Below are 55,579 nucleotides of genomic sequence, written 5' to 3'. Positions count from 1 at the left end.
ATACTAAGAAATGGAACTGAAGTCTGGTAGTAACTTTCCATCTAACAGATAATTTTCATTACCTAAAGAGTGAAACAGGAGCCATTTTTGCTGGCCATGTTTTATTTGTCCTTTTTCTTCGAACAGGATAGCCAAAGATACAGACAGTATTCAGTAAAATAAAATAGATGAAACAAATTCTAAGAGACTGCGATGCCACATGCTACATTTAACCTAATTTTATTCATGCTTGCCTTGGGATGGGGAATAGATCATTCGGTAAAAACATACAGTAAAAACAAAAAATGTCTTATCATGTACAACTTTAAAACTACAATAATGATGTACCTTAATTACTTCCATGCACACAAGTCTAACATTACAGTATTTTTAAAAAATAAACACAATTAAGACTTCTAGGAGCATTTTATAATAAAGTAATTCCTAATTTTTCTTTGTAGATAGATCAAGCACCTCCAAAATACAAATTCCTATACACAGTGAGTACTTTACTTAAAATGAACACTTAATTAAGTACGTGGACAGCCTTAGGATAAGCTGATATTATATATTCAGCTGGGTAGGCAACAAACCATAGTGCCAAATGGAAAAAGTGTAGTTACAAATAAAGTTTTAAAACTAAGTTAATTTTATAATTAAATACAGAAAATATACTGATTTGCTAAAATAAATAAGATGTGATGTATTAACACTTCACTATAAAGAATGAATACCAGAACATTTATAAACAATGAGTCTTAATAGTTTACTACAATAAACGCTGGCTAAATAGAAGTGCATATTGTGAAGCACTATGGGTGGTATATGTTTTGCCACATACTTTTGTTACCTTGAGGTAGATAACACATGTGTACCAAATTCGGCATTCATTTTCAGTTGCTGCTGGTATCATGTGTTTTAAGAAATGTGTACAGTATGAAAAACTGGAAAATACTAATGAATGAAAAATGTTTTAGGAAAAAAATAGATATTTTCATGCAATTATGTACAGTCTCACTGTGTAAATTTCAAGGCAAGATTTTTGTTTCCTGTAAAACAGATCATTGTTCTATGAGAGAATGTTTTTTACTTGTCTTAGTGCATTTCTTTTGTCTCCTCCTGCATTGCATTATTTTGCTCTATTCTTTTTTGTGTGCAAATGACATGCCAGTTAAAATGAAAACTATCTCATGTAGAAAAAAATTCTGGATTTTAAAAACCAAGAACTAATAAAAATCCTTACTAAATGACACCATCTGATTCAAGTAAAAAATGACTTAAACACTAGTAATAAAAAAAAGACAAACACATTTCATGAAGAATACAAAAAGAAATGTCTGCTGAGTGTTTTAGTTCAGATGTTTCAGAATGCTGCTGTATGTTTTATGAGGAATTTGAGGGGAAGATTTCATAGCAGAAGGTGTTAACGTGGCCTGGATTGACTTAAGTGGTGACCCCACTGGACTATGAAACTGTGGGATGCCTATGGATTCAAGCTGCTTGTTAAAAAGGAACTCCCCACTGTTGTTCAGAAATCCTTCCTCATTTCCTCTCTCCCCAAGTTTCCCATCCTCTACTGGCTCAGTTTCTAGCATTTCAGTATCTTCTTTCCTGCTAAAGAACTTGTCCAAGTAACTGGTATAAGTGTTTTCCTTCTCAACCTGTTCATCCTTCCTGACTTCACAACAAAACTGATTGATGAGAAAACATTCCTCCCTACCACTCACAAACTGGCTATCCCAAGAAGATTGGTACAAGGCTTCTAATTGAGCCAAATTTGCCATTCCTTTTTCCTGTTTTTCTCGGCTTACTGACTTTGATATCAAACTTTTCAACTCTAGTTGGGACACTGAGCTATTCAAGTCATTTAATTTATCAACAACATCAGTAGGCTCATGTTGTGAACTAAGTTGAATAGTTCCTGCAATAAAGGAATCAAAATCAAATCCCTGATTCTTTTCCCTTTCTTTTTCAGCCAGTTGCTGTGATGCTTCCTCTAGCGCTATCTGGGCTTTAACCAATCCATTCCTTTCACATTTTGACTTGCCTTTCTTATCAGATTTTTCTTTGCTTTGTTCTTTCCAATTGGAAAGATCTATAATAAGTTTGGGTTCATAATAATGATTAACTTCACTCTCTCTCCAAACTAAATTATCTAAATATGATGATGACCTTGTTTTGTAGTTACAAGTATGGCTGCACTCTAGATCACAATATTTGTTTTCATGATGATCTGGGTACTGCCAACAAGGCTCAGTAGAGTAACTGGTATCAAAAGCAGGATCCTCCAGATACTTTTCTCGATCTCCATCCAAATATTTTCGAGGATCAACCTGTACTTCTTCTTCATCAGTGACATCAGACAGAGCTCGTGGGTCAAGCTGAACTTCATCAATATCGAAGTTGTTATGTATAGGCCAATCATGCTCTGAAAACTGACAATCATGGTACCTGAAAATAATACACTGGGGTTATTCCATGTATGATATCATTTTCAAATTCACTGAGTGTCTCTTATGTGAAAGCACTATGCTAGGTCTACAAGGTGATAACAGTCGTGAGCCTTCTCTGCCTCACTAGAACTTACAATAATCTTTCTTTTTGGTGCCACAAAATTTAACTCAAGGGCATTTAACCACTGAGCCACAGCCCTTTTTATTTTGAGACAGGGTCTCACAAGGCTTACAGCCTAGCTAAGTTGCTGAGGCTAGATTTAAAACTACAATCTTCCTGCCTCAGTTTCCTGAGCAGTTGGGATTATAGGTGTGTGCCACTATACCCAGTTATAGGCTTGTGCCACCATACCCAGTTTTTGTCAAATGGTCAAATAACAAGATAGGTAAACCAGGCATAGTGGTACATGCCCATAATCCCAACAGCTTGGGAGGCTTAGGCAGGAGGATTTTGAGTTCAAGGCTGGCCTCAGCAACTTAGTGGTAAGAAGAGTAGAAATTTTTATCTGTAGAAAAACTATCTCAAAAAAAAAAAAAAAAAAAAGGGCTGGGGATGTGGCTCAGTGATTAAGCGCCGCTGGGTTCAGTACAAAAAAGGGGGGGGGGGACAGGTAAGATCTATTACTTCACAAAATACTAGGAGATTAGGAGATGATATTTGATAACTGCAATGGGATCTTTTAATTTCCATGAAGAATTGAGTGTTCTACTCTTAAATAAGACCAAATATCATTTCTCCCTTTTTTTTTTTTAAATTTTTAAAGTTGTTCTAATTAGTTATACATGAAAGTAGAATGCATTTTGACACACTGTATACAAGTAGAGCACAGCTTCTCATTCCTCTGGCTGTATATGGTACAGTCATATCAGTAGTGTAATCAGACATGTATACTGGGTAATAACGTTCGTCTCATTTCTCCCTTTTTACCTATTCTTTTATCCATACAACTGCAGATACATATCTAGGTGGCTGGCCTATCTATAGTTTAATTCCACATGTTTCAAACGAATATTTTATGGCCACAAAATGAAGATATCTAATCTCAGGTACCTTACAAATTTTCATTCTGGTAATTAAGACAGACTAGAAGTGAAGGTTTACTGGAGACTAACAATCTGAATTAAAAAAAAAAAAAATCTACATGTTACACAATGTGATATTCTCTTACTGATACATCATACCAGTCTTGGGATGGAGGTATATGTTTAATGGCGAAGTGCAACCATTAGGCAAGGCTCTGGGTTCCATCCCCAGCGGAAAAAAATCAAAAAATTTTAAAATCCGTGAGTTTATGGTTCAGATTTCCAGATTTCACATTTAAAAGACTTTAAGGAATGCAAATTATAAAGACATTCAAAATAGCCTTCATTATCTTTTTCCTAGCCAATAAATATTAAATATTTAAATTACCTAAAGGCTATTTAAAGATATTAGTAAGTTTAGCAAGAAACCCAAAAGTGCCATTACTAAAAATCTTGACTTTTGCATAGTCTTATCATATATAATTTGAATACTTTGGTTCACTGTTTTTCTAATTTAAAATCAATTTACCTTTCCCAGTTATAAATGTGACTGTGAGTTTCATCCATAAGCAAAATATCATCAACTTCATCTTCGATGTGAAAAGGATGGCTTGAAATTGGCTCATCCATTGGAAAAGAATATATACTCATATAAGGATGAGAGAGTGCTTCCTCTGCTGTCAATCGATCCATGGGGCTAAATGTCAAAATTTGTTCCAGGAAATCCAGTGCTGCAGTGTAAGAAGAGTAGAAATTTTTATCTGTAGAAAAACTGAAAATGTTGGTCTCATTCAATAAAAATGACTAGTTGAATGACTATTTTACCACTTCTTACTACAAAATAGGAACAAAACATCTTAATTGTACTTAAGAGGTCTGCCAACTGATAAAGGGAAAAAAATAGACTATATAACTAAAGGTAAGTTAATATTTGTCAGAGAAATAAAATTACCTGACTGATTAAAAAGAAAGGCCATTTCTTCCATCAACATGGTAAATATTTGAAATGTACTCTTATTATGGCCACACACTAATACTCTATGAAATTGCTGTTTTTGTCAAATGGTCAAATAACAGCAATTTAATATGGTTTAACCTAATACCTAGGGTCTTATTCCCACAGCTCTTCAACTCTCTAGCTTAACTGAATTACTAGTTGTGTAGTGCTAGATAAGCTACTTAAACTTACTAAACTCTAATTTCATCAAGTATAAAAATTTAAGGCACAGTGTCTGGTCTTAATAAAAGCCTTTCTCCCTTCCCCTTCCTTCACTAACTTAGCTGCTGCTGTTTACCTTAATCACACTCTAGCACAGTTCACACATTACACTTTATTATTTTAGAATTCTGGAGGGACTAACCATACACCAAATTCTTCCTATTAACTAGTCTGTCAGGCCTTCCTATGTCTTTACCTAGCTTCAGGCTGTCCCTATACCACCCACACACTATTGTGCATTATCATCCATCTTCAACCCCCTGGATCATTTCCACCATCTTCTTTCTCTCCTCTAACAGCCATACAATAGTGATGAAAACTAGATGCAATATCACATCTGGCTCAGTACAAATTCATACTGTGAAATTTCAATTCAACACTTGCTCTTTTGAACAAATCTTTTTTTTTTTTTTGAGAGAGAAAATTTTTAAATATTTATTTTTCAGTTTTCGGTGGACACAACATCTTTATTTTATTTTTATGTGGTGCTGAGGATCGAACCCAGCGCTCTGTGCATGCCAGGTGAGCATGTTACTGCTTGAGCTACATCCCCAGCCCCTTGAACAAATCTTTATGTTCTAATTCTACTATCATCCTGAACATATAAACCCAATTCATATTTACCTCAATTCCTATCTAATCACTATGGTCTCTTACATGTCCTTTTGTTTTTTGTTTTGGTACCCAGGATTGAACCCAAGGGCTCTGAGCCACCTCCATAGCCCTTTTTTTAAAAATATATTTTACTTAAAGACAGGTTGTCACTCGGTTACTTAGGGCCTTAAGTTGATGAGGCTGGCTTTGAACTCACAATCCTCCTGCCTCAGCTTCCCAAGCCACTGGGATTACAGGCGTGCATTACCACGCCCAGCTTCACATGTCCTCTTATCCTCACTTTCTATTTCAAAGGGAAAGAAAGTCCTTTTAAAACTAACACCTGTACTCTAGAAGAACCTATTTTTTTTTTTTTTAACTCAGGGGCACCTGGCCACTAAACCACATCATCAGCCCTATTCTGTATTTTATTTAGAGACAGTCTCACTGAGTTGCTTAGCACCGCACTTTTGCTGAGGGTGGTTTTTGAACTCTAATCCTCTTGCCTCAGCCTCCGAGACTTTGGGATTACAGGTGGGCACTGTGGGCTAGAAGGGACCCAGCTTCTCATTAACATAAATAGCTGACATGCTTATAGCTGTTTATTTTATTTTATAACACCTCACTCAACTCTACCATCAGTCCAATAAGGGCCCAAAAGAAGAAACCTAAGGCTCATTGCTACTCAAGCCCCTCAGGGGATAAGTTCTGAGGGTCTTTCTTGTGTTCCCTGCTATTTCTCCTTACTCTTCTCATTTTCCCTTATCTAGAAAGTCATTTCAAAATGCATCAATGGTTCTGCGGCAAGAGAATCCATCTCGTTCTGAGGCCATGGGTCCCCAAAAAGAGAAACTGGGAGGCAAAGAGTTATAGATGGTGATCCAGCACAATCACATTCTTTAAGTAAAGGGGGATATATTTAACTACATAAGAAAAACATTCTATAAAGTCCCTAGCATCTGGGAACTACAGGTGGCAGGTGGAAAGAGGGAGCTATAAGAAAGAAAAACTAGCCAGGTAGGCTTAACTAGAAATACAGAACATTTCCATCAGAATAGAAAGTTCTATTGGACAGCACTGCACCAGAGAAAACCAGTAAATCTGCTACAATGGTATTAGTATGCTAAGATATAGAAATACTTAGCATGAGAAGGAAAAGAAGTAAAAAAGAGGGTATTCACTTAAAGATATTAAGAGTGGAGTTCCTAGTAGTCTTATATGAATACTTATATTCATATGTATTTAATCCTACTTCTGTAGATTATAAACAGTGCACGGAGAGAACATGTATTTTTAACAAATACCCCTTGCCTCTGAATGTCTTCTTTCCAAAAACAGAACTTCAATGTTACTCATGAAGAAAACAGCGTAAAGCAATAAATCTTTAGTCTCAGGAATGTTACCCACTCTGCACTGCACCCACTGAATGCAAACACAGTTTTGCCATATGTGAACATCAATGGTTAATTCAATGAATCCATTATCAGCATCAGACAAACATTCAGCTTGGTTCAAAGCTGACACAATCTCTACCCTAATAAGGGTAGAGAAAAGAAAGATTCAAGAGCATTATTAAGATTAAGAATGCTTCAAGAGCAATGTCCTCTTTCAGTAAGATCCAGCAACAGTGACAATGAAGAAGCCTCAGCTACTTAGCAAGGCTCTAAGCAACTCAACAAGACCCTGTCTCTAAATAAAAAAAAACTAAAAGGGCTGGGGATGTGGCTCAGTGGTTAAGTACCCTTGGGTTCAATCCCCAATCCCCAGTACCAAAAAAAGAAAGAAAGAAAGAAAGAAACAGTGACAATGACTCTGAAGCAGATCCAGGTTACCTGAGAAATGTCTCTCAAGCTGGCTGAGTATAATCACAACTGTACAAAGTTTTAAAAATAGATATCCCCCTTGTTTCCCACCCCAACTCTGAATTCCAATTTAAGCCTGCATTTTAAAGATGGCTCCATAGATGACTGAGGCTTAGTCAAATGTTACATGACTGCCATTTAGTTACAAACAGGGATATCATGATAGTGGCTACAAAGTTAGGTGCAACCAGCAACAGAATTTGACTTGAGAGACTTTAAAACTGGTTAGAAATTAAGAAATGCTAAAATTTAATCAGAATCTTTAAGTAAGCTTCTTATTTGGGCATCTATAAGTTCCTAGTACATTTGAGAAAAAAAAGACAGTGCCTGTATTTTCAAAATACTTGTTATTTTAAACACTTTAATAATCATTACCTTGTACCACATATAATTGATGAGAGAGGGTGACAGGAAAAATAGAGATAAAATAAAGAGAAAGCTTAATGGGTTTAGGAAACTTCCTAACTTTTTTTAAAAATATTTTTTAGATGCTGATGGACCTTTATTTTATTCATTTATTTATGTGTGGTGTTTAGAATCAAATCCAGTGACTCACACATGTGAGGCAAGAGCTCTACCACTGAGGCACAACTCTAGCCCCTATTCCTATTTTGATGAGAAAACAATACACTTCTGACACTGTATGTGTGTGTGTGTGTGTGTTCAAGGTCCTGAGGATTGAACCCAGGGTATGCTAGGCAAGGGGTCTACCCCTGAGTTCAAGCCCTTACAAAATAATTCTTAAACATATCAGACAATTTTTTAAAAAATATTTATTTTTAGTTATAGTTGGACACAATACCTTTATTTTATTTATTTTTATGTGGTGCTGAGGATCGGACCCAGGCCTCATACGGGCTAGGCGAGTACTCTATCGCTGTACCATAACCCCAGCCCCAAAATCAGACAATTTTTAAGAAAAATATTTTTCCTGTCTCATGTTTTTAAGAAAATGTTACCTTATGTTAAATGTTAAAGACTTGTATCTTATTTACATCACTCCATTTTGAGACATAAAATTGTTTTAGTGGTCAATGAAGTTGTGATTCTCTCCAAGTTTCTACTATTTTCAAGTTTGCACAATCTCTTGCATTTGGCATCTAACACTCCTAATACCAATCCAAACTCGTACATATTTTGCTCAAGTTTTGCTCTTTCCTCCCATCTCTGCCTTCCTCTGTCTCAATTTTTTACATCTAAATGACACTTATACCCATACTTATCATATAACCCTCAGAGAACTCAACTCTCACTTAACAAAAGCCGGTGATTCAATACACTCACATACAGCAGGAAATCAGGGTAAGCTGAAAGAATAAATGGTGTTAGAACCAAGAGAGAAGGGTGTATTTTTTTGACCCTGGAAAATTATTCAGAAGGAAGAAACACATCTTAGCCTAAGGGTAATGTCAAAAAGGGGAAGTAAGAATTGAAGGTTTTGGTATGTAAGTGTCAACAGACTATTCAAGAGAAAGCTGTATACCCAAAGAGCTTCCCTACACAGATCATATTTACACACACACACACACACACACACACACAGGCATTAACATCATGGTTACTCTGAAGTCACAATACCTTCTTGACTAATTCCTGGAAGCAGCTGAGTTAAAGGTTTGTGTGGCTCAGTCATATCATTTCTAATGTAAACTGGAATTACACTGAGAAGCTCCTGACGATCTTCCTCATGTACAACAGGAATAGATTCTAAAATCAGTTGCATCTGTTCAAGTTCATGTGCACCTGAGGGTAAAAAACACCAAATATAACAAATACATTGTTCTGTGTTTATTTGGCAATAAACATAAACATTGTAATGACCAGTGGGGCAGGGAGACAGTTTCAAATGGATCATTAATTAGCAGATTTCACCATTCTGAATATCACTAGTCTACTTAGCCTATTTATTTCAATTTCTGCCTACTGATATATTTAGCTTTAGCTGTTCTCTTTCCACAAGGAGCTGACTCTTGAAAGTCTGGCCTCATACTAAGATTATCAAAGAAGTGGGGAAAAAAGCAATGAATTAGGATTCCAGAAACTTGGACTCTAATCTTAGCTGTACTACTAATTAACGGTTTTACTCTGGAGACAATACTTAGTAGCTCTAGGATTTGATTTCATCATCAACAAAAGAGAAGGAAGGTTGGACTAGATTTATGCAACAAGTAGCTTTGTATTTATGTTTAGGCTTAGTTAGCATTTCTAATCAGAACCATTATTAATAGAATAAAAGGGAAATAAAGGCTAAATGGGTGACTAAGAAAAAAATCTGTATTTCCACTATTAGAAATTCATTCAAATTTTTAGTTCCTACTACCTACAGAGCACTAAGGAATTCAGCTATACAACAAAGTCCCTGTTTTCATGGAGTTAACAATCTAGTGGATAAAGATGGATAATCTGTAAACACTACATAAAATGATAATGAACACAACAAAGAAAAGTAGAGTAATGTCCCTGTGGGGAGGAGGGTTGTTAATTTATAAAGGATTAAGGAAGTGAGGGAATTCACTCAATTTCATAAGGAGGAAGATGGAGAAAGGCTCAGAGAAAAAAGTGGGTTTAGTGTGTCCCAGAAACAATTAGAAAAGTATAGATGGGGCCAGTAGGAGGAGATGAAGTCAGAGTGGTATCAGAATATAAAGGGTTTGCTTTACCCTACAGTTTAAGCAGAAAGACATGATCTGACTTGTGTTTTAAAAGGACTAGTCTAGTTAGTAAGTGGTAAGTGGCCTACAAATAGTAAATACTGGAACAGGGAAAAAAAACTATTAAAAAAAAAAAAAAAAGGTCAGTAAGGAAAAGGAAGAATCAACAGAGTGGTACACAGAAAGACAAGTGGAAAAAAAAAAGCATTTAAAGAAAAAGGGTAAGATTGTGACAAATGCTGGAGATGGATAAAATGAGAATTGAGGCAGGTGTGATGGCACACAACTGTAATCCCACCAACTTGACAGGACGAGGCAGGAGGATCTCAAGTTTGAGACCAGTCTCAGCAACTTGGTGAGGCCCTGTCTCAAAAGCACAAAAAAAAAAAAAAAAAAAATTTGACCTAGGATTTAGCATTATAAGTATCACCGGTGGTGACCCTGATAAGCAGTTTTGGTAGAGGACAAAACCTGACTAGAGAGGGTTCCAGGCAAAATAAAGAAAGGAATTAAAGATAGCAGAATATACCAGGGTTTTTTAGATTTACTTTGAAAAAAAGTATGTGTAAGTTGTTGAGGAGGATGTGGGTTTAGGGGAGAGAATTTTTTTCTTTTGTACTGGGGACTGAACCCAGGGGCACTTTACCCCTGAGCTGCATCCCTAGTTTTTTTGTTTTTTGTTTTTTTTTTAATTCTGAGACAAGATCTTGCAGAGTTGCTGGGAAGAAAGGTGTGTGCCACCATGCCTGGCTAGAGATTTTTTTAACATTGTAAACATACTAATAGTTGAATACTGATTAAAAAGGGTCCAGTAGGAGGATGAAATGAAGGTGCAACAGAATAATAATAATAATAATAATAATAATAATAATGCTAGAGTATTGAAATGCTGGCCTAGAATCAGAAGAGAAACCATCTACTGCCCAAGTAGAGGGATTGGCTCTGAACAAGACCACAGATGGACACTGACAATGTACACATAAAACAAATGCACAGAAAAACGAGACTGATTCTTCCTATAGGTTTAAAAAAAATAGATTTAAATCAATGTATAATCTGTTTTTTGTTGCTATTCCTTTGCAGCATATACCTGATAACCACTCAGATCTCTCTCCATGCTGCTTTTATTGAATAGTTAATCTAATATCAATAGGGAACTATAAGCTAGAGCTTTCAAATCATTTTATGATTACTCTTATACTACCTTAGAGTTTTTTAAAGTCCAGTTCTTTTTACTGCTATACTTGAATGATGTCTGAATGTGTCAAATGAACATTTGAAAATACATGAAGTACCTTTGTATAATCAACACAGCAGTATTTACTGACCCTGTTTCTTTAACTTGGAGCATGACATAATGCTTTTACATTCTATAGATTTAAATTTGTTTCCTTAGTATTCCTGATTCATTTTTGTGACAGCTTTAAAATATGTCCACAAATTCTTAGATATGTCTCCTGTCAAAGGGTAGAACCCAACTCCCCTCCCCATGAGTGTGAGCTGTACTATTGACTAGCTTCTAATGCATAAGATAATCTGAAGTGACACTAACTTTTGCCATGAGGTCACAAAAAGATATTTTCTATTTATGGTCAACTGATTTTTAACAAAGAAGTCGTGATAATTAGATGGGGAAAGAAAAACTTTTTCAATAAATGTTGCAGAGACAACTAAATATCTATATGTAAAGAATGAAACTGGACCACTACCAAACTCAAAATAGATCACAGACCTACATGTGAACAGTTAAAACTATAAAACTTAGAAGAAAACCCATGACCTTGAATTAGAAAATGGTTTTTCAGTTGGACTTCATCAGAATTAAAATTTGTTTCAAAAGACACCAGCAAGAAGGAAAAGACAGTATGTGAACAGCATGAGAAAAAAATAAATGTAAATCATATATCTGATAAGGGATTTCTATCCAGAATACGTAAAGAACTCTTTCAAAAAGACAACCTAATTTAAAAATGAGCAAAAATCTGGATAGTCTCCAAAGAAGATATAAGAATGGCTAATAAGAACATAAAAGAGAGTTGGGGTTGCAGCTCAGTGGTACTGCACTCACTAGGCACTGGGCTCGATCCTCAGCACCATAAACAAACAAACAAAGGTATTGTGTCCATGTAAAACTTAAACACACACACACACACACACACACACACACACACGAAAGACGTTCAACATTGTAAATTATTAGGGAAATGAAAATAAAAACCACAATGAGATACTATTTCTTATCAGCTAGGATCAAAAATAACACTTTAAAGGTTGATAAAAACATAAGAGAAATTGGAACCCTCACACATTCTTAGATGAAGGGAATGCAAAATAGTGCAGCTGCTTTGGAAAACCGTCTTCTCTTCAAACACTGAGCTTATGTCACTAGCAATTCAACACCTAAGTATATATTCCCAAGAGAACTGAAAACACATGTTAACACAAAAACTTAAAAACTTAAAACATCCATAGCAGCATTATTCACATGGCCAAAAAGTATTAACCCAAATGTCCATCAGCTGATGAGTAGATGAACAAAATGAGGAATATCCATATAGTGGAATACTATTGGTCATTAAAAAGGAATGAAGTACTAATATGCCCCATGGATGAACCTCTAAAATAATGCCATATGAAAGAAACCTGTCACAAATGATAACTGTTATGATTTTATTTACATAAAATGTTTAAAATGGGCAAATCTAGAGACAGAAAACAAGATTACGGTTCCTAGGAGGTAGGGGAAGTGACTGCTAATGGTTACAAAGTATCTTTAGGAGGGATGGAAATGTTATAAAATTCGATGGTAATGATGGCTATACAACCCGGAAAATACATTAAATACCAAACTATACATTTTAAATGAGTGAACTGTGTGTGAATTATATTTCAACTACACTTTTTTTTTTTTTTTAATATATTGGCTTTCTTCTGGCTCTTTTGTATCATTAGTTCTAGCGAAAGCCGACTTCTACACCATGATGACACTCAAGCAAGTCCTATGGAGAAGCCCACCTGGTAAGAAACTGAGGCCTCTTGGTAACAGTCATGTCAGTAAGCTATCCAGAAGTGGGTCCTCCTGCCCCAGTGGAGCCTTCAGTTGACTGCCACCCTGACCAACATCTTGACTGAGAAAACCTGAGCTGGAACCACCCAGCTAAGCCACTCCCAAATTCCTAACCCACAGAATCTGTAAGATAATAAATGTTTATTGTTTAATTCATTAAGTTCTGGGTTGTTACACAGCAACAAATAATACAATAATTATTTTACATATGCTAAAAGATACTCAAATACCAGGAATGTAACCTCTAATCACAGTATTGTTCCTAGGAAACAATTCACTTAACTATTCAGTTTATTAACTGGTATAATCTCAAAGTTTTCTATAATTGAAATACAATCAATATCACACATCACAGAAGAAATTTCAGATAAATATAGGGAAAAGAAGATAAATAACTTGTTAATGTTATGTAAGCTAAGCATGGCAACAAGTAAAACACACTTGGGGGCATCTGTACATACCATCCTTTCTTCAACTACACTCTCCTATGCACCCTAGTGTTCTTTTATTAACCTTTCTTTTGTAACCAGACTCTGTCTACCCGTCCACATTTAGCACAACCTGGGAATGGAAAGACGGCCAACAACTCTGAACACTGGTTATAGATGGAAAAATAGAAATGTCAAAAGAGAAAAAGGAGCTGGATGCATTGGCACATGCTTATAACACAAGCTACTTGGGGGGTTGAGGCAGGAGGATCCCAAGTTCGAGGCTAGGCTGGGCAACTTAGCAAGACCCTACTTCAAAATAAAAAAAAAGGGCGAGGGATGTAACTCAGTGATAGATCACCCCTGTGTAGTTTTCCTCAGTACTGAAAAAAAAAAGGAAAAAGAAAAAAAGACCTGGATCACCATTTTATCACTTCTTGAAGTAAAAAATCTTCAGCTTCCTACTTTTCCAAATAATAACTCCTCTGCCTACTTTCTAAGAGATTAAGTATTCTGGCTCCATATTAACTAGTCTTAAATACCATATTATTATTTGACCACCTTGCTTTCATCAAACTTTTCTCGTGGATTCATGAATGTACCAGGCTCATTCCTTCATATGAACATCCTTCAATAACGTTTTTTTTTCCTCTTCTTTACTAGTCTTTACTATTCCTATGTAGTGAAAAACTTTTTACTCCATTTGCCTTCCTTTTCAGCTATGACTAACAATTTTTAAGTTTGCAGCTCTTATAGTCAGAATTAAATTTTATATAAACTCATACATTGCTTCTCATCTTAACTAAGTTCTCTCTGACACATTTTTAGACTCCTCCATAATCCAACCTTAACAAACAAACAAACAACTTTTTTTTTCCTGAAAGATCACAGTAGTCACGCAAAAGGATATGGCAGTTCAAGCAACAAAGATAATGAAGTGACCAAGAGAAATTTTTTGGATTTCACCAGAGAATGACAAAGACTATACTATGCAAATCAGACATCAACACAGATTTTCAACTAGTATTGTGGGTTCACAAAATATGAAGTTAGGTTTAGGAAATAAGATGGTATATGTAAAAAAAAAAAAAACTAGAGTTCTAACTAAATTTACAAAGTGACCAAGTTAGTGAATATGTGACTAAGTTTTCTCAATTTTTTCAATAATAAAAACACCATCTTTTAATATAACAGACCATAATAAATTGTTTTATATGAATCCCACTTATAGATGAATGAAAAATTAGTTTCTCTTGTGGATAATTTTTTTTTACATAATACAAACCTGCAAAGAGGGTTTTACCAGTCAGCATTTCAGCAAAGATGCAGCCTGCAGCCCACATGTCAATGGCTTTAGTATAGTTATTAGGAGAAAGTAAAAGACGTGGAGATCTGTACCATTTAGTAACCAAACCTTCAGAAAGATGACCCTAAACAAGAAATAAAAAACATATATTTTTTTTTTGCTTACTTTAGCTAAAGAACTACCAACAAAATAACACAAAACAAAAAACCCAGTAAATTGTTAACTAATTAATATGGAGCCAGAATACTGTTGATTTCTAAGATCATTTTTAAGGTTCTTATACTTTTGAGGGTGAGTTACATTTCCCCAGAATATACCATCTATAAGATGATAACAGGCATGTCTGCTGACCAAAATACACCATAAGAATTTAGTGCTAACTTCAGCCCACACATCCAAAACATGTTTCAGAAGAGGAGCTATTTTTTCACTCCAAGTCTTAAGATAATTAAGGATCAGGTATTCTTCAAATCAAAGAGAAAAGCAGGGAAGAGCACTAGAGTTGCTACTTATACCAGCCTATTCTTTGAGAACCCAGGGGAACTGGCTCTACTATATATCCCACTCCTAATCAATTTTATTTACATTTGTTTGACAAAAACACACCTATATTGTTTTATTTCACCCTCAAATCAAAACTGAGAAATTATGAATGGTATATATTAACTCCATTTTTACAGTGTGATAACACTCAAGATTAAGGTCATATAGCTTAAGGTGATAAAGCTAGTTAGGTATAGAAAGGGAAGTAAATGTTAGTGCAACTCTTAGTTCAGTATTCTATATGTAATACTTCATTGTTAGCTCTAAAGAGAACATGGGTGCTGGGTGTAGCAACACACTCCTATAATTTCAACTACTAGGGAGGCTGAGGCAGGAAGACCATGAGTTTGAGGTTAGCTTGGGCAATTTAGCAAGACCCTGTCTCAAAATAAAAGAAAAAGGGCTGGGGATGTAGGTGACTGGCAGTGCACTTGCCTAGTATGTGAGAGGCCCGGGGTTCAATCTCCAGTACAGGATGGGTATGGGTGTGGGTGGGTGTGGTTGTAGCTGTGGTTGTGGTTGTGGCTGTGTGTGTGTGCAGGGGGGGGTATATCCATTTCAGTTCAGTACTCAATTTCTATGGTTTTTTTGGTTAGTTTGTTTTTATTTTTATTTTTTTATTTTTTAAAGAGAGAGAGACAGAATTTATTTATTTGTTTAGTTTTTGGCAGACACAACATCTTTGTTTGTATGTGGTGCTGAGGATTGAACCTGGGCCGCACGCATGCCAGGCGAGCGCGCTACCGCTTGAGCCACATCCCAGCCCATTAGTTTGTTTTTAATGAAGTAAAGATATCCTTAATGTGACACACACTATGGAAAGCCAAGCAATCAGAGTATCCAATGATTCTTTACAACCAAAGTAGATTCACTTTTACATTTTACACATCATGGTCCCATATTAGATTTCAATTGAAAACTAAAAGATAGGGTTCTGTTTAGAAAATACTATCAAATTTTTACACGAAAGCAAGTGCTAAGGGAAAGTTGCTAAACTGTCAACTGTTTGTGCAAATTTAAATTTCAAACTAAATTCAGTTTATTTTTAAAAGGTGTAACTATAGTATAGAATATTGTCAAAAAAGCAAGGCCTAAAGGTTGGACTAGCACCCTGTCTTTCCTCCAGGTAGGACCTCACTGCTGTCCCAAACAGAGAAAAATATATTCCCCTTTGAAATAACTATACAAGAATTTAGTTATAATAAATAACCACATACTCTGGAACTTCACTATAATACATAAACATATACTTTTGGGGATGTATATTTAATTAGGATCCCTCTCTACCATTTCAAATGCAGGGAAATTGTGAAAGTATATCTGCATCAGAAAAAAAGACACCATTGGGTTAAAAAAAAAAAAAAATCTGTCTGAAGTGACGTTTCACATACCTTATGGGAATAATGAGGATCCATAATCCGTGCAAGACCAAAGTCACCTATCTTCAGCACCAAGTCTTCAGTGTTAATGAAAAGATTAGCTGGTTTGAGATCTCTGTGCAGTACATTTGCAGAGTGAATATACTTGAGCCCCCGTAGCAGCTGATACATGAAAAGCCTGGCATGCTCTTCCAGTAAAGGGCCCTGCTCCAGCACATTAGCCAAGTCTGTCTCCATGTACTCCTGAACAATGTAAACACTATTCAGTTCAGTAAGAGAGCCCACATCGTCTGTTAACTGGCTTCCACTGGGGCCAAGAATTTCAAACACTTTCACAATGTTATCATGGTCAAGTCTTCTAATAATTTTGATTTCACGGAGAGCATGTTTGACACTCTGGGGATCAGTAAGGACAATTTTCTTGATGGCTACTCTTTTGTCACAGTCATTGTCTACAGCAGAAAAAACCAAGCCATTGCCTCCACAACCCAATGGTTTTAAGTCCATATACTTAGAGCCCAGATCAAAACCATGAATGTTCATAAGACTTTCAAATTTCTCTGCCATTTTGAAACCCTTACTATCGCCTTTTCCTTTCGAATTGTTGAACTTGTGTAAACAAGGAAGAAAACAGGCATCAAAAGGAAAGATCTTTCAAAAAGGGAGAAGAAAAATAATTACGCTTACACAGCAAGATGGTTTCTTGATGTTCATTGCATATGCCAACCAGGCCTGTTGAGTTCCCCTCAGATTTAAAGCTCAAAAAGCTCTACTCATATTGAGACTTAAAAAGATTGCAGTACTCATAGTTCAAGAAAGGGGCAGCAACTCTGCAGACATTTAAAGAAAACACTCAAGAAACTCAAACGGAATGAAATGACATACTATGCACTCAGATATACTGTGCTAAACGATTTAACATTTAACAAAAATGTGAATAAATATGCACACAACAGGCTTCTATGAACATTCTCCTCACAGTGCAGATACATTCAGTGTTGGACTGGTCCTGAGCAGCATCATTCTAAGGTGCTGGTAAGCACTATTTCCGTTTTGCTTCTTTTCTTCCTTTGTTGCTATATATTTCAACAGGAAGCCCTGGCGACTGTTGGTTGACAGATGTCTTTTGTTAGTGATCAGGTGGCTCCAGCTCACCACAATCACAATCAAAGCTACCGTCCATCTTACTCTGATACAACCTAGAGGATAAAAAAGAAGGGAAAGAGTCACCACTACAGAAAATACTCTTTTCTTCAAATTTGTAAAATGATACAAACTGGGCATGTAGCAATAAACTACTACTGGTGCATTAAACTTATTTATAATCAAATGCTAAATTACTCTTCATCAAAAAGAGCTTACAAAAATGAAATTCACCACGGCTGCCTGGGCTCCAGATCTCACTACAATACATTCTTTATAACACTTGGGTTCATCAGGTTGTGCATTTTTTAATGCCAATAAGGATGAAATGGTTCTTCACATTTTAACAGAACTCTTTAGAGATTCTTGAGGGATGAAATACTAATAACACTTCTCTAAATGAACATATATGATAAGCCTGCAATATGTTAGTTCATTAAAAATGTCTACTTATTAACTATCGTTACCCATGAACAAAAACCTTGTAGTATAAATAAAATAAATTTGTGGGATATGCTCTTCAATTTATGGAAAAATAAACTTGAACAATGAATAAATCTATGTAAAAATGTTTAATATCATTGTCAAAAATCAAAATGAGGATAACATTTCAGACTGGGAAAACCTTTTGAGTCCGTTCATATCAAGTCTGAGAAGGAATGCAGAAAAAGTAATTTTCAGACAATATTGATGACAGTTTAAATTACAGAATTTCAAAGCAATTTGGTGTAAGTACATGAATGAATGAAGGAATGAATGATTTCCCCCCCCAGGTAAACTCCTTACAAAAATGCTTGCAAATACACAAATTTTTTGTTGTTGTTTTTGTAATGGCAAAAAAATTGAAAAACATAAACTTTCAAAATTAGAAAAAAACATAATAATTTTGAGTCTATACAGACTACTATATAATAATAAAAACAGATATAAATGGTTGAAACATCCAAAATATATAAATTAAAATCAAACTGCAAACTGGCATAATGGCACAAGCCTATAATCACAGCTACTCAGGAAGCTGGACAGGACAATTGGAAGTTCAAGGCCAGCCTCAGCAACTGAGACCCTGCCTAAAAATATAAAGGGTTGTGGATATGTGTAAGAGCACCCCTGGGTCTACTCCCCAGTACAGTTTTGTGTATGTGTGGGTGTGTTAGTGTGGCAGGGGCAGGGTGCTGAAAATAGAAATGTGCCTGTTAAGACCAATTATATCAGGTTCAAAGTCATGCAAAATAATGCTATTTTATGGTTACATATATATGTAGCAAAAATATAAAAAAAATACCATGAGATTGACAAATTCTAAATTCATGATAACGATTATCTTGAGGAATGAGGAAAGGGATTAGGATCAGGATGGACTGGCTTTACACAATAACTTCATATATCTTTAACATGTTATTTCTTTTTAAAAACTGAAGTATAGCAAATTATTAGTATCTTATAATGCTAGGTGGTATATATATGTCATTATATTAACTCTCTACATTAGAAATATTTCATGATTTTAAAAATATTCTATACAAGGGTAGGGAAAAAAAACAGCCTCAACTCCAGTAGATGGGTCCCTAGCCAGCCTGAAAAAAATAAATGCAAATTTGTTGTTGTTGTTGTTGTTTTTGGGGGGGTGGTACGAAGGATTAAACCCAGGGGCATTTAACCACTGAACCATACCCCCAGCCCTTTTTTGTATTTTACTTAGAGACAGGATCTCACTGAGTTGCTTAGGGACTCACTAAATTGCTGAGGCTGGCTTTGAACTCAGGATCCTCCTGCCTCAGCCTTCTGAGTCAGTGGGATTACAGGTCTGCACCACTACACTTGGTTTCTTTCAGTTTCTTAAAGGTCTAATCCTTGAATCTGCGGATGTCTGCATCCAAAGTACCAAGTGAGACACAGAAAGTAAGTTGGTCAGAATTCCTGACAGGTAAAACCAGGCAGAAAGAATAATCTAAAACCAGAGCAAAACAGACATGATTTTGGCCCTTGGGAAATTCAACTTATTGCCCAACAGAAAATAGCCTTGTTTATTGAAAGGTACTGTTCCTCAGTTCTTCTAATAAAAAGGAACACTTCTTCTATCTGCTTAATATTGTGAATGACATTAATAACATTCTTTATTTTACCATAACAGAGATGAGTTCTTCTGTTTGCAATTTCAGAAAAAAAAAAAAAAGATAGGTTCCTAGAAATTCTACAGCTTACCAGTCTATGTGCAATGAAACATTTAAAAATTAAAATCTGTGAATACATTTTTAAATTTTAAAAAATTTCAGAGCTGGGGGTTAGCTCAGAGACAAAGGCCTGGGTCTGATCCCCACATCCATCTATATATGAGTGCACACATACACACACAAAAAATTAGTTTCTTAAAGGGCTTTAGTTACTAATGCATGTCCTTTATTCCATTTTTTTCTTTTCCATTTTTTGGAACCAGGGATTGAACCCAGAGGCACTCGACCACTGAGTCATATCCCCCCCATTTTGTAATTTATTTAGAGACACAGTCTCTCTGAGTTGCTTAGCACCTCACTGTTGCTGGCTTTGAACTCATGATCCTCCTATCTCAGCTTCCCGAGCCTTTGGATTACAGGCATGCACCAGCGTGCCCAGCTTATTAATTACCATTTTCTCTGCCTTCATACTTAATTTCATAAAGCAAGGTTCAAGTATTAGATTCAGGAAAGAACTAGGCTCCATATTCTTGTTGTACATTCTATATTCTTAAAGGAGGAAAGGAAAAATAGGGCAATAACTTAAAATGACCCTTTCCAGGATCCTTCCAATTTTTTTATCTTCAAATGTTAACCATTCCTACCAACTAGTGCTGATTCTATGTTGTTTGGAGAAGGATCATTAATTAGGTTTGAATTAGTTGGCTCAATGTTGTTTTATTTTTAACAATTTGGTGAATATAAAGAAGTACAGAGAATAGCAAGAATAAAGCTAGGTTTTTGTTTTACCTCTGGTATTCTTTCAGTGACTTAATACAATGTGGAAAGTAAGAGGTCAGGCTGGATACCAGTTTTCTAAGTTTATAAGACAGTTTCCTGAAACTGCCCTGACCACAACTGTTTCCTCAAGCACTCCTGTCTTCTCTAAATTACTTCAAGTTCTCTACCACCTGGTCTATCTCCCAATCGAGAGAAATGTAGGTGGTGTGAGTCAAATCTTAGTGTAAGGTCAAAATGCAAAAGAAAAATAAAAGAGTAACTTTGCTCTATCTCCTAATTCTGTAGAACAATCTGGCCTGTGTCAAAAAGGAAGTCTGAATGTGCAAAGTTTGAGGTAAAGATCTTAACATAAAGCTTTAACATAAAACTTACTTTTCTGGTTTTCTCTCCACCTTCTATTTTGTTGCTTCTCTGGTTAAATCCTGACATGGTCATATGACCTGTTCATACCCTCTGACAGTCCTTCCCTTACCCCTCCTCTCAAAGGTTCTTACTTATTTTTCTCTTCTCCAGAGTGAATTTGAGTTAACTGAAATCTAGCCAGTCTCACATCTCCTCAGTCAAAAATCCAGTTGCTTTTGGAAAGGGAAAGGTTGACCTCTACTTATATTCACCTAGAATTGTCTCATCCCTGGCACAGAGAGGTATTGTCATAGTAAATTCATCCTTCCCTAAGATTATGTCTAAACTCTCACCAAATTTTTAGGACACAGAAGGCCAAGGGCTAAAGTTTAGCTGCTTGCTCATTTGTTTTGTTTTGTTTGGTACTGGGGATTGTACCTGGGGTACTCTACTACTGAGCTACATCCCCAGTCCTTTTAATTTTTTATCTTGAGATGGGGTTTTCACCAAGTTGCTGAGGCTTGCCTCAAACTTGTAATCCTCCTACCACAGCCTCCCAAGTCACCAGAATTACAGGCATGTGCCACCATACCCAGCTCATATGTATTCTTAACAAAAGCTCTTGCTCCTAATGTAGGGTGGCCCTATTAGAAGCCTTTTTTTAGGATTTGTACCTCAAGGAGGTCAGTAGTATAAATTAATATTAGTAAATAAGCTCAGAAAATAACTAGGAAAGTGGTGGTGGGGGTCTTAAAACTACAAGGCCAAAGCCTAAAAGGCTCTGCTTAGTACATTACCAGAGTACTACTCTTGCTACAGAGATAAACTTGCAAAGCCAAGCTGGATGATTACATAGCTTCTAACAAGGTATCCAAGTTAAAAACAAAACACTAAGGCTGGGGATGTAGCTCTGTGGTACAGCACTTGCCAAATATGCAGTGAGGTCCTGGGTTCCACCCCTAGCACTGAAAAATAAATAGTAGTAAAATATAAAACAAAACACTTGTTATGTGCATGTACAAATATGCCATAATGAATCTCATTATTGTATATAATTATAATGCACCAATAAAATATTAAAAACCCTCTTCTACTACGAATTTCTGTTCTTAAACCTGAATGCTAGCCTAAATACACCTTAACATTATAGGCTTTTGTTTGCCTTTGGCCATTAAAAAGCCATTATAAAATACATACACATATGTATACATGTATATATAATTTTTTTTCCTTTCTTTATCTTTTCCTTCTTTCAAGAGATGGGGTCTCTCGGACTGGGTTGTGTCTCTGTGGTAGAGCGCTTGCCTATCATACATGAGGCCCTGGGTTCGATCCCTGGCTCCACATACAAATAAAATAAAGGTATGTGTCCATCTATAACTAAAAAATTTTTTAAAAATTAAAAAAAAAAGATGGAGTCTCACTATGTTGCACAGGATGGGCTGTAACTCCTAGTTCACGTGATCCTCTTATCTCAGCTTCCCAAGTAGGTGGAACTATAAGCACCGCACTACCATACCCAGCAGTATTTTTTGTTGTTGCTCATCTCCAGTTGTTATTTACTATAAGTTATCCATATTGAAATATCAACATTTCACATACCAGATAAACTAGTCAAAGAATATCTAAAGACCTTCCCAATTCTAAAAGTCTATGACCTACAAAAGCAAAGAACAAGTTTTTAATTTCATTGGTTTTGTTCCCTGGCACTTTTTATGGTGGTATGCCCAGAATGAAGGAAAATCAATGGAAACTGCTGTTCACAAAACATTAAATATGATTCCTTCTAAAATAATTACAATAAATCTTCATTCTCTCTCCTATCTTCCTCCTGCTTGGGCCTTCATTTCTAAGATTTCTCATTTAATTAATACTAAGGAAACTGGAACAAATACAAGAGGACATGTGAGCATTGTTTCTTCAAGCTCCTTTGGACATGAGGATTCCAACCAAATGAAAATTAATAGAAAACTTTGCAGCAGTCAGGATAGGTTAGATAACCCCCAAACAGCTCCCAAATTTCAATGATTTAAAAATTTAAGTCTTATTCATGCTGTAAATAAATCCAACATAGATTTGTAATCTAAGCTGGTGACAATTGTACCAGAAAAAAGAGAGTATCTCACCAGTGTCTAAAACTTTCATGCAAAAATATCGAGATTCTCTTCTAGTAACCTTTTATTGACCATGGGTCATCTTTAAACACTCTACCCTTTTGATCATCATCTAGAATGTCTATCTATAGAGTAATGAATGGAAAAAATAAATAAATCATTAATTATTAAATAATTGTTAAATAATGATTTACTTTGTGGGGGTTTTGTTTTTAAGTAGTTTTACATCGATAAATATAAATTAATATAATAACATTTCAATACCAAATTCACTATTGACAATTCTAAAGAAACTGGAAATTAATCACGTGAGGGACTTATTTTATTTAATTAATTTATTTTTTGAGACAGGATCTTATTCTGTTACACTGGTCTCAAACTTGTGGTGTCCCATGACCTTAAGATTCCAAGTAGCTGGAACTACAGGTATGTGCCACCATTCCCAGCTCACATGGCACATTTTAATCAAGATAAATATACCTATTTCAATGAAATAATTTTAGAGGCTCTGCTTTCTGTCTGAAAAGTGCAGTTCTAAGATATTAAAAATTATATAATGTAATATGGCCCAAGAGTTCTAATTTTAGGATTTAAGTAACATATTTGGTAAATATTTGTCCATACTACCAACTAATTAATGAAAAACGTATTTGCTTGATTATTATAAAGGAAGGCAGTGTTGAACATGAGAAAATTTTTTGGTAGTTATATATGGACAGAATGCCTTTATAATGTTTATTTTTATGCAGTGCTAAGGATCAAACTCAGTGCCTCACATGTGCTAGGCAAATGCTCTGCCAACTGAGCTACAGCCTCAGTCCCAAGAATAGAATTTTTAATATCTGAATTTTTTAAATGTAAGCAAACTTTTATTGAGAATGTATTATATGTGAAACATTGTGCTGAGCATAGACCCTTATATTAAATTCCCACAACATCACAAAATGAATCTTAGGAGCTCAAATAATTTAAATAATGCATTCAAAATCACAAAAATCAGGATTTGAACCAGGTTGTAAATAAACCCATGATCTCCATGATCTCTCCATTGACAATGTAACTTTCTTAGTGACAGCTATAGTACACATATCCCTCTATTCCCCAACTCTGATATAGTGTATTTCCTGAAGACAAGGATCTTCCTGCATAACCAAAATATAATCATCAAAATCAGGAAATTAATACTGTACTAATTAATACTGTACTGTACTAGTACTAAAATCCCATTTAAGTTTCTAAAATTGTCTCAGTAATCCAGAGGTAAAGGACCCATTCCGAAATCACATTGAGTACAATTCAACTTTTTTTCTGTTTTGTTTTTTTAATTTTTTTAATTAGTTACACATGACAGTACACAATTCAACTTTTTAAAAATATTTTTTAGTTACAAATGGATCTTTAACTTAATTTATATATTTATATGTGGTGCTGAGGATCGAACCCAGGGCCTCACACATGTCAGGCAAGTGCTCTACCTCTGAGCCACACAACTCCAGCCCTGAATACAATGCAATTTTTAATATTTCTTTCACTTTAGAAGTTTAAAGAAAGCAAACACTTTATAGTCTCAAAATTTTATTGAGCACTTAACATGCGCCAGACAGTACGATGATATAGTGAGGAATAATACAGGTAAGGTTCTTCCACTTCCACAGAGTTTGCATTCTAGTAAGGAAAGAATGACAAACAAATAAATCAGAAAAAAACCTAACTTCAGATTTGGCCAAGTACTATTCTTGGGTACTTGGAAAATGGTCATTTGAAGAGCTAACACCTGAAAGATAAGAAAGTACCAGCATTGCTAAGAGACAGAAAAGAGCATTTCAAACAGAGAACACTAAAACAACCACCTAAGGCAAAACAAAACTTGGCAGAGTGGAGTGAAAGAAAAGATGCCAATGTAGCCACAAGATGCAGAACAAGGGGAGAAGGAACTGAGGCAGAAATGAGAGTGGATAGGTAATAAGTAATGCATGAAGCAGGACTCTGCATTTTAAAAGAGCAAAAAAAAAAAAAGCATTTGAAGGATTTTAAGCAGGCAATTAACATGACTGTATTTTAAAAGATGCTACTAGAAATGGATAGATGAAGGTAGAAATAAAACATAAAAATAAATTAAAGGCTACCTTGACATGATAATGGCTGAGATCAAGGTGGTAGAAATGCAGATATAAAATAGATCACTGAATACAAACAGATTCAAATGATATTTTAGAAACCTAGAGAACACGATGATGGACAAGGGAAAGACAGAGATCAAGGATAACACCAAGATTCCATTTACTGATATGGGGAAGACTGGAAGAGAAGAACAATATGGGCAGACTACTACTATGAACAGGTTAGATCCATTTAGATAACCGCTTACTTAGGTAAACTAAGTGATAATGTCAAGCAGTCAGCTGGATAATGTGTCTATAGAGCTCAGACAAGAAACATAAATTTGGGGATTATCCACATGTGGGTGGTATTTAAAGCAATGAGTTAAATGAGACCACCAAGGGGAAGAATTCAGAAAGAAGAGGGGAAAGGAATCTAGAACCTATGCTAAAACTTAGAAGCAGGTAGAGAGAAGCCTGTCAAAAATATAAAAAGGTCAAGATCATTGAACTGTCATGCATAACTAATAAAAACAAAATTTTAAAAATAAATAAATAAATAAAAAGGTGTGAGCTAAGAAGAAAATAAGAACACGTCTTGTAAGCTAAGAGAAACAGGTAAATAGGCAGAAAACAGTGGTCAGCTACATTGAATGCTGCTACAAGATACTACAGATAAATTTGGTAACTAACCCTCTGGTAATCTTGATTAGAGCAATTTCAGAGATGTTATGATGGAAGCCAGTCCGGAGTAGACTGAAGAGCAAAGGGAAGTGGAGGAAGCACATAAGTACAACTCTTGAAAATCTGCTTGGGGATGTGACTCAGAGGTAGAGCCCTTGCCTAGCATGTGTGAAGCCCTATGTCTAATTCCTAGCACAACCAAAAAAAAACAAAAAAATTTTTTTTTGCTTGGAAGAAAATAAAAAATGAGGCTGTAGCTACAAAATTATATAGAATAAGGGAGAAATTATAAAGAAGGAAGCCTCACTAGAGCTGCTCTATCCAATAGTACTTTCTATGAATATAGAGATGTTTTATACCTGTGCTGCTCAAGAGGGTAGCCATTAGCCACATATGGCTATTGAATAGCTAAAAAGAGGAGTTGTTTCTTTTTTTTTTTTTTTTTTCATTAAGTTTTGCCTAAAGGAGGTAGCTCAGTTTGTAAAGTACATGCTTATCATGTGTAGGGCTCTGGGTTCAATCCCCAGCACACATACAAAAAAATTTTTTTCATTAAAATACCTACATGTAGCCAGTGGCTGCCATATTGAACAATATCACTCTAGAACATATTTGCATAATAATGAAAATGATCCAACACAAAGGGGAAAACTCATGATGTAGGCAAGAAAGCAGTCCTTAAGAATTCAAGGGAGGGGCTGGGGATGTGGCTCAAGCGGTAAGGCGCTAGCCGGACATGCGCAGAGCGCTGGGTTTGATCCTCAGCACCACATAAAATAAAGATGTGTGCCCACCGAAAACTGAAGAATAAATATTTAAAAATCCTCTCTCTCTCTCTCTTCTCTCTCTCTAAAAAAGAATTCAAGGGAAGGAATCCACATTTATAGAGAAATCTATAAGGAATACAACAAGAACAAAGCAAGACATAAAATTACAGTAACCAACAAGACTTAAAATCAAAAGGTGGATTAAGCATGGTTAAAATCTGTTTTAATTAACTTTTTTGCTGCTCTGACCAAAAGACCTAACAAGAACAATTTCAGAAAGAAAAGTGTGTCACTCACAGATTCAGAGGTCTCAGTTCATAGCCCACTCTACTTCTCTAGGCCCAAGGTAAGCAAAACACCATAAAAGGTGTGGAGGAGAAAAGGATTCAAAACAGGACAACCAGAAAGCAAAGAAGCCTCACCATTGAAAAACAACCCACCTCTTCCAGTCACATCCTATTCTGCCTAAAGTTAATCCCTATCAGTGGATTAACACACTAATTATGTTAAGGCTCTCAAAACTCAATCATTTTACCTCTAAACTTTCTTGCACTGTCTCACACATGAGCTTCTAGGGTACACCTCACATCTAAACCATACAGAATCTTAAACTCAAGACTAAGATTTTCAAGTTACAGAAAAGCCAAGCGGGAGAAGAAGGGAAGATAAAATATATTTTATCAAGAATCTATTAGACGCCAGGCATTTTCTAAGTGATGCGCTATTTCTTGTTACTCCTAACCAAAACCTCATAAGTCTCATTTTACAAACAACAGCACTGATGCTTCAAGAAATGAAGCAACTCATGAGTCACATATACAGTAAATGCCAGGATTTGGACATATGCCAGTCTGACTATAGAGTCACAATCTTCCCACTGTATGAGGTGGGAGGTTAAGAACCACTCCATTTCTGTACCTGGAAATAACTTTTAAAAAAATGGCAGATTAGTCTGACAGTTATCAACAAATGCTAACAAGCCTGGAAATACTAGGTCAGAGACCAAAACTATCAGTGCTACTACCCACAAGATAAGTAAGGAAAGCTCACTTAAAAGTTACTGTTTAATTTTTAATCCAATGAAAATAACTTTATTGGGCAAACAGGAGGAAATGTGCATTCTTACAACTTAACTACTTTATTGAAGAGGAGTATCAATTAGGACATTGATATTGCTTTACAATAGATTTAAAATAATATCCAGGATGTGAACAGCACATCTGTAATCCCAAGAACAGGTGGTTGAAGCAGGAGGATCAAAAGTTCCAGGTCTGCTGGGCAACTGAGCAAGATCCTGACTCAAAGTAAAAAATAAAAAGTGCTGGGAATGCAGACCAGTGATAGAGCACTCCTGGTTTCAATCCCAGAACCACAGAAATAAAAAATAAAATAAAATAAAAAAGTCTAAAATAATATCCAGGCTTTTTTTTTTTCTTTTTTCGGTACTTGGGATTGAACTCAGGGGCACTTAACCACTGAGCCACATCTCCAGCCCTTTTTCGTATTTTATTTAGAGACAGGGTCTGCTAAGTTGCTTAGCATCTCACTAAGTTGCTGAGGCTAACTCTGAACCCAAAATTCTCCTGCCTCAGCCTCCTGAGTGGCTGGAATTCAGGCATATTTTAAAAAGTAAAAAACCTACATCTCTCTCAATTTGTACATTAAGACGGGAAAATTATTAAACTGATTTCAATTCGTTATTAAATTACAACTTAGACAATTTCAAATTTGGTGTGGGCAAAGATCATCTAGATCTGAATTGTCCATTAAGACAGCCACTAACTACAGACAGCTATTTAAATATATATTAATTAGCCAGGCATGGTGGCCCACACCTGTAATTCCAGAGGCTCCAGAGGCTGAGGGCCTAAGCAACTCAGAGAGACTCTGTCTCTATATAAAATATAAAAAGGGACTGGGGATGTGGCTCAGTGGAAAAGTGCCCCTGGGTTCAATCCCTGGTACCAAAAACAATAAATATATATTAATTAAATTTCAATTAAAAATTAAATTCCTCAGGCACACCAGTCACTTGTTAAATACTCAACAGACACACATGGCTAATGACTGTCTCACTGGACAGCACAGAATAGAACTTTCCACCACCACATAAACTTCTATTGGACAGCAATTACTCAACTTTCCATTGACTTTTTTTCAGAAGGGCCACCAAAGAGAGCATATCACAAGATCTGGGTTTTCCAAACCAGTCACTAACCAGTTGAAAAATTCATGTCTGACATCACTTAGTGATGCTTCTTCTGCTGCTTCTTCTTTTTTTTTTTTTTTAGGCATGACTTTATTTTATTTGACTTTATTTGATGCTAAGGATCCAATCCAGTGCTTCACACTTGCTAGGTAAGCCTCTACCATTGAGCCTGAGCCCCTAGCAATGCTTTTTGAACTGAATATGCATTTGAATCACTGGAAAGTCTTGTTAAAATGTAGTTTCTATATTTGAGATAAAAGTCAAGATTCTTCGCCTCTAACAAGTGCCCCAGTAATGACAATACTATTGGTCCAGGAATCACACATTAGTGCCAAAGTCTTGGATCTCTCTGGGATTCAGTTTCATTAACTGTCAAATGATGTATCTGAAGTAAAATAACATCTATGACCCTTCTCAAACACTAACACTTTATAGTTATAGCACTGTACAGAATTAAATGCACATAAATTTTCATTCTCTGCAGAAGCAGAGAGGTCTTCCCTGAAGTCAAAGGTGGGATTCTAACATTTTGTTTGTTTAAAAAATAAAAAAAAACTACATTTAGATGAAAATCAACAGGAAAATGTTATTTGCTGTATAAAGATTCAATCTCTATACAACTTTTTAAAAAATGGATATAGAAGGCTGACACAACTAGTAGTGCCTGGGTAACTTAGCAAGATCCTATCTCAAAAATTTTTTTAAACCATTAGGGTTATATAGCTCAGTGTATTGTGACTGCCTAGCATGTGTGAAGCCCTGGGTGGGGGGAGGGGGTGGGAAAAATTTTTTTAAAGGCAGGCATATCTATCTGAAAGTTGATGCTTTTAGAACACACCTGTAATCCCAGCAGTTTGGGAGGCTGAGACAGGAAGATCAAGTTCAAGACTAGCCTCAGCAACTTGGCAACGCCCTAAGAAATTTAGTGACACCCTGTCCTAAAAGGCTGGGGTTAAATCTCCAGCACCAAAACAATAACAACAAAAAAATGTTATCACTACTAGAAAGGCTGAGGTAGGAGGACCTCTTGAGGCCAGCTGGTTAGAGCCTGCCAGAGCAACAAAGAGAGACACAATTCTTTAAAAAACAACAGTCAAGGAGGCTGGGCATATAGCTCAGTTGGTAGAGTGCTTGCCTCACATGCACAAGGCCCTGGGTTCAATCCTCAGCACCAAAAAAAAAAAAAAAAAAAAAAAAAAAAACACAGTCAACTACAAACAATCAGAGGGGCATACTATATTTCCTAAACATGCAATTTAAGGAAGGAAAAAAAAAAAAGAATGTTGGATTCAGTCCATAGCATTGTTACCTTGGTAAGTATCAACTCCACATAAAAGCAACTCCCTGGAAAAAGTCATTGGCTACACTAACATTACTACTGTTTTTGTAAAGTCTCAGAATACTCAGTAATAAAAATGCCCATTCTATAGGCAGTCTACAGTGTGATGTCATGAGTCACAAAACAGGCTAAGGGAGATTTTGTTTTTGAGATATTTTCTTTCTACTTTAACAGGGGCCCTAAAGTAACACAAGATTCAAATGGGCAATACAAACAAGGAACTGGACAGCAGTAGTGAGAAGGCTAACCATTTCATAAAGCAATACACGAGGAAGAAGATAGGCTAAGATATCTAGTTTGTTCTTAAATTCTGAACTGTGACCAATGTGATTTTACAATATGTATACTCACAAAAATGAGAAATTATATCCCATCTATGTATGATACATCAAAGTATATAAGTGCATTCTACTGTCACGTATAACTAATTAAAACAAAAAAAAAAGAAAAAAATTCTGAACTGTGCATAACTAATAATCTATATTCCAAACCAAACACTGTAAAATATATGTTCAATTTCTAAATCTTCTAAGTAATGTGATGCTCTGAAAATTCTCAGTACTCATGTATTTGTATTTTTGTTTCCTTTAGTAGGAGATATTTTTAAAGTGTGAATTGAAGTTTATTAAAATTCCTTTGTATAAAGCATGTAATAAAATTTCAAAATGTCTCCAAGGACTTAATTCAAATATATAATACACTTTGTTCACAAAACTCCTCAAATAAATCACTCTGAAAAAATAAACAGTATACACAGAAAAGTTAAGAGGTGGGGGTCAGGAGTTTTTTCTTCTCACTTTCAAAACTGCCATGCTCAATCCTTTCATTTTTCCTTCAATCTTATTTTTAAGCCAATTTGCTAAATGTTGGCTGTTTTAAAAATCAATATATCTTATTACCAAGTTTCAATTTAAGTCCTAAAGTTGGAACTGTATAATCAGTTTATCTTAAAAAAAAAAAAAAATTAAAACCAGTGCCTATAACACTACCACCTATTTCAAGATTGATTGACAACAGGGATTGAACCCAGTGCGCATAACCACTGAGCTACATCTCCAGTACTTTTTAATTCTGAGACAGGTTCTCACTAAATTGTTAAGGGCCTTGCTAAGTTGCTGAGGCTGCCTTGAACTTGTGATCATCCTGCCTCAGCCTCCCCCATCATTGGTATTACAGGCATGTGCAACCAAACCTGGCATCAATTTGTTTTTATTAAAGGAGAAAATTCATATAGATAAGAAAGCAGTATGTATAATCATGTTTTAATAATTTCAACAGAGTGAAATGTTCATGTTCAGAAGATATATCTGATTAAACAGTAACTGTGTTGACACTTTTCCAACATTTATTTAAACCAATTTTCTAGATTTTATAGATAACTTTAACACAATTAATGAAAACATAAGCTCAATTTCTACTAAAACCTAAAGTACTATCTGTCCTTTATAAATAACCTGTAACAAATCTCTTTTACTAGTAGTCAAATAACTACTACTAACAAACATTTAATTTCCGCAACTGATCAGTGACTGATTTTACCTTTCCTCTCAACAAATGTTATACAATTCCACCTGTAGGGTATGCATTATCCTTTTTAAATGCAATTTAAGAAGCCATTACTTTTTTAGAGAAATTGCTGTTCCTCCTCAGAGGAAAGAGGGAATTATAATATAGGCAGAAACATTTTAGCCTATCATTTAAAAAAGAAAAAAAAAAAAGAGTGAAAAAAAAAATAGCCACGTAGCAGTCGTGGGCAGGATGAGTCATCATCCAACTCAAAACTTGCAGCAGCACTTCTAAGCTTCTTCCTACCAGACCCCATCCCCTTCAGCAACATACTCTGAGTCAGCAAACCTTACTATTTTGTCAGTTACTAATTCTCGAATTCTCACGATGCTTAAATGAACACTTTCAATGCTAACACTTGTCATGAGAATGTGTGCTTTTTCTATTGCAAAATTAACTGTTCCTCAAATCAATCTGCTCCAGATTCTTTTTTAAATCACGATTAGTATCCAGACTACTTTTAATCCCCTTCTGAAAATAACTGAACTCCAAAACATCCTCATATAAAAACGTTTGTATTTTGTTTTTGTTTTTTTTAACAGTTCTCCATTTTCCATGTCCCCCTGCCCCACAGTCAAATCTAGTTGATAAAATAGGTCCTGCTCAAACCTGGCATATTTCCTAGATGACTGCAATTACTGAGCTTAGGACACCAAAAAGCAACTTTACAAGTCTGATAGATCAATTATATTAACTAATCTAACAAACATGTGATATAGATATATATTCATATTCCTTGGCACACAGCACTTTGAATACGTTTGAACAACTATTAGCTAAAGGCATCTAAAGTTTCTTCCACCCAATTCAAAATAATTTTTCAAACATTAAAAAATGACATTTCTAAGAAAAAACTCTAGAAGCAGTTTCCTTTCAGGATCAGACACCGTTTAGATCTACGTTCTTTTAGTAAGATCATCCTGTCCATCTCAGTTTTCCAATGTTAAAAAAAAAAAAAAAAGACATGGCCAATCATAAATTAAAAAAAAAAAAAACAGGCGAGAAAAATCAGTAATCAGAAAATCACTCTGAAGCTCTTTACTCTTCGTTCGACGGCCTATTAAATTTTCCACCACAGGCAAATCATCTATATCCATTAAAAAAAAAAATTAATACAGAAACAGACTTAAGGGCATTTTAGCAATGAACATGAATCTTGCCGCTAATACAGTAGGCTTCTAATTCCACCTCACCAGTTCCGGTCACTGGATCTTTTCCAGTGACCAAGCCAAATAAGACAAAAGGAAAAAAGAAAGGAAAGAAAAAGAAAAATCAAAAAGCTCCTGCTGCACAGAGCTCCCCCATACCACCTGAACCAGCGGAGAACCTACGCCAGCCAAGGAACAAAAGGCAACCAAACACCTTGACTTTTCAACAGGACTCAAGTCGGATTAAAATGCAAAGTGAAGAGGCTCTTTTTAGTAAACTGACAAAAGTACGTTTTCCATTCGGGTACTTTTACAGACCACCACTTAACATCCAGAAAAAAGATAAGGAAAGGCAGCAGCAAAGAAGGGGGATAGTAATTCCGTCTCAGACGGGTTTTCAGTACCTCGTTTATGGCTAGACTCAAAACTTGGGCTGACTTCAGGGCTCCCAGACGAGCCGGGTGAGTGGTGCGCGCTACGTAATTTGCCGAGTCCACTGGAGACTTTACCCGGCCGGAGTCAGCTGAGGCCGAGTCACCGGGGCGGGATGGGGGAGGAGATACGGGAGCCTTTGGAGACGCAGCGTGCCAGGAAGGCGAGACTCCGCGCCACCTCACGCTCCCGGGGCCGCGCTCCGGGCCACCGCCCCTCGCTCTCCCGCCTGTCTGCCAGCCGGCAGGGCTTCGAACCCGCGGAGACCGGCGCGGGCGGCCGGACCAAAGCCAGCGAGCAGGGCCCCAGGGCGGGCGCGGCGCGGCCGGGCCCGGCCAAGCGCCCGGCGAGGGGCGTGCCGGGTGGGAGGGGCGCGCCGGCCGCGCCGCCAGCCCCACGCGGGGACCCCGGCCCGTCGCCCGCCGCCCCGCGTGGGGAAGCGGCGGCCAGGCCCGAGCGGGCGGGCGGGAGACGGAACAAAAGCGCCTTTGTTGAGAGGCGGCTGCCGGAGGGTCACACACAATGGAGGAGGAAACCGGCTCCGCCGCCGCCGCCGGGCCCGCCGCGGCGCCCTCCCTAGCCGCCCCACGCCGCGCCCCGCACTCGTACACACACACTCACGGGACTTCTCCGACTCATCGAGGGAGTGCGGGGCCCGCGGACAGTCCCCAGTGTCGGCTCAGGTCTCCGGCTGTGCTGGCGGCAGCGGCGTCTCCGAGGCTCTCGCTTTGCCGCAGTCGCCGCCATGTAACCCCGACCCGCGAGAGAGGGCGAGGGAGAGGGGGCGGGGCCTCTATGTGTCACGCCCCCTCACGTCACAGGCTCACTCCACGGGTTCCCCCGCCCCCGCCGGCTCCGCGCGCTTGCACGCGCCGGAATTTCCAACGCCCGTGACTGGGCTCTGCGCGCCACGGGGGTGGCTGGAGAAGCACGCGGGCTAGTGAGCAGCTTCGGGTGGGCTGTGCCCACAGGTTGTGTGGGAGGAGGACAGTCTTGGGTCTCTCTGTTAAACTACTTGCCTGGGCACTAACGCACAAAGGGACCTAACTCCTTCTGAGCATTTACTGAGCACCTACTATGTGCAAGGCACTGAGCAATCAGAAGAGGCCTCACTCCTTGCTCCTGTCAGTGGGCCAGGAGCTAGAAGCTGAACCTCAAGATGGAGTAGCTGGAAAGTTACAGCCCAAGTACAGGGCAAACACGCCAGGGGCAAGTGATAAGGTCTTTAATATTCTTTTGTTTTGTTTGGGGGAAGCTTTACCACCAAGCTACATCCCCAGCACTTTTAATTTTTTTTTTTTTTTAATTTTGAGGCAGGGTTTCTTTAATTGCTTAGGGCCTCACTAAATTGCTGAAACAGGCTTCAAACTCGCAATCCCCCTCCTCAGCTTCTGGAGTCTCTTGAGATTACTGACATGCAACACCGCACCCAGCCTAAGGTCTTTAATTTTGCCTGATTTTGGAGGAAGGCTTATAGGAGAGGTCACCATGGGTGTTCTTTCTGCTGTATCCTGAATAAATCGATATAACCACAGGAGGTGAAGTGGAAGGGGTGTTCCTGCTGAGTGAACTGTATGAGCGAACACTGGGACACAGAAGAGTACCTTGTTTATTAGAGAAACCAGGACAAGGCCAATATGACTGAATTTGGAAGTAATGTACTGTGAGATGCAGTGGGAAAGATAGATTTTGTGTCCACTTCTTGACTAAAAGCAAATTTATTTTTCTTGTCATGACTTATTGAGTCCGAAAAATCTTTCCAGTGCTTAGGTGAAATTTAAGTAGGGATTTATGAAATTAGAGATTCAGGTCAGCATATTTTTTTCAGTGATAATCACCATCCCAAAGAGAACCAGGCATATAGAAGTCACTTATCATCATGTGCATTTTCAAGAGTGAAGCAAAGACTCTTCAAAGATCCCTGTAGTAGGGCTGGGGATGTGGCTCAGTGGTTGAATGCTCGCCTCATGTGTGAGGCACTAGGTTCTGTCCTCAGCACTGCATAAAAATAAATAAAGACAGTGTATCCACCTACAGCTAAAAAATAAATATTAAAAAAAAAAAAAATCCTGTAGTGCCTTGAAGTAGTTCAGATGAGCGTGTTTTCTATTTTTTAAATATCTTTATTTTATTTTATTTATTTTGTATGAGGATCGAACCCAGTACCTCACACATGCTAGGCAAGCGCTCTACCACTGAGCCACAACCCCAACTCCAGTTTTCTATTTTTATGTTTAAAACAATAGCATCTGAGTTGGTCCCTAAGCCACATGCTTGGTGTTTAATTAAACAGAAGGGGGGAGATGCTGAGAGCCATAGCTGAGTCGGAATGACGGAATGACGCATGGCATTTTTGCCAGAAAGGAGTGGTTGAGAGGTGACGCCAGCAAGCCATTGAGATGATAATGGTTATGTTAAACTGTGTATTCTATTGTATATTAGACCCCTGCTGTTGGCCTTGGCCTGCTACTTTGGAGTTCTCTTGGAGAAATGCGGGAGGAGGGATTTCCGGAGGAGGGAATTCCAGTTAGTGTGTGGTGTGTTGGGGGAGAAGGTCGAGTGCGTGGCGTTTGGGAGTGTTCCCTGGAAGTGTGTGTAGAGTGCCGGTGAGAGTTCAGGAATAAAGGTTGCTGTTTGAACCTACAAGGCTGTGTGTCGGCTCGGTTGTTTTGTGCCCAGCCAGACTGCGGCAGAATTCCAGGTGTGGAGAGGAGGGAATGAACAAATAACTCCAAGATAAAGAGGAGATTTGTTCAAACACCAAAATTTCCAACGTGTAGAGGCAGCCCGTCTGCAACAAGAGCTCCTTGCCTGTGACTTGTGTCTGTTTCCCTCAAATTCTTTACTCCCACTCTCAGGAACTCTTCTACCTCTTCCTTTCCATCAATAATTTGATCACCCAGAGGCAGGGAAATAAATAACAAGCCCAGAAACTCTGGAGGGTGAAGCAGGAGGATTACAAGTTCAAGGCCAGCCTCGAATTTTAGCTGGGAAATAAATAACAAGCCCTGTGTCTTCCCTCAAGAAGTTTATAATGTAAGCCAGCACGGTGGCACAAGGCTATAATCCCAGCAACTCTGGAGGGTGAAGCAGGAAGATTACAAATTCAAGGCCAGCCTCCCAGTTTAGCAAGATCCTGTCTCAAAATGAAATATTAAAAGGGCTGGTGATGTAACTCGGTAGTAAAGTACACCTGGGTTCAATTCTGAGTGCCAAAAAAAAAAAAAGTTTATAAAGTAGTATCACCACTGACTGTCAGTAAAAAACACCAAAATCACCTGTTGGTTATATGAAACCAAGCTTTTGGGTTATAGCAATAAGGGAGACCATGAAGTTGCCAGTCTATAGCCTCTCGAAAGAGAAAAAGGTGTCAGGAGAGGAATAATTATAAGATTTGGGAGATCTGATTTAACATCAGTCTTTCAATGAGGAGGCCAGATGAGACTGGGTTAATAAGTAATGCTATATAAGTGATATAATAGTTTAAGATGGGTACACAGAGGAAAGGGAGAGTTTTGAAACAAGCATAGAAGAAAAAGCAGTTGTTTGTTAAACCTAATAGAGTAATCTTGTTAAGGAGGGGGCTGTTTACCCTGATGAGTTCAGTTAGTAATGTATTCTTCCTATAAATGGACTTGGAGGAAGTTCCTGAAATTGCAGTACAGTTTTTGCAACTCTTCTTGAGCAAGAATTTCTTGGAATTAAACTGTAGACAGTTGAATTGTAAAATAATGTTAATGCAGTTGGTCTTAGTTTTTAATCCTATTGTGTGGGTCTAAATAGTTCAGTTTCAGCTTTTTTAAACTTCAGATTATGATCTACTAGTAAGTAGTAAAATCATTTTAGTGTATCATGACCTACATTTTTCCTTAATAGAGTCAAAAAACTAAATCAGAGAGCATCACCTATAATAAAAAGGGCAAGCACTATTTGTGGAATTTTTGGTTATGTCCCACAATTCAACAAGTCTGAAAAGCCATCAATTACGAGACACCATTATTTTATATGCTGTTAAGAAAGCACAAAACAAACAAAAAAAAATCAAAAAACCTTATCAAAATGTGATCCTTCATTTGCTACATTATGCCTTTATAGATATTAAACTGAACTGGAGGAAACACTTTTTTTTTTTTTTTGGTGCCAGGGATTGAACCCAGGTCCTCATGCTTTCCAGGCAAGCAGTCTGTCACTGAGCCACATCCCCAGCCCAGGAGAAAACACTTAACATTGATGGAAAAAAAGTGTAAAATATACGGTATATATAACTGTTGATTGGATCAAAATGTAAAATGCATTTCTATTTATTGTTTATTATTTCCATGAGTTATGCTATTGCTAAAAGAATTTGAAAACTACTGTTGTAGTGGAAGAATGGAGGAGATAACAAATAAATCCAAGAGAAAGAGGAGGTAAGTACACAACAAGGCAGCATGAAATGAGTTTCCTGAGCAGAGATGCAAACTACCTGCTCATTTGGAACTTTAATGGGAGGAACAAATTGATGAGGACTGGGGACATCAGAAAAGAATCAACTGGAAGAGAGCATATTTGAGCTGGGTTTGATCCCATCAAGTAGTAGCAAGAAAAAGACATTCTCAAATGAAAGAGCAGAATGTACAAAGGCATGAGCAATGGGCAAAGTCTGACAGGCCTGGAGGAATGAAGACAAGTTGGCACCAGATGAAGACGGCTTTGATTGCCATGCCAAAACCTGGATTTATGCTAAAGGCAGTAGGAGAGGAATTTAGATGATACAGCTAATATTTTAGAATGATACCTCTGACATTAATACAAAAGGTAAATTGGATAAGCAAGAGCTAGATCCCTAGAGAGGATAGGAGAATCCATTGTCTTTTTCAGCCCTAAATCCAATTTACTTTATTCTCCAAAAGCCAAAACAAAATCTGGTTTAGGAGGCTGGGCCTGGGGCTCAGTGATAGAGCACTTGCTTAGCACATGTGAGACACCTGATATGATCTTCAGTACCACACAAAAAATTAAATAAATAAAATAAGGTGTTGTGTCCATCTACAACTAAAAAAAAAAAATTTGTATGTGTGGTGCTGGGGATTGAACCCAGGGCCTTATGCATGCGAGGCAAGCACTTTACCAACTGAGCTGTATCCCCAGCCCAAAGAATTTAAAAGAATATTAAAAAAAAATCTGGTTTAAGCACGAGAAGAGTGTAGAGGTAGAGAGCACGGAAAGCGAGAGATTATATTTAGATGATTGTTGCATCTCTAATGAGAGGGGAATATTTCATTTGGGGGTCAGAGTGAAATGGACATGATGAATGTTCAAATGGGTTGAAAGTAAATTGAGTCATACAGTGGCTCCCAATTCACTTCTTTGAGTTTAAATTCCCCTTTAGGCTACTTTCCCCAATTAGATTATTCAAAAGGATAAAATACCAAATATTAACTTTTTCAAAATGGAGGAAAAGTAGATTTTAGCAACATAGATTAATTCCTGGAAAATTTCTTAATATAAATAATTGAACATAGCGTGTTAGGAAAATGTAAAAGGTTATCATGGATTCTTTTCAAGTAAGATATTATAAAGAAATACCACTTCCTTTCCTAATAGGATTACTACAGTATTAAACCAGGATGTTGATCATTCTAGGAAGGCAAGACACCTTTGTGGATAAAATGGAAAGATGTAGGTTTAGATTATTGCAGAGAAATTAACATGTAAAATAAATGAGTGCAAATGAGTTGAAATAAAGAGTGCAAATTAATGGCATGATATTAACCTTGAGACAGTTCTCAAGAAAAGTAGACTTGCCTAGTCTCAATAATATTTTTATCTATGTTTTGTGTGAAGATACTTGTTAAAACTAAGGAAGATACAAAATTTAATCTTATTTTTTTTTTTTTGGTGGGTTTTTTTTTTTTTGTCTTTTTTTTTGGAACTGGGGGTCGAACCCAGGGCTTTGCGAATACAAGGCAGACGCTTTGCCACTGAGCTACATCCCAGCCCAAGATACAAAATTTAGATGACAGAATAATTTTAGCTCAAAATCCATCTTCATGTGTAGTAAGGACTCTTTAAAAAGATGACATTTGACTGTAGTAAATACAAATTCCAGTATCTTTGTTCAGAAAAAAATCATTTGAAAAGAGACAGGATTTGGGAGATTTGGCTTGACTTGATAATGTGGCAATAAGTGTAGATATTCAGAGTGTGAGCAGCCACCAAAACCTGACAAAATGTAACAAAATGTGTTAATAGAAAACAGTGTCCCTTTCATAGGGGGTACCAGACCTGTGTTATTCAGCTCAGGATTTCTGCACTTGCATGTTCAAATATAGAAAACACATAAAAAGAACTACCACACATAGCAAACTGGTGTTCATTAGGTAGAGACACTCAGGAAGGGTGTGGAAACTGTATTATCTGAAAAAAAGATGCGGGAATTGGCTCTGATTAACCAGCAGAGATTTTTCTAAGGGTTGTTATTCAGAGAGTAGATTTATGCCATGTTGCTTGGAGTTCAGATCTGAGACCATCAGGAGGGCTATTGGAGAGGAACATTTTAGCTGGGCCTAAAAAAGGACTATTTTGGATATTGGAACTGAGCCAAGGTGGACAGGACTTCCTGATGAAATAAGCACTACACCCCTGGAAGCATTCAACCAGAAAAAACAATGGCCACCTGTCAAGGATGCTATAAAAGGAATTGCTAAAGGAGGGGCCAGAAAGGAGGTGAATTCCCAAGGAGGTTAATCTCCAACTTAAAGCTTCTATTTACCTTTTTTGGGGGGGCAGGGACTCACTGGGGATTGAACCTAGGGCCATTCTACCTCTGAACTACATGCCTAGCCCTTTTTATTTTATTTTGGAGACAGGGCCTCACTAAATTGCCAAGACTGGCTTTGAACTTGTGATCGTCCCCAGCCTCCTGAGTAGCTGGGATTACAGACATGCATCACTAGGCCTGGCCTATGTTTATGTTCTTAATTTAAAATGACTCCTCTCCTAGACATGGTTTCTAGGAAAATACATTGTATCTTGATTTGTAAACAAAACTGCTTTCTACTGAAGAAATTCATTGCCAAGTACAGTTGATTATCACAGCTGATTTTCTTTATTTGTTGTAGTTGTGCTCTATAAAGTCCCTGTGAACACTGAATTAGTGAATAGAACCACAGCTCTCAGGAGAAATTCAGGCTAAAGTTCCTGTAAACCTCTAGTCACATTTTTGTTCATCAGTCTATATAGGCTTGTTTTATGTGTATTTCTGTTTAAATATATCTTATTTAATATTAATTGTTGATTCATTGATATTGAACTCATAGCCAGCAGCACTATAACTCATGGCTCTACAAAACCTATCTAATATGTTTTCTTCCTAAGATGCTTCACAGCCTTCTACCACTTAGGAACACTAGACAGCAAGCAATTCACTATTGTGGGGACCACTTTAAAGAGCAAAATCACCAACAAAAGGCAAAATGGGAGAAACACAGCACTGAATAGACCACAGAAAGGCTACTTGAGGATATTATGAGACTTGGGAGTGTCATCTTATTTGACCTTAGCTGGGAATTTTCATATAGAGTGATTCAAATATTTTGCCACTTTGTGCATGTCTGAAAATAACTGCAAAAGTATGGTGAGTTTTGATATTGGAATTATAAATACATTTCAACAATAGGCAAATTTGCAAACAATTGTAAATAATGAGGCTCCATTGCAGTTAAAAATTCTGGAGAATCGGGCTATGGTTGTAGCTCAGTGGGAGGATGTATGCTTAGCATGCACAAGGCACTGGGTTCAGTCCCTAGCATCAAAAAAAAGAAAAAGAAAAAAAAAAGGTTATGGAAAGAATATTTTCTGTCAAAATCCATCAAAGTTATATCTAAAGTTGATGAGAGGCAAATCATATGAATGCCTGCTAATGAAATTAAGGATCCCAAATTTAACTTGATGGGAAAACAGGTTCTTATACCTCAGGAGAATGGTAATAGGTATCACTTACCAAGCTCCTAAGAAGTAGCCTGTTTCAGGTAACCACTTCATAAACATTGTACCATTTTCTCAGGCTATGATAAATGGAGCTTCATTAAAAAGCTCCAAAAACACCTTAATTTTTTTAGGAAAAAAACTGCTTTCCTTCTAATAAAATCAATTTATGAAACAAAAATCTAAACACTTTTTGAATAATGGTTATATAACTACATATTTAAATAAACTGGGAAATACCTACTGGATAGTTTTTAAAAACTAATTGTTAAATAATGAAAGCATCCCCCTCACCAATGTACCTTGGAAACCAATGTTTTCTGGAAGTGGGACACATTTGTAGAAATGGTAAAATTGAACTAGTAATATAAGTTTATAAGTTATAGCTTTCTCCTCCATCACCATCCCACTCGCCCTACAACCATCTTTTTTTTTTTTTTTTTTTTTTTTTGGTGGTGGTGGTTGTGCTGGGGTTGAACCTAGGTCTTTGTGAATGTTCCCAGTCCCAGTCCCTAGATACATACTTTTTAAGAAGAGCACAGAGATAATGACACTATCTGGCTTGAGAGAACTTCAGTCCAAAGATTTTCTTACTTTGACTCTGTCCTTACTCAAAAGCTTGAGAACAGATACTCCTCATTTCTGGAGATAGTTACATTGTAACTTGAACTGCTTGAGACCACAAAGATTTCTATTACTATCCTCAGTTTTTTTAGAACAACCTGGCCTCTGCCATTAGGCCACTATAAGTAAAAGTAAAAAATAGACATGATGCCCCTCTGCCCATGTACAGGAAGTGATAAATGTTTTGAATTGTGAGAACAAAGCAGCTTTCACTACACAAGGTCATGCCCTTCCTCTATACTCCATTAGAAAAAGCTATCCCATCATTTGGGGAAGAAGTTAATTACTATCAAACTTCAAACTCATGCTGTACATTAGTCATTTGGAGTGCTCCACTTACTGATACAGTGTAAAATCCTATTTTTTACCTTTATTTGGCAGATATTTTGCCCCCTGGTAGTTACTATCACTAGAACGTGAAGATATCTACATCCCCAGAGGCTGATATTCGCCCCTGGAGGCTGACTGTACCTATCACTGCCTCTGGCAATCCCTTAGGTGTATCATCCTGGGTGAAAAATGGCCAGGGATTCAGAAGAATTAAGATTCATCTGCCCATCCTGGCAATAGCTGTAGGCCTATGATGACCAACCCAGTGTGCCATAAGTTTCTCCCTTTCTGCCCATATCCTCATACAGAAAGACCCCATAGTTAGAAAGACCCCATGCTTGGTTTGATGCTATACTATTGCCACCTTGACATTCCTAGTAATTTTGTCTTTGAACTTGTGAAGTGAAGTCAGATGGGACAATGGAGTATGCAGGTCAGAAGAGACAAATGCAATAGATAGATGCAATACATGTGTCCACTTCTCCTTGCCATTCTGTTCACTATAACATTCTCCATGCCCCATGAACACAGATCTCTGGTGGACTCACAATGCATGAGAGTTCAAAGCATAAAAGTGAGTGAGTGTCTACAGCTGAGTAAGTAGAGTTGCTGACAGCTGTGAGATGCCATGCTTTCCATAGGAAAATACAGAAGGCAATGGCTCTGTGTTCTAAAGAAAAAAAAAAAAAGAGAGAGAGACTAGGTTACCATATCACAGTTTTTCTTGTGTTAACTTCCTTGTGTTAGCCAACCACCTATACTGAGGACATTTCCTTTCAGGCCTTTCTTTTTCTTCGGGAAGTTAAGGGTATTGATAGAACTATCTGGCTTGATATCTGGCATCAAGAGGTGAAATAATGGTTGAGTGAGTTTTGTGCAGTGTTTGTACTGCTCTGGTAAGAACAAAATATTTTTAATTTTTTTTTTTTTTTTAGTTGTAGATGGACACAATACCTTTTTTATTTATTTATCTTTATGTGGTGTTGAGAGCATCCAATCCAGTGCCACAAAAGTGCTAGGCAAGCGCTCTACAACTGAGCCATGATGCCAGCCCCAAGAATAAAATACATTTGAACGTCTGAACTATGAGATAAAAATTGTATCATTTTGATAAATCCATGGAGGAGTTAAATGCTCTTATGTAAAACTTGCTTTGTACAATATATACATCATAAAATTCATGTTAATAATCTAAATTTAATTTTTTCTTACTTAGAATGACATTCAAGAACAAATTTAAAGCACCATAACTAGATAGAAACTTCAGGAGAAAAGAAAATAGCTTTATATTTATTACTTTTAGCAGTATTTTCTTTTTCTGTTTTTTGACACAGAGGCCCCGATAGTATGTAGCCAGTGGTGCTAGAACCACCCCCTCAAAGGAGTTTGCTAGTGCTGAAGGAGGTGGGTCAGGAAAAGAATCTCCAGTGCCCACACTCCCCTCACTGGGAGGACAGAAGCAGCAAGAGAATAGCTCTGTCCTTGTGCATAAGGGTCCAAGGCCGCCTGCAAGCCTAACCGCCCACACTCAGGAGCCACTTCCTGTGTTAAATACACAAGCTTCTTTACTTAGGGAGTTAGGAAGAGGGGGAGGAAAGAAGACTTCATTCTGTTGCTGGGGCACATTTTCCCATAAAAATAATGTAGGTCACAGTTTTGTAGTCTAATGGTCAAGCTACATGTGGGCTAAGTGGGCTTCCAAGAGTTGGCCTGAGAACCTAACCAGTATTTATAACGTTGTGTCTCAGGGGAAAATGCATTTTCATTTTTAAACAACTAAGTTAGAAGTCAATTTTTGGGAACATAACTCAGTCAAAAGCAGGAACTCTCTGTACCTTCCTGCTCAGCAATTCCCACACTATAGAGAAGAATGGTATCTGTAAGCTCTAGGTAAACAACTAAACATTAATATAAAAAATATTATTCATAGTAATAACTTCACTTTGTCCTCTTGGGAAAGTCCAACCCTTCACATTTGCTGCTTGAAGAACCTGACTGCAGTTTCATCAGAGTTGATTGGTCTCTAGCAACTAGCACACACTAACCAAGCCCAAGAGACTATGTACCATAAACCAGATGCCAATTCATTCAGAACACAAGAATAGCTGAGCTGAGCTGGACTCATGATTCAACCAGTCTGGTATTCTCTGACAGTGATTGTGAACTTCTGTGTTTCATTAATTGTAACTCTAGTGTTGAGCATAGTGCATAAATGTAGTGGTCTCTCAATAAATGCGTGTTGAAAATTAAGTACTTATGAATATTGTAATTGACTGCTATGTCATAAACTTCAAAGAGGTGAGTAGAGATTTCCTCCAAATTTTTACTTATATAATCCAGTTTTAAAAGTAACTTGCTTCTTAGGGAATCTATTTTGGTTATCTTTTTCTATGACCTGGTATATCTATTAGACCTTTACATAAGTTTTCTGGGAAGAATTAAATGTATGATTCCAAGATTGGCTTCATTGCTGATTTGTTAAATATAGGAAAAAATAATGCTTTCTGTTCTGTTTTCCACATTCTTAGCAAAGAGGCCTAGCATTTCATTGTTGTACAACTTTAGGACACAGTTAATGATAAAGTTCTCTTTCTTGGAGTAAAACATAGCTCCAAGCTTACCTTCTTTTAAATGTACTTCAGACTAGCAAACCTAAATGCAGTATCCCAAATCATCTACTGAATGAAACTCATTTGCTATATTTCTGTCCACTTACATAGCTTTGTGCAATTTAATCTTTTCTTCATTGTATGTCTATTTGGTCTATGGCTTGGTGTTTACTACTTTGGAGAGCTTAAAGACATCTTAGTCCAATGAGTCTTCCTCCATGAGCTCACTCTCAAACAGTCTCTGAAAGTTTTAAATAAGACAAGTCCTCCGGCGGTAATCCTTGAGGGCTCCACTCTGAAACCAGAAGAATCCATTTGGTATCCTGGCACTAACAGTAGTCTGCAAACTGGGTACTGGTCCCAGTTCTGCCACTTATTAGTAGTTTGAATCTGGGCAAGTCATTTAATTTCATCTTTAAAATGGTTAAATAACATCTACCTCACCTTCCTGGCAGCGTCCATCTACGGATTTTGTGAGGTAATGTGTGAAAAGTACTCTGGAAATGCTAAACAACTATATAAATAAGGGATATTGTTAAAGTCTCCATATAGAAGATTTCCTGTGTAAACCATTACTCCTAAAGTTAAGCCAGATTTCTCCTCTTTCACTCTACTTATTCAATAGTTAGTCTTTGTATACATTATTCCAAGTCACACCCCCACCCCCACCCCCACCCCCACACTTTCTTGGTAACTTAGTTGGGAAGTTTTAATTATTTTCAATGTTTAATATGCAAATTGTTAAAAACCTTTTTAAAGTGTAAAGTTCATGGTTTCTGTGCCTATTCATTTCTCATCAAGAAATGTGATCAAATAGTGAAACCTGCAACTTGCTCAAGCTTGTCACTTCCAGGGGCAAAAGCAGGTGTGCCTTCTCTCAGCCTAGGAGAGAGAGAAGGGGAAGTCCAGGAGACTGTGAGAAAGGGATCTGGAGTGACTGAGGGAAATTCTCCATTCCCACAACAGTATAATAATGAACAGGTTGACTTACACAGAAGCAGCTTATCATACTCTCTTTTAATTTAACCTGGGGTCCATTCTAGCAAAGAAATATTTCTCCCACTTTTAGAAGCCTCCAGTAAAGGTTTATAGGTGCTGCTTCCAAAGGAAAAATGAAAGACAAAGTATTCTTATGGAAAAGGGGGTAAATTTTATAACATGATTTAGGTGTTCGGCAGGGTATGTAATGAAAAGGAAACCATTTTAATGGTTCTTTCTATCCCCTCCCTCCCTCTGTGACTCAGATATTACCCCTAAATAATCTTCATCCCAGTATGGTGAAGCTGAGGAAAGATTTCATCTCTAGGTTCCAAGTTCTATAATGGCCTTGGAGAAGAAAGGAACAAAGGCTAGGAAACAGTAACTTTTAAAGGTAATCCAGCCAGACACAGTGGTACATGCCTGTGATCCTAGTAACTCCAAAGGCTGAGGTAAGATCCCAAGTTCAAGACCAGCCTGGGCAACCTCATGAGACCCTATCTCAAAATAGAAATTTAAAAGGTAGGAATGTAGCTCAGTGGTGAAGTGCCCCTGTGTTCGATCCCCAGTACCAGAAAAGACAAAAAAAAAAAAAAACCAAAAACATAAACTATCGAATCACAGGACTAAACCAGTCAGGGTCACTCCAAGTGAATGTGGGTAATAAAGACAGACACAGAAAGTACCTTTTCTTTGGGTTCAGTGACCACTCCTCAGCTGCAGCTGCCACAAGGGGGTCAAGGCAGGCAAGAAAGAGAGGAGCACAGCCTTTTATTGGGATGAAGCCACTCAAATGAAGGAAGGGGTCAAGTTTCAGAGGGTTGAGTCTTATCTTCCTGATATCTTGCTGTCAGCAAGTTGACTGACATCTAGGAAGGCCACGCCCTTCTCATGTGCCTTGTGGAGATCATAGGCCCAGCCAGCGAAGACGGATATGTTGCCCGCCCAGAGGGGCAAAGTGGTTCAGTCCACCCTGTGTGCCCAATGCTCCTAGTTCACACACACACACAGCCCATGGCTGACTTGCCACATCTCCACACTCTCATCGCTCAAGGCTAAGGGGCGCTTGGTTCCCATGTGGCAGCTCCGGACAATAACCCAAGAGACTTTACATTTCTGTCATAGACTAAGGTGAGGTGAAGTTGAAGACCAGTCTAGCTGTGATAAAATAGACATTTTCCTTTCTTGCCCTATTGTGAAGGATTATAAATTGTATTGCATACACAAAGGTGAATTTTCAATTCACCTTTTCAGTCATCGCCCACTAACTCTTCTAGGACTCTGTATTACTCTTTCAAATGAATTTTTATCTTTTTATCAACATCAGTAATAGGAGGCTCATTCAGATGTTTCTTTAGTCACATTTAATTGATGGGTGTTTATTTTCTAAAAAGCTATTTATCTAGAATGCATGTATTTTAAACCTATTAAAAGTTGTACCATTGGGTTGGGGATGTGGCTCAAGCAGTAGCTCACCTGGCATGCACGGGGCACTGGGTTCGATCCTCAGCACCACATAAAAATAATATAAAGATATTGTGTCCACCGAATACTAAAAAATAAATATTAAAAAATTTTCTCTCTCTAATAAAAAATATTTTAAAAAGTTGTACTCATAGTTGTTGTTGTTTGTTTTGTTTGCTTTTGAAGGCTAGGGAATGAACCCAGGGCCTCACACATGCTAGGTAAGAGATAAGCTTTATCTCCAGCCCAGCATAATGAATTTTTACCTGGACAAATTGAGAGTAAGTTGCAGACCTGAAATTTATGGTGGACATTGAGGTGTATTGGCCAGGTCTCCCTACAAGGGAGGACTTGTTACCCAACTGTGAAGACTGCTGTCAGCACATAGCTGTCAGCTATCATTTTCTTCAAGGTTTGTCTAACCTACAGAGAACAACCTTGCCAAGAATATGTGCCCTTCCTAAGTGACCCAAATCCAATGATGGTCAAGGCAAAGATAGAAAGACTTGGCTATTTTAGCCCTGTGCAGGATATTGTTGTGGGCCATTTATACTCAAGAACTCCCTGTGTGGGGTTCATTGAGGCTGTCAGCCTGCATCTCATAATCCACTTTCTCTCTGCCCCATTCTTTTCTTCTTTCCCTTCCCATCCACATATGTTGATCCCAATAGTTCTTCTAGGGCTGGGGTTGTGGCTCAGTGGTAGAATGCTTGCCTAGCACATATGAGGCACCAGGTTCAATCCCCAGCACCATGTAAAAATACTAAATAAACAAAATAAAGGTATTGTGCCCAATAGTTCTTTCAAATAAATATCCTGAACACAAAAGTCTCTTTCAGTCTGCTTCCTAGAAAACCCAAACTGCCACAATTGGAGCCAAAAGAGGTCTGAGAAATCAGATATAAGAGGGGTTTCAGAGCTGGATCACTCACCACTCAGAGCCATATTGTCAGTGATAAGTGGAGTACAGGAAGCCTTTGGTCCATGGTAGATCATATTTTAAAACTTTCAACAATGAGCTGGGAGTGGTGGTGCTTGCCTATAATAACAGTGACTTGCTAGGCTGGGGTAAGAGGATTGCAAGTTCAAGCCCAGCCACAGCAACTGAGCAAAGCCTTAAGCAACTTAGTGAGACCCTGTCTCAAAATAAAAAATAAAAAAGGCTGGGGATGTGGTTCAGTGATTAAGTGCCTCTGGGCTCAATCCCTGGTACCAAAATAAGTAAACAAATAAACTTTCACCAGTGTCGAATTGGGATGATAAACCAGTGGAAAAAAAATGCATTCACTGGTACAATATATGGCAGAAATAGTACTATAAGGACAATGAATTGGATGGTTATTGTTTAGCTCTATTGAAATTCTAGGAAAAGAAACAAGAAGACTGAGTTACTGCCACAATTGAAAGCCAAGTGTGAAAACCAGAGGGTCCCTGAGAGCGTGCAAAGAGATCTTTACAGCCGGGCACGGTGGTGCTCACCTGTAATCCCAGCAGCTTGGGATGCTGAGGCAGGAGGATCTTGAGTTCAAAGCTAGCCTCAGCAAGGAAGAGGTGCTAAGCAACTCAGTGAGACCCTGTCTCTAAATAAGTTACAAAATAGGGCTGGGGATGTGGCTCAGTGGTTGAGTGCCCCTGAGTTCAATACTGGGTACTCAAAATGGAAAAAAAAAAATACCTTCACAGCCTGCAAGGGAAAGGCACAGAAAGTTGAGGATAAAACTCAGGCTAAATCAGTATAGCCAAGTTTCATAGAAGATTAAACTACCAACCAAATTAGGTCTCCTATGCCAAGGACAGGGCTTTTCGGGGTAAACAATCAGACCCTGACACCTGGTATGGGAAAATCTTGGTTAAAGTTCTCCAAAATCTTAAATTTCCAGATTCCTCTGGATCCTGTTAGCCTTCAGATGTGAGCCAACCTTCCCTATTGAAAGAAATATGTTCCCCTTGCTTGAAAAACAAAACAAAGTCTCCTCTCCCACCAAACAACATGTGATGCTTCAGGACCTGCCCTCACCTTCCCCCCATTCACCAAATCTATAATAGGGGTTAAGTTACAGTACAACCCAGTTGGGGCCATTTGCCAGATAACACTATATAAGGAGCAAAAAGATCTAACCAGCATAGGCTGAAGAGGCTGAAGGAGACAGGAGAGTAAGCCTGGGACGAAATTGTAAAGATGGTTGATCGAAGAAGATAAAACAGAAGATTGGACAAAATTTAGGAGTACTCTTCAAAAATACAAGATTTATATTTTGACAGGGACCCCAAGAATTATGCAAACTTGCTGGTAAGATGGTTCTGAGGAAGCATGGTCAAAGTGACAAGCCATGTCAAGTAAAATCAGAAAGCCATAAATCTCATAACATGATAAAGGAAAAGATTAAAAGGCTCAGGGAAATAAAAAAGAAAAAAGGATAAAATACCTAGTGGTCAATTTAACAGAAGGAGTGCAAGACCTGTATAATGTAAGCTACAAAACATCATTGAAAGAAATTAAAGAAGACCTAAATAAATGGAAGGGTATTCTGCATTCATAAATTGGAAGACTTAGTAATATTAGAATGGTAATCATCTTCAATTTGATCTGCAAATTAAATGCAATCCTCATCAACCACCTGCCCATGGATTGTGTGTGTGTGTGTGTGTGTGAAGATTAACAAACTGATACCAAAATTCATATGGAATGCAAAGAACCCTGAATAACCAAGACAATAATGAATAAAAACAAAGGTAAAGCACTCAATTCCCAATTATGAAATTTATTACAAAGCTGCATTAACCAAAACGATATGAATAGACATACCAATAGAATAGAATTGAAAGTCCAAAAATAAATCTAAACATTTAAGGTTTCGTACTCTATTTCAAATGCTATGATAAAATACCTGAGACTGGGTAATTTGTAAGGAACAAAAACTTATTCTCTCACAGTTCTGGATGATAGGATGTCCAAGAACAAGGCCCTATTGTCTAGCAAGGACTGTTCTTTGCTACCAAGATGGCATCTTATATCTGCATCCTCTAAAGGGGAGAAATGATGGGTCCTCACACAGTAGAAGGTGGAAGGGCAGAGAGATGAAAGCTGTGAAGATTCTTTTATAAGACCCTTCATACATTTATGAAGGAAGAGTTCTCATGGCCTAATTATCTCTTAAAGGACCCACCTGTTAATATTATCACATTGGTAACCCCTGAATTTTGGAGGAGACACATTCAAATCATATCAATGGGCAGTGGATTTTCATCAAGAGTATCAAAACATTTATATGAGGAAGGAAATGTTTTTTCAACAAATTGTTTTAGAACAATTGGATAACCACATGCAAAAAGATGAAATTGAACATCTGCCTCACACAATATACAAAAATCAACACAACATTAACTATAAACTTACATGTAAGAGGTATAAAATCTTAGAAATAACCTTCAATTAGGGTTCCCAGATATGATATCAAAGTACAGGCAATCAAAGAAAAATATATAAGAAGTAATTCTTCAAAATGAAGAAACTTTGTGCTCCAAAGTATACCATCAAAAAGCAAAAAGGGGGCTGGGTACAGTGGTGCACACCTATAATCCCAGCAGTTTGGGAGGCTGAAATAGGAAGATCACGAGTTCAAAGCCAGCCTCAGCAAAAGCCAGGCACTAAGCAACTCAGTGAGACCCTGTCTCTAAATAAAATACAAAAATGGGCTTGGGATATGACTCAATGGTCAAGTGCTGATGAGTTCAATCCTGGGTGCCAAAAAAAAAAAGTAAAAAGTAAAAAGGGCTGGGCATGGTGGTACACACCTATAATCCCAGCAGCTCAGGTTGAGGCTAAGGCAGGAAGATTGCAAGTTCAAAGCCAGCCTCAGCAACTTAGTGAGGCCCTAAACAATTCAGTGAGACCCTGTCTCTAAATAAAATATAAATAAGGACTGGAGGTTTGGCTATGTGGTTAAGTGCCCCTGGGTTCAATCCCTGGTGCCCCCCCACACACACACAACACCAACACACACACACACACAAAAAAAAAAACGTAAAAAGGACTGGGCTTGTAGCTTAGTGGTAAAGTGCTTGCCTAGCATGTGTGAGGCCCTAGGTTCAATCCCCAGCACAAAGGAAGAAAAACAAAAAAAAAAGCGAAACAACAACACATAGAATGGGAGAAAATTTGCAAATCATATATCTGATAAGAATCTAATATCCAGAATATATAAAGAACTCTTTATGCGGTGAGATAAAATAATCCAATTTTAAAATAGGCAAAGGATTTGAGGAGTCTTTTCTCTGAAGATGTACAAATGGACAACAATAACATGAAAAGATGTTTAACACCATGAGTCATTAAGGAAATACGAATCAAAACAACAATAAGACCCCTTTCATGCTCACTTGAATGGCTATATTTTTTAAAAAAAATTAAATAACAGGTGTTGGCAAAGATGCGGGAATACTGTGACCCACATGCGCAGTCAGTCAATGGGAACATAAAGTAGTACAGCAACTTTGGAAACAGTGTGGCAATTGCTGATGAAGCTAAACATAAAGTTGCTATTTGATCCAGCTACTGATTATATTCCTAGGTATATACCCAAGAGAATTGAAAATATGTATATACAAAACATAAACATACAAGAGCCAGGCATGGTGGCACATACATATAATTTCAGCAGCTTGAGAGGATGAGGCAGAAGGATCACAGTCTAGCTTACCAATTTAGTGAGACCCTTAGCAACTTAGTGAGACTCTGTCTCAAAAAATAAAAAGGTCTGGGGATGTAGCTCAGTGGTAAAACATCTCTGGGTTCAATCCCCAGCACACACACACACACACACACAAATAAATGTGAACACAATTATCTATAGCACCATTATTCACAGTAGACAAAAAGTGGAAATAACCCAAGTGTCCATCAACTGAGGAATGAATAAACAAAATATGGTATATCCATATAATTAAATATTGTTCAACTATGATAAAGGATGAGATTCTGATACATGCTACCACATGTACAAACCTTGCAACAGTATGCTAAGTGAAAGAAGGTAGACATAAAAGGCTACGTATTAACCACTTTGTTGGCGGGAGAATCCGAGCCTGCTGAGTGGAGCTGTCCTGGAATGAGGTTCACATTCCCTGTCCTGCAGATGACTGTCCACAACCTATACCTATTTGACTGGAATGGACTGTGTCTGCATTACAGTGAGTGGCACCACAAGAGGCAAGCAGGGATCCCCAAGGAGGAGGAGTACAAGCTGCTATTCTCTATCTGTTCGTTTGTCAGCAAGGCGTCCCTGCTAGGCATGAAGGACGGCTTCCTGGCCTTCCAAACTAGCCTTTACAAAATCCATTACTATGGAACGCCCACTGGGATCAAGGTTGTCATGAATACTGATTTAGGCATGGGACCCATTCGAGATGTGCTGCACCACATCTACAGGGCGCTGTCCATGGAACTGGTGGTGAAGAATCCCCTTCGCCTGTTGGGCCAAACTGCAAAATGAACTCTTCGGCTCTGGGCTAGACTATTAAGTCCACTGTCTGCCGTTCTTCGCTGCCCGCAAGGCTGAAGCACCTTACTTAACTCTTCAGGAGAATGTGGACTGTCTGGGGCCCTTCCTAATTTGTGGCCCCCACTGTACGCCCCTTCATCTACCCTCCTTCCAAGCAAAACCCTAAAGCCCGCCCTCTACCTGGTGCCCTCCTCTCCAGAATGAAGCCCACAGAAGTCCCAATATCTCCAACCCATCCCTCTCTCCAGTTTTAACCCCTATATGACATATGAGAAGCACAGAATAAACTTTTTGTTCAAATCATACATAGTGTTTGATTCTTATAAATAGACATGTCTACTATAGGCAAATCTGTAGACTCACAAAGTAAATTGTCAGTTTCCAGGGATTGGTGGGAGGGATGAATGGAGAGTGACTGCTAATAGACACAGGGTTATGAAAGTATTCTAAAATTGATTGAGGTGCTGGTTGTACAAACCTTGTGGATATACTAAAAATCACTTGATCGTACACTTTAAAATAGTGAACTTTGGCTGGGGCTGGGACTCAGTGGCAGAGTGCTTGCCTAGCATGTGTGAGGCACTGGGTTTGATCCTCAGCACCACATAAAAATAAATAAAATAAAGGCATTTTGTCCATCTACCAACTACAAAAAATTTTTTTTAAATGATGAACTTCATATGAATATATATGAATATTCTATAATATTGATTGTGGAACTTGCTGCACAACCTTGTGAATATACTGAAAATCACTGAACTTTCCACTTTAAAAGTGAATTTTATGAATACAAATGCTATCTTAACTTTTGAAAAGCACTCAGGGAAATGGACATGCTGGTGTGGATACACAATGAAAGAAGAGAAAACCCTCCAGATGACTATGTTCTGCAGGTGGATATTGTTGTCATCTGCCAACAATAGGAATGTGTAGTGAAGGACACCAGAACTACTAAGTTCCGTGGTGGCTCTCTTCTGCAGGCCAGACTAATAGTAGAGGATACTGTGATACATAATTGAACTGGGTTAGCACTGTATGTAGTAGGAACCAGAAATAATCAAGCTGAGTGGCATCACTCATCTATCAGAAATCACGAAGATTTGCCAGGTGTGGTGACACATACCTGTAATCCCAGCCGCTCCTGAGGCTGAGGCAGCCTCAGCAATTTAGCAAGGCCCTGAGCAACTTACCAAAACCCTATTTAAAAAAAATTATATATATGTATATATATATACACACATATACCTGGGGATGTAGCTCAGTAGTTAAGCACCTCTGGTTTCAAGCCCTGACCCCTCCCCCCACAAAAAAAAAGAAAGAAAGAAAAGAAAAGAAGAAGAAATCACGTGGATGCACCAAGCAGTTAGGTCAAAATGGTACCCAGGGACACCTGCCCTGCAGAGAGGTGTAGAGCTGTAGAGAGTTATGGTTCATAAAACATGATGTCCCTTGCTGAAAAATAATGGGCAGCCAACAAAGGCACAACTCAATCTGTACAAGCAAAAACAAACAAACAAACAAAAAAAAGGAAAGAAAGAAAGAAAGGTGGAGGGAATGGAATTATTTGGGAACCAAGTTTTCATATACAATTGAAATTAAATGGGTTCTAATCTGAACTAGATTACTATAAACTAAGGTATTATTTGTAACCCCCAGAACAACCATTAAGAAAATAACTAAACATTTGTTTATTTATTATAACATATATTAGTGTATAGTATTACATATTAAGAGGAATGAGAAGACAATTAAAATGGTAATTTGGAAAATTCTTCTTAACACTAAAGAAGGTATTAATGAAGGAACAGAAAAACAAAAATAGGCACGACATAAAGACAAGAAATAGCAAAATGACAGATACAAATCCCTCATATAAAATGACTCAGCCAGTTGACTCAGCCTCTGTCTTCAACCACACCCTTGCTGGCACAATGGATCTATGAGTGAAGTGGCCATGGCAGCAGAATGAGGCTATTCTGAGCCCAATAGCATGGCTTCCTGTGTATCCGGGCTGGACTAGTTATTGCCACTGTCCATCTGGACAGCCAAAAAAAAAAAATACCCATGTAGAACTCCTAATATGGCCAACATTTCTTCAAAAAACCAACCAATTATTGACAAGTTGACCACTTTGGGACCCTTTTACCCTAAAAGGGTGAGTGATTTCCTTCTGACATGTTCTGAATGTTTGAGTATCTTGTCCTCAAGCTTCACCCTGGGCTCATAGTCACCAGGATGGACTCTAACATGACATTGCATCAAATCAGGGAATTCAATTTATAGGAAAGATAGTGTGAGAGTGGATCTCTGACCATGGTATCTACTGGTTGTGTCACTTATTATACCACCCTCCGAAGTTGCATCGTCTGGTCTGGTAAAGCACCTGGGGTGTCTTACCAGAGGCACAGCTCAAATGGCTGCTCAGATGCAAGGGCCTGTGAACATGAAACACTATCCTCCAGGATACGTTAAATGTACAGTCATAGATTTTTTTTTTTCCACTGAAGATTGAACCCAGTGGCACTTTACCACTGAGCTACATCTCCAGCCCTTTTTATTTTTATTTTTATTTGGAGACAGGGTCTCACTAAGTTCAGAGGCTTGCCTGGAATTTGCAATCTTCCTATCTCAGCCTCCTGAGTTGCTGAAATTATAGGTGTACACCACTGTGCCCTGCTGAATCATAGATTTTTGTATGATGCCATGTCTCCGGCAGGAAGAATACATGGATCTGGGAAGCAAAATATGGAAGTAGGAACAGTCCTGCTTGTCATGACTCTCCATACCCCTCTATGGAATTTATG

At 37.7% G+C, this 55,579-nt stretch overlaps 2 protein-coding genes across 6 annotated transcripts; one reads left to right on the top strand and one right to left on the bottom strand.

Moving 5' to 3' along the window:
- Positions 1–203: 203 nt before the first annotated feature.
- Mapk6 (mitogen-activated protein kinase 6) lies at positions 204–34,081 on the bottom strand. Of its 5 annotated transcripts, none has more exons than XM_058584807.1 (6): positions 33,911–34,080; positions 16,517–17,703; positions 14,562–14,706; positions 8,709–8,873; positions 3,985–4,186; positions 204–2,430 (listed from the first exon to the last, which is right to left on the bottom strand). In XM_058584807.1, exons 2-6 carry the CDS (start codon positions 17,069–17,071, stop codon positions 1,329–1,331), a joined length of 2,169 nt encoding a protein of 722 aa, XP_058440790.1. In that variant the 5' UTR covers positions 17,072–17,703; positions 33,911–34,080; the 3' UTR covers positions 204–1,328. The 5 variants fall into 5 exon arrangements, with proteins under 5 accessions (XP_058440790.1, XP_046317337.1, XP_046317335.1 ...); XM_046461381.2 differs by having other exon boundaries at positions 33,915–34,080; XM_046461379.2 differs by having other exon boundaries at positions 33,923–34,080.
- Positions 34,082–52,409: 18,328 nt separating this feature from the next.
- LOC124104167 (trafficking protein particle complex subunit 1-like) lies at positions 52,410–52,766 on the top strand. The gene has a single exon (XM_046460864.1). The coding sequence runs from the start codon at positions 52,410–52,412 to the stop codon at positions 52,764–52,766; it is 357 nt and encodes a 118-aa protein (XP_046316820.1).
- The last annotated feature ends 2,813 nt before the right edge of the window (positions 52,767–55,579 follow it).

This window comes from Marmota monax, unplaced genomic scaffold, assembly GCF_021218885.2.
Source record: "Marmota monax isolate L192 unplaced genomic scaffold, Marmota_monax_Labrador192_F-V1.1 WCK01_AAM20220418_F8-fsc00001, whole genome shotgun sequence".
Taxonomy (NCBI): domain Eukaryota; kingdom Metazoa; phylum Chordata; class Mammalia; order Rodentia; family Sciuridae; genus Marmota; species Marmota monax.
The sequence above is the reverse complement of the archived record's forward strand: the minus strand, read 5'-3'. Positions and strand labels throughout refer to the sequence as shown.

Coding starts and splice junctions, on each gene's coding strand:
- Mapk6 (XM_058584807.1), bottom strand. CDS start 17,071: ATGGCAGAGAAATTTGAAAGTCTTATGAACATTCATGGTTTTGATCTG. Junction 8,874..14,561: donor TGGTAAAACCCTCTTTGCAG/GTTTGTATTATG, acceptor TTTTACCCTCAG/GTGCACATGAACTTGAACAG. Junction 2,431..3,984: donor CACATTTATAACTGGGAAAG/GTAAATTGATTT, acceptor TATTATTTTCAG/GTACCATGATTGTCAGTTTT.
- LOC124104167 (XM_046460864.1), top strand. CDS start 52,410: ATGACTGTCCACAACCTATACCTATTTGACTGGAATGGACTGTGTCTG.